This window comes from Hibiscus syriacus, unplaced genomic scaffold, assembly GCF_006381635.1.
Source record: "Hibiscus syriacus cultivar Baekdansim isolate YM2019G1 unplaced genomic scaffold, ASM638163v2 tig00110556_pilon, whole genome shotgun sequence".
Lineage (NCBI taxonomy): Eukaryota > Viridiplantae > Streptophyta > Magnoliopsida > Malvales > Malvaceae > Hibiscus > Hibiscus syriacus.
Genome location: NW_024062779.1, coordinates 3,112,762 through 3,178,871, shown reverse-complemented (window position 1 = coordinate 3,178,871; position 66,110 = coordinate 3,112,762). Strand labels below are relative to the sequence as shown.

General features: G+C 35.9%; 4 protein-coding genes and 1 pseudogene across 4 annotated transcripts; 3 read left to right on the top strand and 2 right to left on the bottom strand.

Annotated features, from left to right (window-relative positions):
• The first annotated feature begins 28,125 nt into the window (after positions 1-28,125).
• On the top strand, positions 28,126-33,227 carry LOC120131849 (glyoxylate/hydroxypyruvate reductase A HPR2-like). Its single transcript, XM_039148738.1, has 4 exons — positions 28,126-28,280; positions 28,821-28,953; positions 30,234-30,635; positions 32,568-33,227. Exons 1-4 carry the CDS (start codon positions 28,126-28,128, stop codon positions 33,090-33,092), a joined length of 1,215 nt encoding a protein of 404 aa, XP_039004669.1. The 3' UTR covers positions 33,093-33,227.
• Positions 33,228-35,770: 2,543 nt separating this feature from the next.
• Positions 35,771-40,424, top strand: LOC120131572 (protein disulfide isomerase-like 1-6). Its single transcript, XM_039148529.1, is given in 13 exon segments — positions 35,771-36,418; positions 36,536-36,665; positions 37,307-37,425; positions 37,427-37,470; positions 37,761-37,879; positions 38,398-38,478; positions 38,553-38,642; positions 38,751-38,822; positions 38,907-38,975; positions 39,368-39,448; positions 39,748-39,882; positions 40,161-40,214; positions 40,307-40,424. Coding segments are annotated over 13 exon segments (1,602 nt in total). The 5' UTR covers positions 35,771-35,906; the 3' UTR covers positions 40,403-40,424.
• A 3,730-nt stretch (positions 40,425-44,154) lies between these two features.
• LOC120131732 (60S ribosomal protein L37-3-like) lies at positions 44,155-45,453 on the bottom strand. Its single transcript, XM_039148660.1, has 4 exons — positions 45,380-45,453; positions 45,152-45,287; positions 44,543-44,644; positions 44,155-44,417 (listed from the first exon to the last, which is right to left on the bottom strand). The coding sequence occupies exons 1-4, from the start codon at positions 45,380-45,382 to the stop codon at positions 44,371-44,373; spliced, it is 288 nt and encodes a 95-aa protein (XP_039004591.1). The 5' UTR covers positions 45,383-45,453; the 3' UTR covers positions 44,155-44,370.
• Positions 45,454-60,384: 14,931 nt separating this feature from the next.
• Positions 60,385-61,432, top strand: LOC120131848 (annotated as a pseudogene).
• Positions 61,433-61,656: 224 nt separating this feature from the next.
• LOC120131731 (G-type lectin S-receptor-like serine/threonine-protein kinase CES101) lies at positions 61,657-64,901 on the bottom strand. Its single transcript, XM_039148659.1, has 7 exons — positions 63,685-64,901; positions 63,218-63,319; positions 62,963-63,138; positions 62,680-62,890; positions 62,327-62,564; positions 62,061-62,211; positions 61,657-61,988 (listed from the first exon to the last, which is right to left on the bottom strand). The coding sequence occupies exons 1-7, from the start codon at positions 64,850-64,852 to the stop codon at positions 61,680-61,682; spliced, it is 2,355 nt and encodes a 784-aa protein (XP_039004590.1). The 5' UTR covers positions 64,853-64,901; the 3' UTR covers positions 61,657-61,679.
• Positions 64,902-66,110: the final 1,209 nt, after the last annotated feature.

Genomic DNA, 66,110 nt, shown 5'->3' with positions numbered 1-66,110 from the left:
AATTAAAAATCATTGCAGAATTTTTACAACCAGCAAGCAATAAACTATTTGCCGGAACCAAGAGATTCATATGTTTTCCACTTGTACCATAAAAATACATCAATGAGAACATTGACAGTATACATATATATGAAACTTGCCAGATAATAGCTGTTTTTCTCTGATTTGGAAGGCAGCAATCAGTTCGTCCATGGTTAGATTCGTCTGGGGACACCTTCCGCTTGAAGGTCTGGATCCCTTATTTAAAGGCGCATCTTCAAATTTAGAAGCACTGTCAATGCTCATACACTTTACATGTTTTGCTTTGCTTTCACCTGTACCTTTGGAATTCAACAAATTAGATCAAGTATTGTGCTTTTCTTGAACCATGTTCAAGTTTTTTATTTTTGGTTTCGGGTTCCAACAAGAACTCGAGGCCAAGGAGTTAATGGAAGAGGGAATAGTATTGTTGTTGTTTTGGTGTAATGGAAGAGGGAGAAAGGAAGGAAAGAACTAAGAGTCCCCTCTTCCAAATAATTATGGGGACAAAGTATGCTTCTTGGGGAATTTACGGTTTTGTTGGGTTTTTTCCCATTCATGAACAATGTAATTGAGACCAGTGGGGTTAAAAGGAGAGAACAAATTTAGATAATTCTATATATGTTGAAGGCTCCAGTTTCATTTCATTTATCTATGGTATATGAATTGGATGGTTCATTTTCGATTTCAGAGTCGAATGCCTGCTAAAAACTAGGGATGATTCAACAGAATGCAAGCATTCACATGCCCACATATATGTTGAGAACGACGATCGAACGACCAAAATTGTAGCTGCATCCTTCCATTAGTTTCATATATAAAAAGAGAAATTGTAGGTGCTTCTCAATTTCATTACAAAGATCAGAGCTCCCCCCCCCCAACTTTCAATTTCTGCAGTACATCATCATGATCCATTTCAATTTGTCATCTGCAGTAGTTTTATTTTTCCTAAATCCTAACATACAGATTCTTCTTAAGAAACTAAATAAATAACTAAAGTTGATAATCTTTAAAACACTTATGTTACTGTAAACCATGTATAAATTGTTTCCAAATTCTAATTAAATCAAATAATTATTAACTCCATTGTACATTGTCACAATTATATATATTCTTATTAGGATTAAAATATAGTCCTTAAAATTTATAAGTTTGATTAAATTGGTCCTTAAAATATTTATTTTCTATAAATTCAATTTTTTTAATTGATAATTTTTTATTTTTTTAAATATATATATTTTAAAATATTAATTAGTATTTTAAAAAATAATTGACGGAGCCAAAGCTCCCCTTAGCCCCTGCGATGTTCGCACACGAATCATTAATATGCAACCCAAAAAGGCATAAACCAAACTTTAGAAGACAATCTATTCAGAATTACCATCCAAATTATAATATTACGTTGCGTTTTTATTTTGGTCATCAATAATTTTATTATATTAACAAAAATAATGATTTATCCTTATATAATAACAACTTAATCGCTCAATTATTTTAGAAAAAATCATATTCAACGTTAAAATCTATTTTTTCCGTTCATTGACAGTTAATTTTTTATTGAAAAGAACTACTTATTTTAATATAATAATAAATTTAATTTTAAAATTTATATATTTTATTAATCATGTCTTAAAACCAAAAACACCCATTAAATACTGGCCTCTCTTCGCCTTATAGGATTTTTGGGCTTTGAAATTCCCACCTGACAATCTGTCACAATTCAAACAACTATGGAATCCATTGGAGTACTGATGGCTTGCCCCATGAACTCTTTGTAGATACTCGATTTGTCTGGGACTAAGTCGGAGAAGACTCGAAGTGATGACAGACTTAAAGAAAGCCCAACTAGGTTGAGGCCCAATTCAAGTCCAATGGTCCTCAGCAGAGTGAACTCTAGTCCACTTGAAACCTGGAAAGTAAAATGGTTATAGGAAGTTAATAAATGTGAGAAGGGAGTTAACAAAGGATGGATCAATTATTGGTAGTGGAGGAGCATGAAACTTGGGCAATTAAAAAATGTAAAGAGTCAGTTTTTTGAGGGGTAATTAACCACTGGAATTTATCAACTAAAGCAGAGAGGACAGCCGTTTTTGAGAAAAAAAAAAGACAAACACACAAGTTTTTTAAAAAAAGTATTTAGTCATCATTGAGAAACATTTTTTTGGGGGGTTTTCGGATTGTAAATGAAAAGAAATTTAAAAGAGAGAGGTATTTCTCTAGATTTTTGAAAGAGAAGTGTAAACAAACAAAGGAGAAAAATCATCAACAACGAAAAGGGAGGACAAATTGAAGTCAGTGAAATCAAAGGATCTTCTTTTCCCTTCATTTTTACACGCAGGGCAACACAACAAATTCCTATTTCATTTTCCTTTGTAACAGAAGAAAGGTAAGTGTTAAAACTCATTTTCGTATTTGAGATATTTTTCTATATCTATAAAAATCAATGGAATTTTCTTAAGAATATTCGATTCTATTTTAGTTTGTAGTGTACAGTGTTTGTGTGTGGCTATGTGAGTACTTTGAAATGGAAATATAAGGATAGAGGGAAGAGGGTAGTCTTACCTTAGGTGTATGGTCTCTTTGTTTATGTAATATTCCGCCTTTGGTTTCCATGGTCGAGCGTCGGAGAGGTAAATCTGAGAAGTCGGTTGAGTGAAGACAGTGAGTTTCTAAGGCCCTCGTCGAGAGAGTTAGAAGATAAAAACGAGATTCTCGGTTTATATGGCTTAGCTTGGGTTTTCCTCTTTGTTAAGTGGTTGCCGTCGAGTGGAGTGACCACCAAGGTGGTGGTCGATGCGACCGCTACTAGGAGTAGATAGGAAAAGGCGGTCGTTGTTTCCAGGAGGGTTGAGGTGGCCAACCGTGTATGGTGGTGCTTGGAGAGCAGCGCCATTTGAGAACAATGGAGAGAAGTTGAGAGAACGACGTGGGGGGGGAAGAAAATGATCTGTTAGACTAAGGAGAGAAAAATGAAATTAGGTTAAAATTAAACATAAGATATTTTGATATAGTCAGTCTCCAAAACAGTGCATATCAATCCATGCTTGTCGGCCACCCGCTATGAACGATGCCATCGCCCGTGCTCACTCGGCTCGAAGTTTGTTTTTATTTTCCGACGAGGCGTGGAGATGGGAAAGAGAGAAGGATAAAAAACAACCAAAACACATCATCCAGGGAGGAGTGATCACCAAGTAGAGAACCAACCATCACAAGTACCACGAAACAAAAGAAATCCATAACCAGAGTAAAAAAAACCATTAGCAAATCAGAAAACAAAGAACGAAGCAACAAAAAAAGCCTCACCTTCCTTATTAGAAGAGCAGAACACTGTCATCGCCTGAACCTGAGCCTCGTTGGGTCATCAAGGGTAAGACTTTCACCCGTGGGTACTATGGTTGCATGGGATTGGTTTTTGAGGATTTTGGGTTAGGATGGGGTAAAGATCGATGGGTTTGTGTTGTTTAACTCCTCGTCGGAGTGTTAGGTGGCGGAGTCTGCGGCGGTTGGGGTTTCAAATGGGGTCAGGCGAGGAGGAAAGAAGAGAGAAAGTCGAGTTTGAGAAAGGGATTTGAGAGAAAGGAAAACGGTTGGGTTTGGTGTCTAGTTGGAGTGAAGAGGAAAATGGTATCTAGTTAGGTTAAAGTTAACCCTAATGTCATATATGAAATGCTTCAAAACGGCGGCGTCCCTTGATGACGTGAAACGACGGCGTTTCAGGAGGCTAGACCCATCAGCGTCCTTAGCAAAGTGGAGTAATTATTTGAGAGATCCCTCCTACTTTTATTTGTCTCGTTATAGTTCATAATCCGAACTTTACTGTTTTATGATTTTGCCTTGTAGTTTTCATCGTGTTTCATTTTGATCCAGAATCATGCTAGGGCTATTTTCATGTTGTTTTGACATTGGATATGAAATCTTAGAAATTTTCATTTTAATCCTATGTAGCATTTGGGTTATATTAGGTTTGAGGTGCCTAGAAATGAAATCGAGTTATTAATAGTATGTTTTATTGTATAATTCTAATATATGTCAATATCGTTGTATGCATGTATGTACAATATCACCGTACTTTATTTTAGGCCATGTAATATATTCTTTTATTTAATTAATTTTTGGTATGACATACTTTTTTCATAAATTGCATGATAGCCTCATTTGCTTAACTCGACATATTACATAATTGGATTAAGGGTAATACCCTTTTAATTTAAAATTGTTTTAAGTGGGCAGTCATAACTGATTTGAGGTCCGCTTTTAATGATTTTAAAATAAAAGTGTATCCCGAAAGTGAAACAAAAAAATTGATTCGTCACCTAAAATTTGGGAACGAGAGAAAAAGAAATGTTCGTTTATTTAAATATATCAAGAAAATGTTGTTATATCTTTAAGATCTGGTCTCGATATTTGTAAATAATCGAATATTCTTTATCTTTCTAAAACGACTTGGTAATTTTAATTTAATTTGTTTGAGTGCTCTTGAATGTTTTTAAATTTACGTCATTGTTTTATGGGATTAAAAATCAAATAAAGTTCAAATTTGTAAAATTCAATGCAAGGACGTTAATTAATCGACTATGTACCAATTTAGGGCATCGTGGGGGTGCTAATCCTTCCCTACACGTAACCGACTCCCGAATTCGGATTTTGGTAACGCAGACCTTAATTTGTTGTTTTAATTAAAATTAATTTTTATTTAAAATAACAAACATCTTTGGGTGCCCAATCACACCCTAATCAAAGATTGGTGGCGACTCTTTGAACAATATGTTTTTAACGAAAAGAAAATTTCAAATTTTTCGAAACGAGAGGTTTTTTAAATCACATTTGTTTTTTAAATTAAAAATCATTTGAAAAAGGTAAATTAAAAATTAATGTGGTTTTTCAAAATCTCACCTTTTCACTTTTTAGAAAAAATCGTTTCGACAGCTTGGCGACTCCGCTGGGGACCTTTTTTTAGAGAGTCAGGCCGATAGTCGATTAATTAATTGTCTTTGCAATTAAAAAATTACAAATTCGTTTTAATTTGATTTTTGATCCCTTGTTTGGTTTTTAATACGTTTTGTTTGTATTTTGATTTTTTTTAAATTTAATTCGATTAACAATTAAATAGTTGTACTAATTTGTTTGCTAATAATTTAAGATTAATTGTGTGAATTTAGGAAATTTTGAGTATTTTTATTGTGTTTTTTCGCTTTTCCTCACACACTGCACAGTTGCATTTTCATGACATGAGCTAAAACCCCACTCCGTCCTAATTAAGTAGGAGTGAGAGACTATGCCCTCGTGTGGTTTTCACCTCCGCATGGGATAGTAGATCACTCCTGGAGCTCACGCCTTATGGTCCTCGTGATGGTAATCACCTACGCATGGACATAAGAAGGTGTGTTCCCTCGAAATTGAACTCGATCCCCTAAAGCCTGTGATAGGCCAGGATTGAGGGTTCGGCAGCCCAAGGGGGCACCGGCAAGGATAATTCGAGAACCTATTGCTTTAGAACCTAACCCAGCATATAGTGAACGTAAAGCCCGAACTTAGGTTGAACTAAACCCGAACCTTAAGAATCCCGTGAGGAGGGTACACAAGGAAAAGTTTTTTTTGAGTCATTTATTTTCGTTTTTTTAATAAGCATGCGAACTAGATATCACGCGGTTAGGTTTATTTTTTGAATAAGCATGCGAATTAGATATCATGCGGTTAGGATTTATTTTTGTGAATAACAAAGCATGGGGGTAGATATCATGTTGGGTAGGATCTGATAAGCATGATTGGGTAGCCAGCATGTGGGTAGGATTCTTGAACAATTATTATCCGACTAATTGCTTAGGTTTGCTAACCGATCTCTTGTTCTTTGTCTTGTTTTCTTTTCTGTTTGCATTGCACTATCCATTACATGGTGTTGATTTGGGATCGATGTCCATATAGAAGCCAGTATATGGAACGAACGTTTCAGAAAGAGGTTGAGGACAATATCGATGTTCGAGGTGGTCGGAATAGTCCCAACTGACCAATGGGGATAACGTGATGCCTGGATACGTCTCGGAGTTATTTGGTTATACTCACATTAATATGCGTCAGAATGATCTAAGTGAGCTAAAGGAGATATGCGGAAGATGGATAATAGCCGATAAGGAGATGTTTTATCAGTTGTACGGCGATATTCCTTATCTTCTGGATGTTTCTATTGACCGAAATCTGTTTAGAGCGTTGGCGCAATTCTGGAATCCGGCTTACAGCTGTTTCACATTTGGTAGAGTGGATCTAACACCAACAATAGGAGTATCAAGCTTTGGTCTGTTCGAGGTCCCAGATGGATAGAGTATATACCAAGCTGCCAGTCACTCCTTCGTTTAAGAGGAAATTACTAATGATGACCGGAATGAGTGAAGATTGGGTAGTCAGAAACATTAAGAAAAAGGGAGACAGTGAGTGCATCTCTTGGGTTGCTTTGAAAGAAGTAATTGATCATCACCCTGATAAGAGAAAGAAGCTTGACTTGTTTGCTTTAGGGATTTCTGGGCTCGTTATTTTCCAAATGTGCTAGGATATGTAGACGTATCAGTCGTTGACCTGTTGAAAGATTAGACAAGCACGTGGATCCTGTTCCAGCCATTTTAGCTGAGACGTCCGGTCTTTGAGTTCTTGTAGGCGCGAGGGAGAATGACGCTTTATAGGATGTGCGCCTTTGCTGCTAGTGTGGATTCTGAGTCATTTCAAACATGTTGAAAGAGCACCAGGACGAGTGTTTCTAGAGGGGTTTTTTCCTTTAAAGGATTTTCTTTCTAAAGAATGGCCTGGAGGCCTCACCGAAGAAACATGGATGGTCATCTTCAAGGATATCAGAGATGGAGATATTTTGTGGCGAGCTTCGTGGAATACCTCTTCGGATATACTTTATCGATGTGGAGAGCGAGATTGGGTTCCTTTGCCAGGTATATGGGGTTCTGTTGGGTATGCACCGCTACTAGTTTCCAGATAATATGGATCGAGGCAGTTCATTCCAGCCACGTGGGACTTGGTAGGATCGGATTTTGCATTCAAAGGAGATCAGTATAAGGGTAAAGTTAAAGGGGTTGTTGAGGCCTGAAAGCAAACTCGTCGCGTGAATTTGTTCACCTATGATCTCGAGTTATCTCAAGAGTACGAGCAGTGGAGAAGCGGTCGAGTAAACGACAACATCTCGATAGTGAATCCTGAAAATATTCAGCCGGTGGAGGAACAGTTGAGAGTGGTGCCATCTCCATTAGAGTTAGCCAAGCACGATTTCGAAGCAAAACGGAGACAATGGAGAATGACTTTACAGAAACTGGAAGATGAAGTGTATCAAAAGGGATTGGAGATCGACATTCAGAAGAGTAGAGCAGATCGAATTGAAAAAGTGGAGAAGCAACTTCGGCTAGACTTTGACGATCTTCGGCCAACTTATCAGCGAATGGTAAAAGCTCAGGCAGGTTCTAGCTCGTGTAAGTCTGTCGAATTAAGGCAAGAGGTGACGAGCCTCAAAAGAGTAGCCGGAGAGAGTCAAGAAGAGCTCAAGCAAAGCAGGCACCAAGTGAAGATTTTATCGAAAGAAAAGGATTCTTTAGAGCGGCGGTTACAAAAGAGTCAAGCTCAGAATGAGAAGTTGAAGGAGAAAATTTCAAGTTTAGAGACTGTATTACGACGATACCGAAACAGGGAAGGTAGCTCGAGCCAGTGGGAGGTTGAAAGTCTGAAAAAACAAGTGAGTGAGCTTGAAGCCATGGTTCAAGATTTTCAGAGGCAAGCAAGTGAGCTATCGATAGTTCCTTATGAGGGGGATATACAATGGTGTTTTCGATGGGAGCGAGCTCAGGCAAGAGTTAAGCAAAGAGAAGATCTTATTGCTTGTTACTTAGGACACGCGCGGAGAATAGCTTAATATTTGGTCATTTTATCCGAGGAAGCTGCTGATGTGACTGAAGAACTAGATCCCGAGGCTGAAGAAAACCAGAAGATCGTGGAGTTGCTAGCACATGTACAGCAAATAGGAGAGATGGTGCATATTTATTTGTGATATGTTTCAACTTTATAATTGAACGTCGTTGTAATATAAAGAGTTGTTCTAAGGAGTCGTTCCAGTATCAACACCTTGCATTTTGCATATGCATTTTTAATACATTTAAATTTTTGCATCGCATTTTATTCATTCATAATCATATGTTTCATATTCATTAATAAATATCAGCGATAACAAAATGACTTTGTGACAGAGTAATACTGGAAAATCCCAAGCATATCTACAGAACCAGGAAGAAAGTTATGGAGGACAAACTTGCCCAAATTGAGAAGGCTCAGTTGGAGTTACAAGATAATATCAAGAAAATGCAAGAAGATATATGATGCCAAAAGGAGATGTTTACTAAGTTTGCGAGTATGTTGGAAGGAAGAAATCCAGAACATGGGAAAAGCCCTATGCCAGAAGGTGTAACTGAGGACCCACTTCATCATCCAGGGTTAACCCCAGAATAATCTCAGAACGTTCAAGTGACCCCTGTTCATGTTGGGAAGGTGCACATTAATCCAGTCGGTGCTTCTGTTAACGTACAACCTGGATCTAGTTCATATCAGGAAGAACATCAATATCATCAAGTTCCGGACCTTGATGAAGAAGCCAAGAAGGACCAAAACAATCCGTTGGAAGAGAAATGGAAACAACTAGAAAGAGAAGTCAGAGCCATGAAAGAAGATACTAGTGTCTATGAATTCGATGCAAAGGAATTAAGTCTAGTTTCGGATTTGGTTTTACATCCAAAGTTCAAAGTTCCTGACTTTGAGAAGTTTGATGGTACCAGGTGCCCCTCTGCACATATCACAATGTTTTGTAGGAAGATGACCGGATACATAGGGGACGATCAATTGTTGATACATTGTTTTCAGGAAAGCTTAACTGGTTCGGCAATCCGGTGGTATAACCAGCTGAGTAGAGCTAATATTAAATCGTGGAAAGACTTGGCTAAGTCATTTCTTGAGCAATACAAACATTTAAAAGATGTTAGGCCCAACAGGATGATGTTGCAAGGAATGGAAAAGAAATCTAACGAGAGTTTTAGACAATATGCTCAAAGATGGAGAGATGTAGCAGTGCAAGTTCACCCGCCTTTGAAAGAGGATGAAACAAATATGCTTTTTGTCAACACCTTAAAGGCTCCTTTTTTCTCGCATCTTATCGGTAATCCTTATCAAAGTTTTGCTGATGTAGTTATGGCGAGAGAAATGATTGAAATGGTTGTTAAGAGTGGGGAGCTCGAGGGAGGAGAGTCTAGTAAGAGGCCACCAACGAGGAAAAAGGAAAACGAAGTCAGTAATGTGAGGCAGTACGATTCTAATAATATCACTGTTTCCCGTCCTCAAGGAGTAGGGTCATCAACACAAAATGACAATAGACAAGGAGCAAGGGACCAGAGGAGAGAGAGGCCTCAATTTGATCCAATTCCGATGACTTATAAGGAATTGTTTCAGATTTTGTATGATCGGCATGTGGTTTTGCCGTATCACGTGACACCAATGCAACCTCATTTTCCCAAATGGTATGATGCTAGTGCTCAGTGTGAGTACCATGCATGGAACCCTGGGCATTCCATTGAGAATTGTATTACTTTTAAGAAGGTTATCCAAGCTTTGAGAACGAGGAATGTCATCAACTTTGGTGACAGTGAGCAGCCGAATATAGCTCAGAATCCGTTGCCAAGCCATGCAGGGGCAGGAGTTAACGCGATTACTGAAGATAAAGGAAAGAGAATTGTAAGGAATGTTAGTGAGGTGGTATCACCCATGAGTTGGGTGTTGTGCCAGATGGTTAAGGTAGGATGGTTGAAGCCCAGTTTGGTGGTTGAACAGTTTAACAGTGGAGAGGTATGTCAGTATCATAACAGTGAAGGACACAGTATTCAACAATGTCCTGACTTCCTATCTTTTGTACAAGACATGATGGACAGTAAAGAAATTGAGTTCTTTAGAGAGATTGCTGAAGAAGAGGAAGCGGAAGTTTGCGCTTCAGAAGGATCGTCTAAAGGGGTATACAATGCCAGTTGTCCCCTAATTATTACTCCCAAGAATTGAGTTGCTGAGAAGATAGCCCCGAAAGTGGTTATTACACCTCCATCTCCATTCCCATATCGGGATAATAAACAAGTGCCTTGGAGATATGATTGCCAGATGGAAGATGTAATAAAAGAGAATGAGGAAGTAGATGAGGTGGGACGCTTTACTAGAAGCGGTAGGTGTTATTCTCTTAATCCACCTAAAGAGTCTGAGAAGAAGGTTGCAGTTGATAAGGAGAAAAAGGTTGATGTGCAGATAGAAGAAGATAAGCCTGTTATCAATGAACCAATAACCGAGAGTGAAGCGATAGAATTTTTGAAGTTTCTGAAACACAATGAGTACAGTGTTGTTGAACAGTTATACAAGTTGCCTGCCCGTATTTCTATTTTATCATTACTTTTGAGTTCAGAGGCCCATAGAAATGCTTTGTTAAAGGTTTTGAACCAGACTTTTGTTCCGAAAGAATTGCCCATTGAAAAGTTGGACCAGTTAGTTTCCAATATACAAGCTGATAATTTTTTATCTTTTTCTGAGGATGAGATCCCTTCTGGGATGATTGGTAGTCAGAAGGCTTTGCACATTACAGTTAAATGTAAAGGGTATGTGTTGTCCTGGGTTTTGGTTGATAATGGTTCAGCTTTGAATGTGATGCCCTTAGTGACTCTAAAGAAGCTTCCATTAGATAGTACACTTATGAGAACCTGTCAAAGTGTGGTTCGAGCTTTCGATGGGACTAAAAGAGAAGTGTTGGGCAAGATTGATGTTCCTCTGAATATTGGTCCAGCAACTTATGAAGTGGAATTTCTCGTAATGGACATTATGCCTACGTACAATTGTTTGTTGGGAAGGCCTTGGATTCATCAGGCTGGTGCAGTTCCGTCCACATTGCACCGGAGACTGAAATTTGTGATTGATGGAAGGTTGGTATGTATTCATGCTGAAGAGGACATTATTGCTTCTGTTTCTACTACTGCTCAGTATATTGAAGTGGATGAGCAAACGACCGAGTGTTCTTTCAAATTGTTGGAGTTTGTAAATGCTACGTTTGTGGCTGAAGGCAGGAAGATACCAAAGCCTAGACTGTCAAATTGTACCAAAATGGGACTCAAGCTGACCCTTGGAAGAGGAGCAAAAGTTGGGAAAGGGTTAGGAAGTCAGTTACAAGGACCAGTGAATCCAATATGCCCTGTTACTAAAAAGATCGATTTGGTTTGGGGTATCAACCAACTCCGAGGGATAAACTGAGGGGAATTAAGAAGGGTCAGGAAATGAGAAAGGCCAGATTGGCTGGTGAAGACCTTAGCTGGGAACCCATGATCTTCCCGCCATTGAGCAACATTTTCATATCTGGGGGACATATGTTTCAAGGGAATTCAAGGAACACTAAGGTGATGGTTGAGAATGCCTTGGGAGATTTAGGCATTAATGTTATAACTGATGTTGAGTTTGAGGAAATGAGAACTATGGGCATTTATCCTGCACCACCGGTCTTCGTGTTGAACAATTGGACCGCGGAAGAACTGCATGTAGTTTACAAATCTTTTACAGAGTAATGCACTGGAACTTTCTCCCTGTTGTTCATACCATGGGGCAATAGGTGATTTTATGTAAAGGGTTAAGCTGTTTGTTTTTTCTTGCTTTCAATAAAAGATGCATTTTGTTAGTTCCAAATGGCAAACATTCTCCCATGCATTTCATTCATTCATTCTTTGTTGTATATATGTATGTATGTATTTATTTATTTCTATTTATTTATATGGGAAAAGATCCTCCCATATGTATATATGTATATATATATTCTCTTTTATTATTTTTTCAGGAGCTCAGATATCAATAATATGAAGGCTAATGACTTTGACCCGGAGATTGATTTCGAGAAGCCTATATGTCAAGGGGAAATCAAGGATTGTGATGATGATGAAGGATGTGAACTACCTTATGAATTACTGAAAATGGTGGAGAATGAAGATAAGCAGATTCTGCCTCATAAAGAACCTACTGAGATTTTGAATTTAGGGACGGATGAGGATAAGTGAGAAGTAAAGATTGGTACCACTCTGTCAGTTGGAGGTCGACAAGATCTGATAGAATTGCTTCAAGAATACAAATATGTGTTTGCTTGGTCATACGAAGATATGCCGAGTTTAGATACAGAACTGGTTGTTCACAAACTGCCAATAAAGCCTGAATATAAACCGGTACAACAAAAACTGAGAAGAATGAGACCCGAGATGCTGCTCAAGATTAAAGAGGAAGTGAAAAAAAAATTTGATGCTGGGTTTCTTAAAGTGGCTAAATATCCTGAATGGGTGGCGAATATTGTCCCAATATCGAAAAATGATGGGAAAGTTTGAATGTGTGTCGACTACAGGGATCTCAACCGAGCTAGTCCAAAAGATAATTTTCCTTTGCCACATATAGACACACTAGTGGATAATACTGCTGGAAATTCTTTGTTCTCTTTTATGGATGGTTTCTCTGGCTATAATCAAATTAAGATGAACCCTGAAGATATGGAAAAAACGATGTTCGTTACCATATGGGGAACGTTTTGTTATAAAGTAATGCTGTTTGGACTAAAGAATGCAGGGGCAACATATCAAAGAGCCATGGTGACGTTATTTCACAACATGATGCATAAAGAAATAGAAGTTTATGTCGATGATATGATTGTCAAAACCAAGACAGAGGAAGAACATATTGGGAATTTGAGAAAACTCTTTAACAGACTAAGAAGATGTCAGTTAAAACTCAACCCAAATAAATGTACTTTTGGGGTGACATCTGGGAAGTTATTGGGATTCGTAGTAAGCCAAAAAGGAATTGAAATAGACCCAGATAAAGTAAAGGCTATTCAAGACTTGCCAGCCCCACGAACACAAAAAGAAGTCAGAGGATTTTTGGGGAGATTGAATTATATAGCTCGGTTTATTTCACAGCTGACGGAAAAGTGTGATCCCATATTCCGCCTTCTTCGTAAGAATAACTCAGGGGAATGGAGTGAGGATTGTCAAAAAGCTTTTGAAGTAGTGAAAAGATATTTGTCGAGCACTCCAATCTTGACGCCACCTATCTCAGGCAAACCATTGATTCTGTATTTGTCGGTTTATGAAAATTCAATGGGGTGTGTGCTGGGGCAACGTGACCAAAACTGAGAAGAAAGAAGGGCTATTATTATCTCAGTAAGAAGTTCACTGAATGTGAGACAAGATACTCACCCATTGAAAAGTTGTGTTGCGCTTTAGTATGGGCTACCCGAAGGCTTAGGCAATATATGTTGTATCATACTACTTGGCTTATATCGAAGCTTGATCCCTTGAAATATCTAATGGGTGTGCCTGCATTATCTGGAAGATTAGCTCGTTGGCAGATCTTATTGTCCGAGTTTGACATCCAGTATGTAAACCAGACGACAATTAAAGGAAGTGCTATAGCGGAATTCATTGCAAGCAGGGCTTCAGAAGAATATGAGTCGTTGAGCTTTGATTTCCCAGATAAAGATTTAATGGCTATTTCGGTAGAAGAAGCAGTTGCATCCACTAACAAATATTGGAAGTTGAACTTCGATGGTGCTTCAAATGCCATGGGACATGGAATCGGGGTGATTTTGGTCTTACCAGAGGGAGAGCATTATCATTTCACCAGTCGGCTTAATTTTAATTGTACAAACAATATGGCCAAGTATGAAGCTTGTGTTCTGGGTCTTAGAGCTGCCATTGATCGCAAAATAAAAATGCTCAAAGTGTATGGGGATTCAGCTTTGGTAATTTACCAACTCAGAGGAGAATGGGAGACAAAAGATCCTAAGTTTGTAGAATACCGTAAGTTAGTTATAGAACTTGTTGAAGAATTTGAAGAAGTAACTTTCAATTACCTCCCCAGAGAAGAGAATCAAATGGAAGATGCCTTAGCCACACTGGCAGCAGCGTTTAAGATGAACGAGCATTCAAATATGATGCCCATTGAAATGAAGGCTTATGAGTATCCAGCCCATTGTTTTAATATTGAAGAGGAAGAAGATGGAAACCCCTGGTATTATGATATCTTGCAATATATAAGGTATCAGAGTTATCCAGAACAGGTCACTGAGAATGATAAGAGAACCATTAGAAGAATGGCATCAGGGTATGTGCTTGATGGTGAGACTCTATACAAGAAAAGTATGGATCAGGTCTTGTTAAGATGTGTGGACGCGAAAGAAGCCAAATTAATTCTTGAAGAAGTGCATGAGGGAATATGTGGTACCCATGCTAATGGGCATGCTATGGCTAGGCAGATTATGAGATTTGGGTATTATTGGCCAACTATGGAAACAGACTGTATCAATTATGCCCGAAAATGTCACAAATGTCAGATTTATGGAGATAAGATACATACTCCTCCTCATCCTTTGCATGTAAGGACAGCTCCGTGGCCATTCTCAATGTGGGGCATGGATGTTATTGGACAAATTTCGCCCAAAGCTTCAAATGGTCATCGCTTTATCCTGGTAGCCATAGATTACTTCACCAAGTAGGTAGAAGCAGTTTCTTAGGCAAATGTTACCCAGTCTACAATATGCAAATTCTTAAAGAAGGAGATCATTTGTAGATATGGTTTACCAGAGAGGATTATCTCCGATAATGCGTTGAATTTTAAATAATAAGATGATGGACTCGGTCTGTAAACAATTCAAAATAAAGCATCATAATTCCACCACTTATCGCCCGAAGATGAATGGGGCAGTAGAGGCGGCCAATAAGAACATCAAAAGGCTCATAGAGAAGATGACTGAGACCTATAAAGATTGGCATGAGAAGTTGTCATTTGCTCTGTTTGCCTATCGAACTTCTGTACGAACGTCAACCGGGGCAACTTCATTTTCTCTGGTATATGGGATGAAAGATGTCTTACCTATTGAGGTGGAAATTCCCTCACTTCGGATTTTGTCAGAAGTGAAGCTCGATGAGGCAGAATGAGTCCAAGCTAGGTATGACCAGTTGAATTTGATTGAAGAAAAGAGATTGAAAGCTATTTGTCATGGTCAGATGTACCAAAAACATATGATACGGGCACATGGTAAGAAAGTTCGCCTTCGAGAATTCCATGAGGGAGATTTGGTGCTTAAAAGGATTTTGCCTATTCAGAAGGATTTCAGAGGAAAATGGATGCCCAATTGGGAAGGACCTTATGTTGTCATGAAAGCCTTTTATGGGGGAGCTCTAGTCCTAACTGAAATGGACGGATCATAATTACCATATCTAGTGAATTCCGACGCTGTTAAGAGATATTTCGCTTGAAGAAGAAATAAAAGAGAAAAAGAAAAAAATGAAAAAATAATAAAAATGAGAAGAAGAAAAAGAAGAAAAGAAAAATGAGAAAAAAGAAAAATGATAGAAAAAACGAAAAGAAAAAAGAAGAAAAAATGGAAAATGGAAAAAAATGATGAAAGAGAAAAACAAAAAGAGAAAAATGAAAAAATAAAGAAAAATAAAAGGGGGTTCAAGATGAAAACCTGAAAAGGGCGTCTTGGAACCAAATGAGGTCTCAAGTTGAAAACCCGCAAAGGGCGACTTGAGTTGAGTTTGAAATTCAGAATTCGTGCATGGTGGAAGGTTCTGAATTGATTTTGGAAGTGAAAAGAGCTCCTGATATGGATAGTAACAATGACAGTTGGTGATCAGGGATGAGACTAAAGATTAATGAGTCTCGATTGAAATAACCAAGAGAAATTAAATGCACATGAGATTCAATACTGGTTTAGGGCATCCAATGATAGAGATTTGAGAGTTTAGAAGTAGCTTCATACTCTTAAGCATCATAATTTTGAAGATCTTTTTGACAGAAGCTACACTCGAGACATTCTAACGGCATGCCAGTTCAAAAGCATTTGCATTATTGATATTTGAAGACGCCTACTCTTTTGTTCTTTTACTGTTTCCAGTTAAAAGTTTGCCATTTATTTGCCTAAAATTCTTTGTATTTATGTAAATAAAGAGATGTATTTCCTTGTTCGTTTCCCTTTTGTAAGCATCTTATTTTGAAAAGTTAAAACATATAACTTAACTTGAAGTACATGAGATCATTTTGGATTATTGTACAAAAGGTTTTGGAAAATGCAGGTATTCTGAAGTTGACAATGGTTTAAACATGTAAGCTTGTGTGGCTACGGGAAGCTAAAACCTTGGAATTCATAGAAAATCTCAGCCATGATAAGAAGACCCAAAGAGATTGTCATTGATCAAGAAGTTGGTCATGGGTACTGGCGGGTTTCAAGAAAGGAAAGAGTCAAGGTTCTGTAAAGCCGAGAGATACGGAATTGAGGTTGTTAACTGGGGTGAATTGGTCAAATGTTTTCTACCCAAGATGAAACCGAGTTCCATCGAGATCAAAATGAGATAGAGTTCCTTCGAAGAAGAAAACGCATTGAATTGCATAATTGCATACATTATAGGCATGAATAGGATCATGACATTCATAATTGCATGATGACTTAAGCATGTACAGGTTTGTTGAGTTAATCGAATGACGAAATTGGCCAAGAGGGGGGTGAATTGGAAATAAAAAATTTGTGGAAGCTTTTGCAGAAAATTGAAAGTAATTGCACAACGATTTACAGTGGTTCGACTTTCTCAAACAAAGTCTACGTCCACTACCTTAGCTATCCACACTAAGGATTTTCCAACAAATTCACTAATTTGTTCTTTCTTTTGAGGCCAAAGAGATAACCTTATAATTCCCTCAAGAGTATACCCCAACTCTTGAGAACACTCTTTTCTCAAAGAGAAGATTACAAATTTGCAAACTTACAAGAAAACCTCACAAGGTAAGATGTTTGCACAATTCTAGAACAAAGAAAAGAACACTCAAAGATGAATACAATTGAGCACAAAAAGTGTTCTTGAAAGCAAAATGAATATTGAATGAAAATAGGCTTGAAATGCTCAAACTTGAGGTTTGATGCTTTCTCTTTGATTCTCTCTTGATTCTAGTTGCTTGATATTTCTTGTTATTGATCAATGGCTTCTAAGCTTGCTTAAATACACCTTGGATCACTTCTGAACGTTGGGGATAATTAGAGAAGATATTATAGCCGTTTTAGTGTGAAAACATTTAATAAAACAGCTTGGAGCGTGGGGGGAATCGGTTCCCTCTCATAGGGAATCGGTTCCCTAAGTGTAAAATTCAAATATTTCGACCGTTGAACAGGGGGGAATCGGTACCCCTGGGGGAATCGGTTCCCTCCGAGCATTCTGGAAATCTCGGAGCCAAACCATTCAGGGGGGAATCGGTTCCTCCTATGGGGGGAATCGGTTCCCTCTGAGCAATCTGGAATTTTTGGCTTTGAATTTGTTCGAAATACTTTGTAAAATTATTTTGAAATTGTTTTATGATTAAAACTTAATTTACACTTAAGTAAGGATCAAAAATGATTTTTGAAATATTTGGAGTAATGTTTTGATATTCGAATAGTATATCGAATATACTTAGAAAATCATTTGGAAAATCTTAAAATCCATTTAACTTAATTTTTTATATCGAAAATTAAAATGTTTCAACAATCTCCCCCTTTTTGATATAGCAAAACATTTTAGTAATTTTAAGATTTTTGAAATCAAGTTTTGAAATTACTCCCCCTTACTTTAACACACTTTAACACTTCTTCAATTTATCATGTAAAACATTTAACACTTCTTCTCCCCCTTTTTGTTAAATCAAAAAGACATTGTAAAACAAGGTTTTGAAAATCATTTAGCCAGTTGATTTATTAATTATAAGCTTAAGCTGCTAAGATCACAATCAAAAGAGAGGTTGCCATTAGTTTCATAAATCATATTCATAAATAATGTGATATGGCAAAATTGGTCATATGCTAATGATGATGTAAAAACGAATAAAAACACACCAAACATATAAGTTCACACTATCCATATCCAAATCCAACAATCCACAAAATCAAACAATTCAAAATGTTGAAACATTATTCATTTTGTTCAAAGTTTAAAGCTAAACATAAAATCAAGCATCCGGATCGGTAGGAGGAAAACGGGCTCGCATAGCAGCCATTTCATGAGTTAGTCATTGATACGAGCGTTGGTTGATTCATTGTTTGCACGCATCTCCCGAAGAATCTCTAATTGTTGAGCCCATTGTGGATAAATGAGACTCTATAGAGGAAAAACGCGAGTCCATGGTAGCGTATCGGAAATCGAATGTCTCCATAAAGGATTGAAAATATGGAGGCATTTGATGCGTTTGTTGTGCTGCTCCTCGGGCTGCTCTTCGGGCTGATCAGGCTCATCTTCGGCTTCATCGATATCTTGCATTAATTGCTCAAGCTCGGGATCTTCGTCAGCTTCGGGTGGAGCTTGTGAGAACTAGCTCTCGGAGTAGAAGATCGAAACCCATTCACCGATTTCTTTGTCCTTTACCCATCCGCTCTCGTTAAGGAAAGAAGATTTATTTGTTTCTTAAGAGGAAAAACGGCATCTAGACCGACTCTAAGCCCAGCTTTGGAAAACAGATTACTCAAAAAGCAACCGTAAACTAGAGATGAACAGTGTTTCTTGTTAGGAACAAGATTTACGGTTTCAACAATTTCAGCAAAAATAATCTGAGGTAGGTTAATTTTAATACGGTTTTCGAAACAATGTAACCACCAATATCCAAAGCTCTAAGAGTAGAATAACGACCTCCGGATGGTCGAAACCACCAAGAAATCATTAGATGAAGAAAACGCTCATGTAGGTCTAAGACACTCGCACTATCTCTTCTTTTATAACGAGAACCTAAAATTTGTTTTTCATTCGAAATACCATCATTATCTAATCCAAATGTATTGGCTATATATGCCGGGTCAATATATAAGAATTGTCCTAGGAGGTAGGAACGAATTCCTATGGTTTCGGTTTCATCTTGATTTTTAACACAAACGGCATTAGAGTAGAATATACGAACAAGTTGATGGTAAACGATGGGTTCAAGATCAAATAGTTTATCAAATTTCCATTCTTGTAAAATGGGAAGATATTTAAAATCGATAGCTAACATAGCTTGACGAGAAGGAATACGTTCTTCCCGGATTTTGTAAGAATCGAAATATTGATAATACCAATATCGGTGATTTCTAGACCCAGGATGATTGAAACACGAATTTTGGATAGTCAAGTTAGGATCAGTGGGATTGGGATTAGAAATTGGAATAGAAGGGGATTTGGAGGTGGATTTGGTTGACGACTAGAGCGACTAGATGAAGACCTAGGTCGTTTAGGATTTGACATGGTGAAGGAATCGGAATAGATAGAATAACCTGCAATTTTAAAACAAATGTATGCAATTCAATTAATCCCAAAACTCAAATGAGTCCTCAATATTTCAAGATTCTCTAAATCAATCCTAATGAGCAAAGTTTTTGAAAAACTTTTGAAAAATATGGTTTTGAGAAACAATATATGTATAGTTTTTCATAACAACAACATAATTTAATCAAAACACAATAATTTGAAAATAACATTTTTTTTATTATTTGAAAATTTAAAAAAATTGAAAAATTCTTGTGTTTTGATGAAATTAGTTGTAACATCTAGTTTCTAATCACTAAATAATCAATGCCCGATCACTATTTCAACCTAGAACTAATTGAAACTAATCCTATGTTCAAAATAATGAAATAAAGAGTTTAGAAAAATTTACCTTGAAAGATGAAGATTGAGGGGATTTAGATGTTGTTTGCACGATTTAATGATTCAACAGGTTTAGAAGATGATATATGAAGTAAATTCCGATTAATATCATTGATTTGAGACAAAAATGGAGATTGAGGGTGTAGGAGGTGAAGAACGGCGGAAGAGAGAAGAAAATGAGGGTTTCAGATTTTGGGGGTGTTCTGTCGATTTTAACAGAACCCCAGGGGGGTATCGATTCCCCTGTGGGGGGAATCGGTTCCCCTTCAAAGGGGGAATCGGTTCCCTCAGGGGGGGATCGATTCCCTCTGCACCAAAATGCTAAAATCCGATTTTTTAAGCACAAAATGCTAAATTAATCTTTTCTAGTGGTATTGGCAACTCATATATCAAAAATTAATTATGTTCAAACAATTAAATTAATCTTTAATCGATTTTTAACATAAAATTAATTTTCACTAAGAATCACAAACTCCCCCTAACTAATAGCAAGAATGCAATCAAAAATTATAAGCATTTTCAATATTATTAAAAGTGCTAAAATTATTTTAAACACTAAGTGAAGATAGGTTGGTCAAACCTAATTCTCTAAGTGTCCAAAATCTTTCCTTGTCTAAGGGTTTTGTTAAGATATCCGCTAATTGGTGCAAAGTATCAACAAATTCTAGAACTACATCTTCCTTAGTGACATGGTCTCTAATGAAGTGATGTCTTATTTCAATGTGCTTAGTTCTAGAGTGTTGGATGGGATTTTTAGTGAGACAAATAGCACTAGTATTGTCACACTTGATAGGAATGGTACCTACTTCAATTCCATAATCAAAAAGTTGTTGTTTCATCCATAAAACTTGTGCACAGCAACTACCGGCTGAAATGTATTCCGCTTCAGTGGTAGATAATGCAACACAATTTTGTTTCTTTGAAAACCAAGAAATCAGCATATTTCCAAGGAATTGGCAAGTACCGGAGGTGCTTTTCCTATCTAATTTGCATCCTCCATAATCCGCATCAGAAAAGCATGCAAGCTAAAGCTAGAGTCTCTAGGATACCAAAGTCCTAAACTAGGAGTGTCCTTAAGGTATCTAAAGATTCTCTTAACAGCTAGTAAATGTGATTCCTTAGGACATGATTGAAATCTAGCACATAAGCAAACACTAAACATAATGTCCGGTCTACTTGCAGTTAGATAAAGCAAAGAGCCAATCATTAACCTATAATTTAACATCTACACATTTACCTCCTTCATCTAAGTCAAGCTTTGTGAAGAGCTCATTGGAGTGTCATGAGGTTTCCCATTTTCCAGTCCAAACTTCTTGAGCATATCTTTGACGTACTTAGCTTGATTAATGAAGATGCCATCTTTTCTTTGCTTGATTTGGAGTCCCAAGAAAAATGAGAGCTCCCCCATCATGCTCATCTCAAACTCACTTTGCATTAGCTTAGAAAATTCTTGACAAAGAACATCATTAGTAGAACCAATATTATATCATCAACATAAATTTGAACTACTAATAAATCTTTACCTTTTCTCTTTAAGAACAATGTAGTGTCAACCTTTCCTTTTAAAAAACCTTTTTCAATTAAAAAGTTTGACAATCTTTCATACCAAGCTCTAGGAGCTTGTTTTAAACCATAAAGAGCTTTTGTCAATTTTAAAACATGATCCGGAAAATTTGAATCTTCAAAACCTGGAGGTTGTTCCACGTACACTTCTCTTTATAAAACCATTTAAAAATGCACTTTTAACATCCATTTGATATAATTTAAATTCATTGAAACATGCAAATGCCAATAACATTCTAATTGCTTCCATCCTAGCTACGGGAGCGTATGTTTCATCATAGTCTATGCCTTCTTCTTGAGTATAGCCTTGAGCAACAAGTCTAGCCTTGTTCCTCACTATATTACCACTTTCATCAAGTTTATTTCTAAAAACCCATCTAGTACCTACAGTAGATTTATTACTAGGCCTTTCAACTAATGTCCATACTTACTTCTCTCAAATTGATTTAATTCTTCTTGCATAGCCATAATCCAATGTTCATCTTTTAATGCTTCTTTGATGTTCTTAGGCTCTATGCATGAAATAAATGCAACATAATTACAGATATTTCTAAGAGAAGATCGAGTAGTTACCCTTTTGATGGATCACCTATAATTTCACCATCCTTGACATAGTTGTACTCTCTTGGAAAAGATACTTCCCTTTCTTCAATGGTTGGATTCTCGAGGGGATCATGAGTTCCTCATCTTTTGTTTCTTCCTTTGATGATGATTCTCCAACGTCATTTCTAACGTCATTTGCTTGTACAATACCTACATCATCATTAACAGAAGAATCCTTCCTCGGAAGGGGATTATCATCGAAAACAACATGTATAGACTCTTCTACAACTAAAGTTCTTTTATTAAATACACGATAAGCTTTAGAATTTAAGGAATAACCCAGAAAATTCCTTCATCACTTTTAGCATCAAATTTACCAAGATTTTCTTTACCGTTGTTTAAAACAAAACATTTACATCCAAAAGGATGAAAATAGCTAATGTTAGGCTTTTTATTTTTGAGAATTTCATATGGAGTTTTCTTTAAAATTGGCCTAATCATTACTCGATTCACAACATAACAAGCGGTATTTGTGGCTTCCGCCCAAAAATATTTTGGCAAATTATTTTCACAAAGCATGGTTCTAGCCATTTTTCTAAAGTTCGATTTTTCCTCTCAACAACTCCATTTTGTTGAGGGGTTCTAGGTGCTGAAAAATTGTGGCTAATACCACTAGAATTACAAAACTCAATAAATCCAAGATTTCAATTCAGTTCCATGATCACTTCTAACACTAGTGATAGAGTAACCTTTTTCATTTTGGATTATTTTTGAAAATGTGATGAAATTTTCTAATGCTTCATCTTTAGTACTTAAGAATAGAACCCAAGTGTATCTAGAATAGTCATCTACCAAGACAAATGCATATTGTTTTCCTCCCAAGCTAGTAGTTCTAGTTGGCCCAAAAAGATCTAAATGGATCAATTGTAATACTCTACTAGTTGATACATCATTAATAGATTTAAAAGAAACTCGTTTTTGTTTTCCTTTAGCACAAGCATCACAGATTTTATCATTATCAAATTTAAGCTTAGGCAACCCTCGAACTAAATCACCTTGAATTAGCCGTTGCAAAACACTCATATTAGCATGACCTAGTCTCCTATGCCATAAACTATCATGCTCATCCTTAGCAACTAGGCATAAATTAGTCATATCAATAGAATCTAAATGCACCATGTAAATGTTTCCTATTCTATGACCAACAAGCATAATCCGATTAGATGCAATGTCAATGACTTTACAACCATTAATTTCAAATAAGACATTGAATCATTTATCACATAATTGATTAATACTCAATAGATTATGCTTTAATCCATTCACATATAAAACATTCTTAATTTGTATGGAAGAGGTATTACCTATTGTACCAATACCTTCAATGTAACCTTTTGAATTGTCTCCAAAAGTCACTTCTCCTCCATTTTTGGCGTTTAGCTCAATGAACCGGCTTTTGTCTCTGGTCATATGTCTTGAGCATCCACTATCAAGGTACCATGAGTTTGAATTTGTTTCCCGTGCCTTGTAGCAATGCTCCTTTCCCTACAAACATAGATTAATTTTTGATTTTTGGTACCCAAATCTTTTGGGTCCATATTCATTAGTTTCCAAAATCCTAGTCCCCTTAGGTATCCATTGTGTGGGATATTTTTATCTTTAGTAGTAATGAGTTCTTTAGGAACCCACACGCTTCTAATGATTTTCCATTAGAGGTTCTTTGGGGACCTCTATGATTGTAGTTTCTAAAACTTTTTCTAACAAAGTTGGATTTGAATTTCCACCTTTTTCAAAATGTTTTGTTCCAACTTTATCAAAAGAAGTTTTAAGATCATCAATTTTCTTTTGATGATCATCATTGATCTTTGAAAGTAATTTTGCAAATCTAAATTTTTCTTTTCAAACTCTTCTAGTTTGATTTGCAAATTTTTGATTTTACTTTCAAGATCGTTGTTGGTTTTGGATATGAGTTTGTTTTCATTTTTCAATTTTGAAACATCATTTTTATATTTTAAAAACAATTTCTCATAATCCGAAGCCAACCCATTGTACTCCTCAAATAACTCATCATAAGATAAATCATCAAAATCGGAGGTTACCTTAGAATCTTCCCCGAATGCCATCAAGCACAAGTTTGCTATTTCTTGTTCCTCTTCATCGGAACCTTCTTCATCGCTCCATGTAGCCACATGAGCCTTGTGCTTATTCTTTGATTGACCCTTTTTCTTCAATTGTGGGCAATCATATTTGACATGCCCCGGCTTTTTGCATTCATAGCAAATGATTGGGTCCTTCTCTTTTGGTTCATTTTTGAGGCCTTCGTTTCGTTTGAATTTTCTTCCTTGGTAAGGTCTCATCATTTTTCTGAACCGTTTGGCAAACAATGCCATTTCCTCGTCATCATCATCATCATTAGAATCACTCATCTTTTGTGGATTTGAGAGCAACTCCAATGTTTTTCTTCTTCTCCTTCTCCTTTGGTGTCTCTTCAACTTTATCAAGGTCCACCTCATCTTCAAGCATCATCTCATGAGTGAGGAGTGAACCGATAAGTTCTTCAAGAGTTAAGGATGATAGGTCCTTAGACTCGATGATTGCCGTCTTCTTTGATTGCCATGATTTTGGGAGGGAGTAGACTAACTTCCTCACAAGCTTTTCATTTGAGATGATCTCTCCATATGATTTGAGACCATTGACAATCGTTGAAAATCTATCCGTCATAGCTTTGATGTCTTCATTTGGTTTCATCCTGAAATTTTCATAGCTATGCGTTAGAATACTAATTTTTGATTTCTTTACCTCATCTGTACCTTCATGTGTGACTTGAAGTTTGTCCCATATTTCTTTGGCGGTTGTACACGATGAAACTCTTCCGTATTCATCTGGTCCAAGAGCACAAAAATAATATGGATGGCTTTGGAGTTGAGCTGGAACATTCTTGTCTCTCCTTCACTCCACAACCTTGGATGAGTGAGAGGTTTGATGTATCATTCTTCTACAGCATTCCATGCTCCCATGTCACTTGCTTGAATGAAGTATATCATTTTATTCTTCCAATAGGCATAGTTAGCTCCATTGAAGAAAGGAGGCTTGTTGACGGGCATCGAATCGAGACCGGAGTCGAAGTTTGAAGTGGAGGCCATTGATGACTTTGTAATCGATGTAACTCTTCCCGGATCGACTCAAGAGGCGATTAAACCTTCAAATGAGTTAGGCTCTGATGCCAATTGTTGAGTTAATCGAATGACGAAATTGGCCAAGAGGGGGGTGAATTGGCAATAAAAAATTTGTGGAAGCTTTTGCAGAAAATTGAAAGTAATTGCACAACGATTTACAGTGGTTCGACTTTCTCAAACAAAGTCTACGTCCACTACCTTAGCTATCCACACTAAGGATTTTCCAACAAATTCACTAATTTGTTCTTTCTTTTGAGGCCAAAGAGATAACCTTACAATTCCTCAAGAGTATACCCCAACTCTTGAGAACACTCTTTTCTCAAAGAGAAGATTACAAATTTGCAAACTTACAAGAAAACCTCACAAGGTAAGATGTTTGCACAATTCTAGAACAAAGAAAAGAACACTCAAAGATGAATACAATTGAGCACAAAGAGTGTTCTTGAAAGCAAAATGAATATTGAATGAAAATAGGCTTGAAATGCTCAAACTTGAGGTTTGATGCTTTCTCTTTGATTCTCTCTTGATTCTAGTTGCTTGATATTTCTTGTTATTGATCAATGGCTTCTAAGCTTGCTTAAATACACCTTGGATCACTTCTGAACGTTGGGGATAATTAGAGAAGATATTATAGCCGTTTTAGTGTGAAAACATTAATAAAACAGCTTGGAGCGTGGGGGGAATCGGTTCCCTCTCATAGGGAATCGGTTCCCTAATGTAAATTCAAATATTTCGACCGTTGAACAGGGGGGAATCGGTACCCCCTTGGGGGGAATCGGTTCCCTCCGAGCATTCTGGAAATCTCGGAGCCAAACCATTCAGGGGGGAATCGGTTCCTCCTATGGGTGGAATCGGTTCCCTCTGAGCAATCTGGAATTTTTGGCTTTGAATTGGTTCGAAATACTTTGTAAAATTATTTTGAAATTGTTTTATGATTAAAACTTAATTTTACACTTAAGTAAGGATCAAAAATGATTTTTGAAATATTTGGAGTAATGTTTTGATATTCGAATAGTTATATCGAATATACTTAGAAAATCATTTGGAAAATCTTAAAATCCATTTAACTTAATTTGTTATATCGAAATATTAAAATGGGTACTGGCGGGTTTCAAGAAAGGAAAGAGTCAAGGTTCTGTAAAGCCGAGAGATACGGAATTGAGGTTGTTAACTGGGGTGAATTGGTCAAATGTTTTCTACCCAAGATGAAACCGAGTTCCATCGAGATCAAAATGAGATAGAGTTCCTTCGAAGAAGAAAACGCATTGAATTGCATAATTGCATACATTATAGGCATGAATAGGATCATGACATTCATAATTGCATGATGACTTAAGCATGTACAGGTTTCATAGGGATAGTTGAAGATTGAAGATATGAAAGCATCAAGATGAAGATAACTAGTTTTGAAATCTTGAAAAGAATGATGTTTAGACGATAACTGAGCCAAAGTAGATTCACATATCCAATGGCTTCCAGACAAGTTTTCACGATGGAGATGGATTTTCAGAAATGTTGACCTTTGAAACAAGTCAATCTTAAGCCTTCACGAAAGAGCAGTGAAACAATCATCATAAGCCTTCACAGAAGAGTAGTGAAGCAAACCTGTTTATTGAAGATTTTCGAGTTGTATACTCTCTGAAGGAATAGAGAGTGGACCTGTTTTATTGAAGATTGTTCGAGTTCTATATTCTCTGAAGAAATAGAGAGCGAACTCGTTTGTTGAAGATTGTTCGAGTTCCATACTCTCTGGTAGAATAGAGAGCGGACCCGTTTTATGAAGATTGTTCGAGTTCTATACTCCCTGAACGAATAAGGAGCGGACCCGTTTATTGAAGATTGATTGAGTCTTATACTCCCTAAATGAATAGGGAGCAGACACGCTTGTTGAAGATTGATCGAGTCTTATACTCCCTGAAGGGATAGGGAGCAGACCCGTCATTCAAAGATTTTTCAAGTCTTGTTTATCCTGAAGTAATAGAGAAGCGGATTAATCTTTTGAAGTTCTCATGACCGGACAAATTCGATCATCTTTTGGTCTTTGCTCTATTCTCGTTACACGACCATGAGCAAAGAGGGGCAGCTGTAGATACTCGATTTGTCCGGGGCTAAGTCGGAGAAGACTCGAAGTGATGACAGACTTAAAGAAAGCCCAACTAGGTTGAGGCCCAATTCAAGTCCAATGGTCCTCAGCAGAGTGAACTCTAGTCCACTTGAAACCTGGAAAGTAAAATGGTTATAGGAAGTTAATAAATGTGAGAAGGGAGTTAACAAAGGATGGATCAATTATTGGTAGTGGAGGAGCATGAAACTTAGGAAATTAAAAACTATAAAGAGTCAGTTTTTTTAGGGGTAATTAACCGCTGGAATTTATCAACTAAAGCAGAGAGGACAACCGTTTTTGAGGGAAAAAAAAGACAAACACACAAGTTTTAAAAAAAAAGTATTTAGTCATCATTGAGAAACATTTTTTTGGGGGGTTTTCGGATTGTAAACGATAGGAAATTTAAAAGAGAGAGGTCTTTCTCTAGATTTTTGAAAGAGAAGTGTAAACAAACAAAGGAGAAAAATCATCAACAACGAAAAGGGAGGACAAATTGAAGTCAGTGAAATCAAAGGATCTTCTTTTCCCTTCATTTTTACACGCAGGGCAACACAACAAATTCCTATTTCATTTTCCTTTGTAACAGAAGAAAGGTAAGTGTTAAAACTCATTTTTGTATTTGAGATGTTTTTCTATATCTATAAAAATCAATGAAATTTTCTTAAGAATATTCGATTCTATTTTAGTTTGTAGTGTACGATGTTTGTGTGTGGCTATGTGAGTACTTTGAAATGGAAATATAAGGATAAAGGGAAGAGGGTAGTCTTACCTTAGGTGTATGGTCTCTTTGTTTATGTAATATTCCGCCTTTGGTTTCCATGGTCGAGCGTCGGAGAGGTAAATCTGAGAAGTCGGTTGAGTGAAAACAGTGAGTTTCTAAGGCCCTCGTCGAGAGAGTTAGAAGATAAAAACGAGATTCTCAGTTTATATGGCTTAGCTTGGGTTTTCCTCTTTGTTAAGTGGTTGCCGTCGAGTAGAGTGGCCACCAAGGTGGTGGTCGATGCGACCGCTACGAGGAGTAGATAGGAAAAGGCGGCCGTTGTTTCCAGGAGGGTTGAGGTGGCCAATCGTGTATGGTGGTGCTTGGAGAGCAGCGCCGTTTGAGAACAATGGAGAGAAGTTGAGAGAACGGCGTGGGGGGGAAGAAAATGATCTGTTAGACTAAGGAGAGAAAAATGAAATTAGGTTAAAATTAAACCTAAGATATTTTGATATAGTCAATCTCCAAAACAGTGCATATCAGTCCATGCTTATCGGCCACCCGCTATGAACGATGCCATCGCCCGTGCTCACTCGGCTCGAAGTTTGTTTTTATTTTCCGATGAGGCGTAGAGATGGGAAAGAGAGAAGGATAAAAAGCAACCAAAACACATCATCCAGGGGGAGTGATCACCAAGTAGAGAACCAACCATCACAAGTACCACAAAACAAAAGAAATCCATAACCAGAGTAAAAAAAACCATTAGCAAATCAGAAAAAAAAGAACAAAGCAACACAAAAAACCTCACCTTCCTTATTAGAAGAGCAGAACACCGTCATCGCCTGAACCTGAGCCTCGTTGGGTCATCAAGGGTAAGACTTTCACCCGTAGGTACTGTGGTTGCATGGGATTGGGTTTTGAGGATTTTGGGTTAGGATGGGTAAAGATCGATGGGTTTGTGTTGTTTAACTCCTCGTCGGAGTGTTAGGTGGCAGAGTCTGCGGCGGTTGGGGTTTCAAACGGGGTCAGGCGGGGAGGAAAGAAGAGAGAAAGCCGAGTTTGAGAAAGGGATTTGAGAGAAAGGAAAACGGTTGGGATTGGTGTCTAGTTGGAGTGAAGAGGAAAATGGTATCTAGTTAGGTTAAAGTTTACCCTAATGTCATATATGAATGCTTCAAAACGGCGGCGTCCCTTGATGGCGTGAAACGACGGAGTTTCAGGAGGCTAGACCCATCAGCGTCCTTAGCAAAGTGGAGTAATTATTTGAGAGATCCCTCCTACTTTTATTTGTCTCGTTATAGTTCATAATCCGAACTTTACTGTTTTATGATTTTGCCTTGTAGTTTTCATCGTGTTTCATTTTGATCCAGAATCATGCTAGGGCTATTTTCATGTTGTTTTGACATTGGATATGAAATCTTAGAAATTTTCGTTTTAATCCTATGTAGCATTTGGGTTATATTAGGTTTGGGGTGCCTAGAAATGAAATCGAGTTATTAATAGTATGTTTTATTGTATAATTCTAATGTATGTCAATATCGTTGTATGCATGTATGTACCATATCACCGTACTTTATTTTAGGCCATGTAATATATTCTTTTATTTAATTAATTTTTGGTATGACATACTTTTTTCATAAATTGCATGATAGCCTCATTTGCATAACTCGACATATAATAATGGATTAAGGGTAATACCCTTTTAATTTAAAATTGTTTTAAGTGGGCAGTCATAACTGATTTGAGGTCCGCTTTTAATGATTTTAAAATAAAAGTGTATCCCGAAAGTGAAACAAAAAAATTGATTCGTCACCTAAAATTTGGGAACGAGAGAAAAAGAAATGTTCGTTTATTTAAATATATCGAGAAAATGTTGTTATATCTTTAAGATCTGGTCTCGATATTTGTAAATAATCGAATATTCTTTATCTTTCTAAAATGACTTGATAATTTTAATTTAATTTGTTTGAGTGCTCTTGAATGTTTTTAAATTTACGTCATTGTTTTATGGGATCAAAAATCAAATAAAGTTCAAATTTGTAAAATTCAATACAATGACGTTAATTAATCGACTAGGTATCAATTTAGGGCATCGTGGGGTGCTAATCATTCCCTACACGTAACCGACTCCCGAATTCAGATTTTGGTAACGCAGACCTTAATTTGTTGTTTTAATTAAAATTAATTTTTATTTAAAATAACAAACATCTTTGAATGCCCAATCACACACTAATCAAATATTGGTGACGACTCTTTGAATAATATATTTTTAACGAAATTTTTTTTCAAATTTTTCGAAATGAGAAGTTTTTTAAATCGCATTTGATTTTTAAAAATTAAAAATCAATTAAAAAAATTAAATTAAAAATTAATGTGATTTTTTAAAATAACACATTTTCACGTTTTAGAAAAAATCGTTTCAACACTCTTATCTCGAACAACAACTCGAGAAGCGTTTCAAGCTCTTCAGGTTCTGGACAGTGCCGGACAAATCATTGTTTCTGGCTTCTCACAAAGACTCAATCCAAGTGGTCGTCGGAGACGCCTCTGCTGGTGCCGATGCTGAGCTGATCGAGGCTTTGCCCAATCTGGAGATTGTTGCCAGCTTCAGTGTAGGAATTGATAAGATAGATTTGGCAAAGTGTAAAGAAAAGGGCATCCGAGTTACCAACACCCCTGACGTTTTAACTGACGACGTGGCGGATTTGGCGATTGGGTTGATATTGGCGGTGTTGAGGAAGTTTTGTGAGAGTGATCGGTACGTGAGGAGTGGCAAGTGGAAGAAAGGGGACTATGTTTTGACCACCAAGGTTCGTTTAACTTTTTTTTGGCATTATTGGGCACAGCAGTTTGGGTTTATTTGATAATATGCAGTTCGTTGAATTCATTTCAATTTGTTGGTTTTTTATGTTTTCAATGAAGTTTTTAATGATATTAGCCTTTCTGGACTGGTCTTAGATTCTGTCGAATGTGTTATTCGTTACTTTTTATATGGTGGTGCTTTTTCTTTTCAGAACTCGGTAATTTTTAATGGCAAAGAACTTATTTTGTTTTGAATTGGTACCAAGTTTTTCTTTGTTTTGTTTGTTGCTTGAAGTGCATTTTGCGTTTCTCATTAGCGGCCGGATGGCAGGCAATGTAGTTAGTGTTGTTATTGTTGTCTTTTGTCTGAAATAGAATTTGATTTTAGAATGATATTTTCCAAAATAATTTCATGTATGGAAGCAATGAAGGATGGTTGCATACTTGTATAAATGCAAGTGTGTGTGTGTGAATATATATATATGTAGCTCCACCGGAAAGTATTTCTTATAATGTTCTTCATTGAAAACGTACATTTGTCACAAATCCTATTTGAAGTTCGTATTGAATTCACTGCACATTTTGCATGCTGAGAAATAAAGATAGATGCCGGTTTCGTCATTCCTAGTTTTATATTGAATCTGTATATTTATATATCATAATAGTTGTTTTCATCTTGTATATCGGCTCTGGGTACTGAAACCTTTCTTATACTATTTGTAGTATACGCATTTAGTTTCAGATGCAACTGTATGCTTGTCATCTTGGTTGGTTGGTTGTTTCTCAAGCCTCTTGAGTAATTGCTTTGTGATGGCTGCATGAATTGATTTGGTGTCATTGGTATCACAAATAATCTGTATATTGCGCTCGATGATCATGCTATAATTCATCCTGTGGAACTAATTTCCTCTCTTTGTATTTCAGCACTTGTCAGTATACTACAGTAATTTTTAATGGCCTATACTGATTTATATGATGAACTACTTATTTATTAGGGTAGTCATATTGAAAAGGAAAAGTAACCTTGTGAATAATTCTTGTACTTGGCCTCTTCTTAAAATTGAGATAGATATGGCATACAATCATCACTTCAACATAGTTCTTCAAATTGGATACTGTACTGTTTTATTCGTTTCAGTAGAACTGGGGAGCTAATAATCACAGTTTATGTTTATACAGGGATGGAGAACTTATAAAATATTGGGGGGAAAAACTTATTTTCAATAGAAAATACGAAGAAAATATCTAAAAAATATAGGAATTTAAAACTTTTAGGGGGCGACCACCGTCACCCACCTCCCTCTAGGTCCATCCCTGATCTATATTCCCAAAGCAATTCTCAAATGTTTGACTGCTCACCTTTCTGCTTTTCATGAGGTTTTAGTGATTGAGTCAGCCTTTCATGCCAGTGGGATGATAGTCTAGAACTACTTTGTCCAAGCATACTAAAAACCATTTAATTGATTTACGTTGCACAACTACAAGCACCTGCTCGAGAAGACTGCAGCGGTGCATGCATTGTGTTGCTGAATTTGCTTTTTGAGGTGTTTCGCTCACCTTTGAGAAGTTTCCTTCTCAACTTTCAAAGGAAAAGAATTTTTTTCTGAGATTGTATTCTCGTCATAAGATTAAAAATAAGAAGGCTAAACTTTTGCTTTTATAGATTGTGATAACGAATTTTTCTATTGAGCTTGGAGTCTATTTGTTTTGAAAATTTTGAAGAAGCTGTCTGGAACAATGTTGACTTTTGATAACCATTTTTAGGGTCTATTATAAATGTTTTCATCCTTTTGGTAAGAGATACATTGAGATTGAATTGAATCTTTATTAAACTTGGTTCTTCTTGTATATACGTCACATTACATTAGATTGGATGGTACCAGATTAAAGGGTTTCCGTCTCTTTCCTTTTTCTCTTTGTTTTCCTTTTCATCATTACAGTTCACTGGGAAAAAAGTTGGTATTCTCGGTCTGGGAAGGATTGGCACGTCAATTGCAAAGAGAGCTGAAGCATTTAGCTGCCCTATTAGTTACCACTCAAGAACAGAGAAACCAGATATCAAATACAAATACTATCCGAGCGTTGTCGACCTGGCTTCCCATTGTGATATCTTGGTTGTTTCTTGTCCCCTGACTAAGGAGACCCACCACATCATCAACAGGGAAGTCATTGATGCATTAGGTCCAAAGGGAGTCCTCATCAACATCGGGAGAGGCCCTCACGTCGATGAACCCGAGCTGGTTTCTGCATTAGCTGAACGGCGACTAGGAGGTGCAGGGCTTGACGTGTTTGAACACGAACCCAACGTACCGGAAGAGCTCTTCGGGCTTGATAATGCAGTGCTCGTACCTCATGTGGGAAGTGATACTGTGGAAACCTGCCAAGCTATGGCCGATCTTGTGATTGGGAACTTGGTGGCACACTTTCAGAAGAAACCACTGTTAACTCCTGTGGTGCTATATTAGTAAATTGCCAACTTCAGATTGCTGCTCTCATTTATATTTTCATGATTTTAAGGACATTTTATTGTACAAATTATATGTAGATGATTGTAAAACCTTCTTCCTATGGGGCAAGTATTTGTTGCAAGTTGAATAAAAATTTAGCCATCCTCACTCCTTAGTTGACTCTTCATTCAAATTGAGTGAAATACTGATTGTATATTAGAATATTATAATAATAAATAATATTCTAGTTCGACCTAATGATTAAGCACTGGATCTCTCTTAGAAGTTCCAAATTCGATCCTTATTAAGATTATATATTCTTTAATTTCCACATCAGCTGCCATTGTATGACAGTCACAGTGTAAATGGTTTATTTTACAAATAAAATTTAAAGTATCTTTCTTTCATCTAAGTACTAAAGTATATTTCGATTAAAATAAATATCTAAATTTATTTTTTGTCCAAATAGACACTTAGTATTTTAGGTCAAAATAAGAACATAAAGTGTTCGATTTTTTATCCAAGTTAAAAAAAAAGTTGACACGTGACATTAATTACAAAACATTTTCGGTATTTAGATAGAAAAAATTAAATACTTTAGGTATCTGTTTTGAACAAAAAATATTTTATGTATCTATTTTGATAAAAAAAAAAAGATAAATTAAGATATTTATTGTAACTAGGGATGGGCATGCGACCCGAACCCAACGGGTTCTGACCCGACCTGATTAGGTCGGTTTTTTTTTTAATTTAGGTTCGGGTCAGGTTTTTTAAAGGTGATGTTTGGGGCGGGACGGATTTGGATTTAGGGTGAAAATACTGGACTTGACCCGACCCAAAAAATATAATTTTACCTTATATATTTAGAAATAATTACAATAATACCCCTATATATATTTTTTCAATTAAACCACTATTTTCATTTAATAAAAATAATATTTTTTATTATTTCTGGTCGGATCGTGTCGGGTTTGAATTTTATCTCAAAAATTGGGTAGGATTCGGGTCGGATGGAGAGTATATATTTTTCGGATTAGGTCAGATGAATGATGTAAATTTTTTTGGTCGGGTCGGGTTGATTGATACCCGACCCAAACTTACTCATACACATCCCTAATTGTGACAAAAAATAATTTAGATATTTGAATAAAAAAATATATCTTTTAGATACTTATTGTAATAAAAATAACAATTATATATTTCAATAGAAATTTAAAAAATGATTGAGCAAATTAAAAGCATTCAAAAAGCTTGGGACACACAACTATTATTTATTTTAAATTTAATTGTGAAATATATAAATTATCTGACATTCGTTATGTTTTTTTTAAACAATTTATTTTCAGATTAAAATTTAAAATTATTATTATTTTAGATAATGTCTAAGATAAAAAGAAATTTAAAAACTTAAATCTTTAATTTTAAATCTCATTATTAACCGTAACCAATTATTTACTTTTATTATCTAAATGACCACTTAATTATCACCACGCTCTGTTGATAGATCATTTCCTTTACCGTCATCTTAAATCTCTTAGGTTTTGTTTGTTTTCAGTGTTTAAGGTCTTCAAAGTTTTTATGTTTGTACCGTGCAGACCACGCGCAGACATTGGGCTTCACAGACTGTTTGTTTTTTAGAAGACATAAGTTCTTCTAACGTCTTCGCGTAACGTCTGCGTGTCCTCTTCTTGACGCAGACGTGGACTTATGTCTTCAAAGCTCTTCTAACCTCTTCAAAGAACCATTTTTTCTATTAATTTTTTAAAAATTATAAAATGTCATTAAATTTAATGAATTATTATAAAATAGTCACTATAATGTTGTAATAAATTATAAAAATTCGATAATATAATAATTATTTTATAGTATTTAGATAAATTTATTAATAATTTTATAATCTTTTAATAAATTTAATAAGTATTTTATAACTTTTAAACTTTATTGACTAAAATTATCATTTGTATATAACTCAACGATATCTAATATACTTTATTTGAAAAAAATATATTAAACTTAGTAAAAAAATATTATACAATTAAACTTGTATTATCAAACTTTTATAATTTATTACAACATTATTATCGAACTTAGTAAAAAATATTATATAATTAAACTTATATTATCTAATTTATTAAAAGATTATAAAATTATTAATAAATTTATTTAAATACTATAAATAATTATTATATTATCAAACTTTATAATTTATTACAACATTATAGTGATTATTTTGTAATAATTCATTAAATTTAATGACATTTTATAATTTTTAAAAAATTAATAGCAAAAATGATTATTTGAGTATAGTTTAAAAAATTAGTTTATTTATATTTCAGTTTATTTTAACAGTCACGTTAAAAAACAAACAGTATTCTTCTTATAAAATGCAGACTTTTGGTCCACCTCTTTTGCTGTACATGACTACAGATGTGATTCACAGGCTGTAAATATTTTATCTCTATAAAAATAAACACCATCTTAGATTTCAAAAAGACAAAAAAAAAATCAAAACCACCGGGATGAACGGGGAGGAGGGATTTCCTGGGATATTAGAGGCGACCGTTCCCGGCTGTAAAATTCAACTAATTCCATCCATAAAATTACTCAAATTTGGATAATTTAATTAACATTTAATAAAATATAAAATAAAAGGAAAGATATTAACGCCAACCAGTTCATTTTTTGTCTGACAAAACTGTTTACACTAGCAAATCTCTAGTCCCCCTCAACAGGCGCTATCATTTCTTCCACCACAGATCTGATCCGAAACTTTGAGATTTCTTTACCTCCATTGCGGAATTCTCAAGAACACTCCTTTGAAACCTAATCACCATGTTTCTGTCCAAAAAGCCCACTTCGAAATTCCTTCTCTCTCTCACCTTTGTCCTACTACTCTCATTTCCCATAAACACCAATGCCTCTGATCCCACCAGCTCTGAAGACGATTCTGATGACCTTGAACAGCTTTTAGCCCTCGATGAGCAAGAAGATCAGCTACAACAAGACCAAGACTCTATCAGTAGATTTTCGGAAGCAGAGGTGCTGAGTAAAGCACAAAGGATAGTCCTTGAACTCAACAGTGATAATTCCGAGAGGGTTATTGATGAGAACGAGTTTGTTATGCTTTTGGGGTATGCTCCTTGGTGTGTTAGGAGTGCTGAGCTTATGCCCCACTTTGCTGAAGCTGCTACTTCGTTGAAAGCATTGGGAAGTCCCATTGTGATGGCCAAACTTGATGCTGAAAGGTACCCCAAGGTAGCTTCTTTGCTTGATATTAAAGGGTTCCCTACTCTGATTTTGTTTGTTAATGGCACTCCTCAAGCATATACGGGTGGATTTTCAGCGTAAGTTTCTCTTCTTTGTTGAATTGCAATTTAATTTAGAGTGGATCATTCGCTTTGGATAATTCATATGGTAGACAATTATGCTTAATGTATTGTCGGGTCGATTTCTGTTTTCAGGGAAGGAATGGTGATATGGGCGAAGAAAAAGACCGGTGTGCCTGTCATTAGAATAAGCACGGTGACTGAGGCAGAAGATTTTCTTAGGAAGTACCATACGTTTGTGATTGGTCTTTTTGAGAAATTTGAGGTATGTTTACTTGAATCGTTTTAAAGATCATGTCTAAATATGGTTGTGAGTTTTATGGTAAAGCTTGATTTTGGGTTATAAATTTTAATTATTACTCAAGTTCCACGCCTTAACGATGCAATGATATTCTTTAATCATATGTTTGTAATTGGTCTTTTGAGAAAGCTCTTATCTAAACCTTCATGTTTGTCGACTGTTCTGTATCATGGTCCTTGTTCATTTTGAAGTTGGTAACTAAACTATTGATATTCTAGGTTGACCCTTCTGAAGTTATTCTGCAATTTCCTATATTAAATTTCAGAATATGTTGATAGCATTTAGGTACAAATTTTATTGCTAGGTAAGTCATCATTCAGGTTCATTGTGTTTGAACTGTATTTCTCTAGGTTCTCCTTTACCATAATTTTCATTAGTCCATTAAGTTGTGGTGTATCAAAAATTTCTTTCATTTAGATGACAAGTGGGACTGCAATTCTAGACTTCTGGAAATTTTCAAATTCATACCGTTTATCCTTTGTTTTGATATATCTTCTTCTACTCTGCCATCTTCTAAGGTGCATGGCTAATATGTAACATTGTCCTATAGTGTCTCAAATTTGCTAATGCACATGCAGAATGTAATCATCATGGTGTTTTTGCAGGGTTCTGATTATGAAGCATTTGTAAAGGCAGCAACTACTGACAATGAAATCCAGTTTGCTGAAACAAACAACATTGAGGTCGCAAAAATTCTCTACTCTGATATTAAAGCTACTAATTTCCTTGGGATTGTTAAAAAATGAACCAGAAAGATACACTGCTTATGGTGAGTTAATATTCTGGAAAACTGCTTATTGTGAATGGTTCATGAGTTATTTACTTTCTACTTTTTTAGGTCTCCTTCCTTTGAGTGGTTCATATGTTAATATGCAAATTATTTTGACTTTGAAATTTATAATCAGTGATTGTCAGGAGTAAGATTGCATGATACTGTTTAATAAACTTATGGACTAATGACTTCTTCTGTTCTTGCCTTTTTTTAATTTTATTTTTGTTTGAATATCAGTGAACCAGAATCATTGACGAGATTAATAACATAGCTGTCTGGTTTTACAGAAGGTGCCTTTGAGATGGAAAACATTTTGCAGTTTCTGGACTACAACAAGTTTCCATTGGTTACTAAATTGACTGAACTAAATTCTGTCAGAGTTTACTCCAGTCCTGTCAAGCTTCAGGTTTCCATTCTTCTCGTCATTACCTTTGATTGTTTACTATGTTCATGGTTTCCATTTTCCTTTTCTGTATATAACTATTTCATATTTCTTTTTCCAAATACAAACTTATTGAAAGCACTGGCATCTCAGTGAAGATATTGGTTGCAGATAGGTATTGAATGTAAAGGTCTTAGGTTTTGCACAGTGATTGAAATTTTCCCCAGTGTATTTGTAAAATTTTGTTTACAATTTGGTTAGTGTTACTACATCATTTACCCTGATTAGTTGATTCGGGTGTAACTGGAACTATATCTGTCATTGAATTTTAGTTAACTAATATATAATCTACCAACACTAATGTGATGGGAAACTAATTAAGATGAGACAATAAAACAGAAGTCAATGTGGGTCAACTTTCTGAAATATACCCTTCATTTTATCTTTTATATATTTTGGCCTTCATAAAGTTGCATAAAGTTTTCATCGTTTCTCTTGGAAACTAAAGTAGTATGGTCAATTTACCTTTCTTTATCCATCAGGTTTATGTCTTTGCAAAAGCTGATGATTTCAATACTCTTCTTGAGCCTCTTCAAGATGTTGCCAGAAAGTTCTTAACAAAGGTATTTAGATTGAGTACTTGACAGTCTGGTATTTTGGTGCAAATAGCTTCATACTTTCTTATCTTATGGTGCAGATAATGTTTATTTATATTGACATCATTGATGAAAACCTTGCAAAGCCCTTCTTGACCTTGTTTGGGCTTGAGGAATCAAAAAACACTTTGGTGAGCTTTACTTTCTTTTAAATGATAATGTTTTAACTACTAATGTATCTATTTCTTCGAGTTTGACTGAATTCAAAATTGACTTAATTTTTTCTATTTGCTTGATAGGTGACAGCATTTGATAACAAAGGCAGCTTGAAGTACTTGTTGCAGTCCGATCCAACCCCAAGCAACATTGAAGTAACAATTCTGCTCTATGGATATTACCTTTAAGGAAATATCTATTCAGAAAACTAATATGGTGTTCTGAGTTGGCCTTTACAGGAATTTTGCTTGGGGCTTCAGGATGGTTCTATCTCAACGTACTTTAAATCACAGCCAATACCAGATAATGTGAGGATCAAAATTTATGTTTCCTCCCATTTCTCTTACATAGTGCTTGGTGGTTATTATTTAGGCTCAGTTGCTTTGTCATTGCTGTCTTCTGTTTGAAACTGTAACTTCTTTCAGAATCTGCACATATGCTCTTCACTCTCTTTTTAAATAATTTTTATTCCTGCAATTTTTCCATGCATTGAATGTTGTAGTTCTATAATCCTGTCATTTCTTTTGAAAGTTGAAGAAATGGGGGGAAATGCAAGTGTCATCATTTGCATCATATCGATGCAAGTTCCTTTCTCGGCACATCCGAAAGATATTTTCCATCCGAGCTGCTGAAATGTGAATTTAATGTTTATTATATTTTATTTGAATCCTAACAAACTTTTGTATTATGAAATTTGTAGAATAATGCAAGTTTACTAGCTGTCGTGGGAAAGACATTTGATGACTTAGTGTTGAACAGTCCCAAGAATGTTCTTTTAGAGGTATCAATCTTTTGGACCTTCCATGCTTTTTTAGCATATGCCAATGAGATGTGCAAGCTAATTAACCCCATCAGAGCTGCATCTGAAATATGAAAATACAGGATAACTGGATTCACTGCACATATTGAATCCATGCCCATTGCTCTTATATATTTAGATACAGGATAGGATTGATGGTAGTAATTTGCACCATTTTAACTATCACCTGCTATGTATTAATTTAAATCAAGAGTCGAGAAGTTTGCTGTCATATTATACGCTTAACTTTAAAAAGGTCTTATTCCATTGTTACAAAACAGGTATATACGCCATGGTGCATCCATTGTGAGACCACAAGCAAGCAGGTTGAGAAATTGGCTAAGCATTTTAAAGCTTTGGACAATCTAGTTTTTGCAAAGATTGATGCTTCTGCTAATGAACATCCAAAACTTCAGGTATGTTTTTTCAAGCAATCAGTCAGCTTTCTAAACCTCAATACTGAATTTCCTGGGTAGGTTAGCTCACATATGGTTCTATCTCAGTCGATTACCTAGTCCAAAAGATAAAATTGTTCTTTTTTCTGGGTATGTTAGCTCTCATATACTTCATGATTCTTAGTTTTTGTCATTGGAAAACCAAGGAAGCACGTTGATTACGTATGGAATCCTTCAACATGGATTACAAATTTGATGACTGCAACGTGATTCATACTCGACATTGTTTATTGTTTCAGGTCTATGACTATCCGTCACTTTTTTTATACAAAGCCGGTGATAAAGACAATCCGGTAATCATTATAACAGTATTCACTCAATTTTTTATGCGTATGTGACTTGTTTAGCACCATCTAACATAGCGATCCATATTTTTGCTTTGCAGATCAAACTTTCAACAAAATCTGGTTCAAAAGAACTAGCAGCCTTCATTAACAAACAAGTGAGACCCAAAGATCAAGCGGCCAAAGATGAACTATAGGAAATATATAGTTTGGAATACCTAAGAACAATTGTGGCAGCCCTCGAGGCCTCCCAAAAATATAGGGAAAAGGGCGGGCTTTTACCAAAGTTTTTCAACTCCCTTTGATATATGTTTTGATTGTTACAGTAGTCAATAAATTTTTTAGGTCCAGAGATTCTTCTATATTTATTAAGGTTGTTGGGAAATTTGAAAACTTGTAATTTGATCCTATTGTTATAGCAACAGCCAACAAAGAACAAAGCTTTGTACCGAGGGTTTCTTGTCTTTCAAGGATGTCGGTTGTATTTTTGAGAAAAAAAGAAATTATGTTAGTGTAATGAAATGAAAAAAATGCTATAAAATAAGAAGACAAATTCAGCCCATGTCAATTTGAAATATTAACTATTTCAAGTTGTTCCGAGGGTCTAATACGATAAAAGGTCCCCCTTTTGATCATCTTAGCTAGGGTTGCACTGAAGTCGGATTTCAATCCGATCCGGATCGGTTTTTATCCGATCCGGTTTTTTCCCATAGAAAAAAAACCGGTTTATAAAATAACCGGTTCGGTTTCTAACCGGTTTGGAGGGCTGGATATCCTAACCGGTGTAACCGGTTTCGGTTTTAAAAAAATTGATTTTTTTAAAAAAATGGTTATAAAAAACTGATTTTAATATTATTAAAATTACATCGTCATCAATTGCAACAAAGTTTACGATAATTGAAATACTTAAATACTTCCAAGTTTGATAAATTCAAATACTTAAAAACTTCAAGTTCGATAATTGAAATAAAGTTTAAAAATAAACTACATTGACATCTCTTCTTCATCATCTTCGCCTTCTTTGTTTGGAGGGGATATTCCAAGTTCGACTTCTTCAATGTGTAAGTTTGCTTCCAAATCGACATCAATTGCATCTTCTAGAGTGGTGATATGTTGCTTACGAGCCGCTCCATCCAAATAATCCTTTAAACAAATGCATACTTCCACCGACTCGGGACTTAGTCTTGATATCCGTTGCGATATAACCCTGCCACTAACAGAAAAAGCGGATTCCGAAGCTACCGTAGAAGCTTGGACAGTTAGTAAATCACGGGTCATGGCGGCTAGAATCGGAAATTGTGCTTCCTTTTCTTTCCACCAAGCCAAAATATCCAAACTTTCAAATTCTTCAAATGTCATTTTTGATAGAAAATCGCATGACATGTAATTTCCCAACTCGCTACTTGGGGTGGTAGTACGTGATCGTTTGGATTGAGAATTTACAAGAGTGTTAAAAAGATTCAAATTTATGTTACTTGGACGTCTACTAGATGATTCCGCATTCATTCTCATTTGATCGTATATTACACTACTTGATCCATATTTAGTTAAATAAATTGTAAAAATGTCTCGAAAACATTTGTTAAAATAATTTATTTGGTTTTGGACAAAGTTGGGTTCATCATCGGTTAGATTAAAAACAAATGCAATTTGTTCCATTAGTGTTTCAACACCGCCAACATTTAACGTTGGGTTTAAAGCGGCGGCACAAGTAAAAATGGGGAGAATCTCCTTAAAATATTTTAAAAGTTTTTTCTTCATTGCAAAGCTAATTTCTTGAAAAACTTCGGTTTCAAATTCAAAGTCATTTAGTCGGGTAGCCAACAAAAATATTTAATTAAGAACCAACGGGCTAGTAGGGTAATAAACACCGGATAAAAAAGTTGTTGCATTTTTAAAAACCTCAAGCAAATCGGTTATTTTGGCTATAGTTTCCCAACTCGAATCCGGATAAATGTTTGGGACATGACCCCTCTCGAAAAGCCGATCGTGAAATGTTTGCAATGTTTCCCTTTGCCTTAAGGCAGTATGCATCATCATCCAAGTTGAGTTCCAACGAGTTGGACAATCCAAATTAGGACTCAAAGCTTTTTTATTAATAGACTTACAAAATCGTTTATAATCATTTAGTCTTTTGTTGTTGTTACAAAGAACCGATTTTATAATTGTTTTAAATTCTAATCTAATCGGCTCAATAACCTCCAAACCGGCTTGCACGGATAAATTAATTATGTGTGCAACGCAACGGGTATGAAAAAACGCACCGTCTAAAATCGGTGAAAGTAATATTTTCAATCTTGGAACCGCGTTTGTATTATTCGATGCATTATCAAAGGATATAGAAAAAACTTTATTTTTTAATTTATAAAGACAAATTACCCTTTTTAAAAGTGTAAATAAATTAGCACCGGTATGTAGCTCACCGAATAATTCAAACGTGATTGTTCTTTTCATCATTTGCCAATTATCTTGATCTAACCAATGTGACGTAACGGCTAAAAAAGAATTTCCGGTATTATGAGGGGAACTCCAAACGTCACATGTAAGCGACACACCATAACGGTATTCTTGGAATCCTAAAATCATTTTTTCCCTCGCCATATGCCACATTTTTATAGCATATCTTCTAAGGGTAGTACGACTTACTTGAGTATAAAGTGGTTGCATTAGTTGTTGAATTGTTGTCGTGAAATCTTCATCATCAAAGTGGTCGAACGGCAATGCTTTTGTAATCACGAACTTTTTCTCGTAATTTTTCGTTGTCGTAAACAAAAACACCACCTTGCGGTGTAAGATTCGATTGACTAGGATCCGATCTTGAGCGAAGTGCCTTACATGATTTTGTCAAATGGTTCTTCAACATTGTGTTTCCTTCCGATGCAAGAAACTTTAGACAAAGTTTACAACGCGCCCTCCTCGAGCCAATTGACATCTCACATAAATCGTAGTGATCCCAAATATCTTTGTTTCGAGTGTGTTCGATCACTCTTACGACTTCAAGGTTTCCCCCGGCGGAAGATTCAGCCGTGTTACTCATGATGAACAAAAAATTACAAAAATAAGATTTGAGAGATGTTTAGGTGTTGTGTAATAAGATTTGAGAAAGTTGTAATCAACCAAATACATCCTCAACCTATTTATACATGTTTAGGGTGGTAAAATGGTAATTTTTTAAAGAAAAAAACGGCCAAAAACGGTCACAAAACCCCCCCACGACTATATTAACGGCTAGTTTTTTAAACCTAGACCGATTTTTTTCTAGATAAAAACCGGTTTTTTTCAAACCGATTTTTTATCCGGTAAAAAAACCGATTAAAATAACCGGTTTAAAAAAATCTGATCCGATTAAAAAAACGATTTTTTCCAAATCTAATTTCAGATATTTTTTTCACAAAATCAGATATTCAGATTTTTTATGCACCCTAATCTTAGCAATGCCTAACCCATTTTTTTCACAGTAAAGGCCGAGAGGACACGTATTGAGTTATACGGTGTATTACAATTTGCAACATCGGTTGACATGAACTCACTTCGTGGTCCGCTGGTGGACGATTTTCGGGTGGAGTTTTCACGGTCCAATGGAGATATGTTCCAAGTGTAGTTGGTGCTTTTTTTTCTTTTACATTTGAAAAACTAGACTCAAATTCTTAACTTATTAAAACAAACTACTTGATATCTGTAAAATCTCACTAACTACTAAAAAAATAACATTTAAAAATTTTATTTTTTTAAATTAAGTTATTAATAATATTAATATTTATATATTATTTCTTCAAAAATACTATATAAGAATTTCATATAATCACTGTTTGAATTAAAGTTCAAGTCAGGCTAAGTTTTAAGGTTTTCGAGTAGAGACTCGAGCTCAACTCCATCTTAAAACAAGATTGATAATATGTGAAACACAATGTCTAAAACACTTAAACCATCTTAAAACAAGATTAGAGCATCATAACCAAAACCAGAAGATAAACTTCATCCAAAAAAAGTGTAACTAAAGGCCAAACAACAATTGCCTTGGCAATCTTGTTCAAAATTTAAAGTAACTCCATAAAAATCAAGCAAAAACAACGAAAGCATTTCATTGTAATAACACTCCTCGAGTAAAGTTCTCATAAAACTTTTCCTTACAAGACGGCTCAATCCAAAACAACCTCATAAAACCTTAAGCAGAAGCTGCTTCAACCTTCTTCCTGGGTGCTGCTTCAGTACCTAGACCATTATCCAACACAAAAATTTAAAACAGAGAATACTCCAAATGGAACTGATTATATTCATATTGCAAAGGTACTTAAAATTTAAAAGGCAATTAACATAAGAAATTAAAAGCTAACTACCTTCCCTGAAGCCAGTCTTGAACCTGCGAGGAACATGGCGAAGATACCTCATCCTACCAGTTCCAGTCGTCTTTCTTCTGATTGCCTTCACACTCCAGTTATCTGAACCCCACAATAAAAAAAACTCCTCTTAGATTTAAGGATTAACACCAAATTACAATCCATTCACATTGCTCACACAAATTCACACGAGCAAATTACCACATGATCATTCATATATCTTCAAATAACTAATAGTATTAGCACATTTCATGCAACATTAAAAACTAACAAATACATAAAGCACAACACATGGCTACTTGTATACAGCACCAGTTCATAGTTTTATAAAGAAACAAATTTCTGATCGCACTCATTTCCCACTATACTTAGGAAATTGAATTCCTATTAGTATAAACACATTCGAGAGCAAAACAAAATAGAAAACTATAAACCCTAAATACATATTTTTATAAAAAGATATTAGCTTTAGTCTAAGAGCAGATAACGAAAAAAACCCAAACAACCAATCGAAGAAAACCATTTGCAGAAGGAGACTTAGTAACAAAGTAAACAAGAAAAAAAAACTAATGTTCTAGACAAGAAAGAAAAAGTAGATGTGGCACTCACATTTCCTCCTACGAGCAGCAGGGAAAGCACAGGCAGCACAACGACTCTTCTGGAGATGGAAGCTACGGCGGCCACATCTGACGCAGAGGGTGTGAGTTTTGTTCCTTCTTTTACCAAAACTCCCTGTTCCCTTTCCCTGCACATTACCATTTTCATTTCGTTTTCAAATACACAAACAGATCAGGTTCTGTAAAAAGAAGAGAAAAGAGTGTTCATTGGGTTTTTTACCATTGGAGCCGACGCAGAGTTAACTCTGAAGAAAGAGAGCGGCGGAGACGATACGGTTTCTAAACAAAACCAGTTGGAAGTGAGAGAGAAGGCAAATAAACAAGGGTTTTTTTTAAGGTTGAGACGTGGCATACTGGGACTTATATGGGCCTCTTGTGTATACTAAAACCCAATAGTTAGCTTGGATTGGACCGAGATGAATAAATGATTGCTCAAGATATAGGTTAATTTAATCAAATATCAACATTATCTATTATCTTGAGAATATAATATTAATTGTTCGAATTCAATTAATTAATTAAATATATATTTCGCAAGAAAATTCTTTGAAACTAGAAAGAGTCAAAAAAAAAATCTCTCAACAAATATCTCGATAGGACGTAAAGTAATAAATTGAAGCGTTTTGAGGAATATCTATTATAGTCTCAGAAAGGATGGAGGTGGAAATTGAATACACTGGGCTTATTGTCCAGCCTTCAGTTTCTCGTAAGTGCTTCTGATACTCGATTGATCTGTCCCAGGTAAAGCAATTCAGTATGCTGCAATTTCATTTATTGAAAACCTGTTTTACATCAGATTCTTCGAAATGGAGTTTATTAGATCATCTTATTTCTGGCAAATTCATAATTATGGTCAAAATTGTAAGATTGTCGGTCGGTTGTTTGGATTCAACAAAGACTGGAATGAGATAGCAGAGCACATGTATTACGCACAATTCGGAAATTCTTGCCTAAAACCAAATGACCTTAACAAATGGGGTCAAAAGTTTTGCTTTAACCATATCTAACTGCTTTTGATTTTCTCCTTTTGTTTATTTGGATTTTCCCCCATCAGATTCTCGGAACCATTTCGATTTTTCAAACAGTTCTGGGTTTGAATTTATCAGGAAATGGTGAAAGGCATGTCACAAATAGAATAATGGTCTCCCGGCTCTTGCCCTTCTGCTGTGATGCTGTTATTGGTTAGTCTTATCTTTTTTGTCAAACTAAATGTAAAACAAAGGCTCAAACTCACTGTTTGGTTTTACGTAGGGTCCGTAGGGATACAATTTAACTCGAAATCGACGAGTTTAATCTAATCTTATCTGAATTTAGAAGAATATTTAAGTTCGGATCGGGTTAGATCAAGTAGGATTCTTTAATTGGTGAGGTCGGGCCTAGACGGACCGGGTCGGGTCGAGTTCAAGTGGAGGGTGATAAAACTCCAATCTAATCTGACCTAGGGATAATAATATAATTTTTTTTAAATATTTTTTTAATAAAGTATTTACTTTTTACCGGGTTGATCGGGTCGGGTTTATATTCTAAAAATTCATATTGGGTCGAAGTTAGGTGAAAGATATATATTTTTTGGATTAAGTCAAATTGAGGATATATAATTTTTAGATAGAATTATATTTAAATGTATGATATATATTTTTAGGTCAATTCAAGTTAAACGTGACCCATTACAATCCCGTGGAGGGACTTCATTATGTCAACGGCAACTGTGAGAAATTGACTTAACCATGCAAGCATCAACATGCACCTTATCTTCACATTAATATCAGCAACTGAGCTTTGGGTCCCTTAGATGTCAACCCCCACGACAGATTAGGACCATTTTAGACTTTTTATTATCCGGACTCGTGTAAATATCGAATATAGATATATGCCTAATACAATTATGTTCAACAAAGAGTTTGAAAAAAAAGAAAGAACCAGCAATGTTCCATTTATGGGTCCCTTGGTTAGGTCATCATTGCTAACAAAAAAGTAGCAGTAGTAAATATGATCATATCACCCAACCAATAATTGCCTCTTGCTTTTAATCATAATCAATAGCACTACACCTTACACAACAGAGAGTGAAAACAAAACATTTGTTATGATTAGATTCCTAAGATCTCAATTTATTCAATCTTTGTCTTATGTTATTTGAATTCTTCATTTTTATTTGAAGTATCCGTATTCGATGTAAATTTGAACATGGATATAGAATGTAACCTTTATCACTCGCTAAATATATAAGTAAAAAAATAGCAGCGTAGACACGTACCCGAGTAATATAGGCTATGTTTGCGGTTAAACTTTAAGAAACATCACTTGTCTCTATCTATCTGACCTGTATATTGGACACACCGGTTGGGGACGAAGTAGAAGAATAGAGCTGTGTCTTAAGTTGCAGATAGGGATTAACAAGCCTCTCCGTAAAAACACTACTGGAAATTGCCAAACAAATTGCCAATGATGGAATCCATACAAAAGACCAAGAACTTGTTCCACAAATCAGTTGACAACCTTAAATCTTTCATCTCTTTAGGATACCAAAAGCTATGCAAACAAACCCTCCCAGACCCATTCCCTTGCAGTGGCCGCAGCAGGAAGAAAGACCGGAAAGATCGATCCTTGCCGGACTTTAGCTACAACTGGGAAGTTGGTCTCGAGGTATCAAAGACGAGGAACAACGACGCGATCGTTGCTACGTCGGTGACAGAAGAAATGAGGGACGAAGATGAATGTGGTGGAAGCCTGATGAACTTTTCGGATACGAGTCCGGAGAAGAAGGTAAAGGAAAGTGGAGGGAAAGAGGAGAAAAAGAGAGTGAGAAGCTCAAAGGTGAGTAAAGGGGAGGAACAGTACTACTACAAGAGAAATGGAGATGGGAGTTATGCATTGGCTCAAAAGATGAAAGAACTGGAGATGATGGATGTTGGTGACATGGAACATGTATTGGATGTTGAAGAAGCACTCCATTATTATTCTCGGCTTAGAAGTCCGGTCTACCTTTCAATCGTCGACAGGTTCTTCATGGATATGTACTCTGAACTCTATCTTCCACCGGCCTCTGCCAGCATCAACAGGTCGAAGCGAAGATTCGGGTCGATTCGGTTGTAGATCCATGTCTCCGCATCAACCTGTAACCTTTTCTTCTCTCTGTTGTGTGTGTGTTCGCATGTCTGAATTTTTCTGTTTGTTTTATAGCTACAATTTGCTTGAGTATCCGTTGTTATCATATAAGTTTCACATCAAGAATTAAGAAATGTATATTTGCAAGTAATTCGTATAATGTTCTCGAATATTGCTTTGAATAAACTTTGCTTGAATCACAGATATCTATTGTTTGAGCCATTAGATCAATCTGCACCTTCTGGAATCAAATCTCAGGTGTGATGAGAGATGATGTCTCTGGATTCCCGCTTGAAGGAGTATGTTTTAGGGGTCATACTTACCTGCGGTGCGTTACTCTTCATAAAAAATGACGGACAAAATTCAACTCATACAAATACAAATACAAAATATTTTAAATATGATTATGATATTGGAAAATATCAAAATACAACATAGATAAATTAATGTCTTAAAATTGCAAATCACAGTTGATTTGCTTATGAAACTCTTATTTAATTACTTCTTACGGTACGAACCAAGTGGTTTCCGTGATAATATAATTGTTGTTATTTCTTGAGGATTTGGGTTCGAGCATCATAAATATCAGGAGTGTGTGAGCGTTCAATGTTAAAATGTTGATAGCTATATTTGAACATATACTATCTTGTACTTACCTCAGATTAATAAAAAAAAATTACTTCTTACATATTAAAATATTACATACTCAAATACAATAAAATCTTTATAAATCAATAATATTAGGAATATGTAATTTTATTAGTTTAAAGAGGTGTTAAATAATTGATAAAATAATAATTAAAAAAAATCCGATTCAACGAACCTACATTATTCTTTATGAATAAAATCAGAGCCATCTCGAACATTTTCGGGGCCCTAAGCGAAAATCAAAAATAGGCCTTGATTGAAGAAAATATATTCCATTACTTTAAACAATTAATTTAATATCATAGAAAAATTATTAAACTTTTTCGAACATTAATTTCATTGTTTTGTTTAGAAAACACCTTAAATACGACTGAAAGAATAAAAAAAATCAAATGTGGGTATAAATTGTGATATGTTGTTTTATTCTGAATAATAAATTAAAAAAATAAAGAATAACATATTATGTTATCGTTAGATTGAGATTAGAGAAGACTAAGAATTAAATAATATTTGGTAAATTAAAAAATAAGATTTGTAAAAAAAAAGAGACAAATATGATTAGATTCAATTCAAATTTAAATAAATTAATGAGAGAGATGGAGTAAGGGACGAGAAATTGAGAATTTTATGAAATTATAAAAAATTAGAGGCCTTAATTATAAAGGTAGAAATCGAGATTAAAAAAATAGGGGCCTTAATTATAAATGTATAATTGAGATTGAAAAAACTTAGGGGCCTCAAATAGAAAATTAGAAAGTGAAATTAAAAAAACTTAAGGGTCTCAATTATAAAGTTAAAAAAGTGAAATTAAAAAATTAGGGGTCTCTATTATAAAGACAGAAATTGAGATTGAAAAGTCTTAGGACCTCAATTGAAAAGATAGAAAGTGAGATTGAAAAATATTAAAAAGCCTCAATTATAAAGTTAAAAGTGAAATTACAAAATTAGGGGCTTCAATTATAAAAGTAAAAAAAATGATTGACAAAATATTAAAGACTTCAATTATAAAATAAATAGTGAGATTGAGTAATATTAGGACCTCAATTAGTCGATTATAAAGGTAAAAAACAAGATTTAAAAAATTAAGACCTAATTATAAAGATGAAAAAATAGGGCCCTGTGCAATCGCTCAAGGAGCTCCCCCAATAGCAGGGTTTGAATAAAACATATACATTATTGACTAATTGAATGTTGTTGACGTATAATATGACTAATTAAATATAATACATACCCCTAAAATATAAAGTTCATTTAGTACATAGTACTAGTTAAAAATTAATGTAAGTTCATGTATGGTAAGGAAATCACTATTGTATTAAAGCAACATCAAACATTTTTAATTTTAGAGATGAAATACAACTAGATTTAAATTTTAAGAAGAAACAACAATAATAGAATCAAATTTTACTAAGTTGTCGTAGTTATATTTGTAATTTTATAGAATTATTAATTTATAATATTAAAATTACCATAAATTTATATAGGGATCTTCCAAAAAAATTATTATCTTATTAATTTATCGACCTTATTAATTTAGACTTTGACCCACATCATAATAGAAAAAAATTAATTTATCGAGTATTAATTTATTGAGATTCTGTGTATATTCGAATTCAAATATTAGGGCTTTACCCTACTACCAGAAAAGAAAAATCATTTTAATAAGAAATTCAGTGTTAAATAAAAAGATATGAATATATGGGGAAAACTTTCGGTGGATAATTTATTTTAAATTACTTAAATGTATGTAATATTTATTTATAATAATTTTAATTAGTTTTTATACAAATGAATTAACTACATTGATCTCACAAATTCAATCATACTTTTTTTTTTAAATAATCAGAAAATTTTATTTATCGAAAATCATATCAACAAACATTTTGTCAATTACAGATTGAAAAAATACAATTAATATTATCGAAAATAAAATATAACAATGATCATTTAGAGATAGTCTATAAAAAAATATTAACAAGTGAAGCAACGACATACATAAACTGAACTCACAAACGGCTCCGAGCATCAAACATGGATGAGAAAAAACTTGAAGAAGAACCAAAAATGCTAACTAACGAAGCGATCTCCCCTTATCAACAATCCCATCCGACACATATAGACGATAACCAACGAACCATCTTGTACAACCGAACAGAGGAACCATGCCACATGAAAGCAACAACCACACATTCAGGAAAAACTGAGAAGAAAACCAATAAAAAACCTACACCGAGAGTCTAAAAACACTGGTAGCCATGATACCCTTTTTTAGAGAAATGGTCAAGAGTATTATTATAGTAAATATGATAAAATATAACTAAAAATGACAGGGTAATGGTTGAAGAAGACCACCGCTGCCATAGCAAATTTAAAAACCGCCCAAGATAATGGTAACTAGAGAAAAATATGGAGGAATTCAATCATACTTCAATAATCATAAAAGATGAAAGTTGAATAAATCCAACTACAACGTTGCAGAACTTTAGAATAGCATGCGAGAAGGCATATATTGAAACGTTACGCTCTTTTATTTTAAGCGCTTCTGGAAATGATCCAACCGCATTTGTAACTGCATGATTCCATCAACCTTGTGCGAAAGAATAGCATCCAATCTAGATATATAATTGTCCATCTTGTTCCCAGGTGGGTTTGCTTTAACTAGAAGGTCCATCTCCTGTAAATGTTACAATGTAAATTGAATAAACCTTCATAAGATTTGTTCAGAACTCGGCTTATAGTCGGGTGAAAAATAATTTCCAAAATGAAATGGTCAAAATTGATTGCCTCTAGAAATGTTTATGGTCACCTCCACCAGTTTTATATGAGCATTTACAAGATCCTACTCTTCCCGAGTAAAAGCAACACTAACCTATGAACCATTGTGTTTTATATGCCCCTTAATATCATTGTTACTGCAAAAATTACCTGCAGGAGGGTATTCAAATCAGCATCTAATATTGGTTGCTTAAAATCAGATTTCGATGGTTCTTTCCATTTCGTCTGACCATTAGGCTTCCGTAACTTGTCCTCGGATTTACAGAAACTGTATTGATCTGGCTTCACATGTTTCATCCGTGTCATTTTCTCCTGCTCCTATAAATCCTCTGATGCATCAAAATAAATGGTTGTCCCTTCTCCCCATATGTAATGGGTAAGGGGGAGGTAAGATAGTAGACTGCCCCCAACACTAGGTTGAGAACAACTTCCGTAGGAGACCTCCAAATTATGAAATACCCTCCATGGGACTCGATCCCACGACCTCAAGGTTAAGAACCTTGTGCTCCACCAACTGAGCTGGATGGGCATCAAAATCATATGTTTAATTTTGGTCAGACCACATGCATCTTCTGATGCATAAAAAAAAGGATGATGCAGTTGGCAAAACCAAAGTTGAGGGTTGAGCGGTTGATTTTTTCAGGCTTAAGGTTGATGATACCACATCTTTCTTAGGATTCCCCCCTTTTGAAAGGCTTTTCACTCTGGATGGAATTCCAAAGTCTAAGGAGGTTAAACGATGGCGTTCCGGTGAAAGTTTTATATTATTCATGTAATCCCACATTGTTGGGGAAATCGGATTATTTTCCACACGAACGTAGTTTCAAAATTGACCTAAAATGTCAAGATCAAAACCACCAAAGGTTGCACAGCGGATAAACCTGTCAAACTATTGAATATTGAAACACAATGGAAAAACCGAAAAAAACAATAAAGGAGATAATACACCAAATTTACGAGGTTCGACGAGAATATCGTCTACTCCTCGGGCACCACACCGGATGATAACTTCACTATATCGTAAATATTACAACAAATAGAATTCTTTAGAATTCCTAAAGTGGGAGAATGAAGAATACAAGAGGAAGAGAGAACTTGTTTTTGGGATGATTTTTAATGAAATACTTAGGCATATTTATAGTTGAGTTTTAAGGACTAAACTTATAAATAACCTAATATTTTAGGGATTAAACATGAAAAATAAGTTGGCCACCTACCAAAGAATTTTCCAATGTATACAAGTTAGCCACCAAATATGAAATTCCCATGCTCAAAGTTTGTCCACCAACCAAGATAAAATTTCTAATAAGTTGGCTACCAACCAAGATGAAATTTTCAACTTGTCAATTTAATTTCAAGCCAAATCTAACAAATCTCCACCTTGGCTTGAAATTACTAAGCCTACTCAACTTCTTCAACTCCCCAAATTTGTAGTGCCGCTAATTGCACTCACAAGCGCCACACACCCGAAGATGTTCATACTTTCAGGATGTTAATCAAGTTCAAACAATGATTGAACTTGATTACTGTTACCACCTTGGTCATCGTATATGCAGGATTTTCTGATATCGTAATTTTCTGAAGTAGAATCTTTCATTCTTCAAAGATCTCCCACACAAAGTGATACCTCATGTCGATATGCTTAGTCCTTGAATGGTAGACTTGATTTTTCGCTAAGTGAATAGCGCTCTGACTGTCACAATAGAGGCTAATGTGACTTTGAACAACTCCCAAGTCTTCCATCAACCCGTTAAGCCAAATTACTTCCTTTACAACCTCTGAAACTGTCATGTATTATGCCTCTGTAGTAGACAAGGCCATCGTAGATTGCAATGTAGACTTCCAACTTATTGGGGCTTTAGCAAGAGTAAACAAATACCCAGTAGTTAATCGACGTTTATCCAAATCATCAGCATAATCAGAATCAACATATCCAACCACACACTGACCAAGTGCTTCATCCTGTTCAAAAACTAAACCAACATCCACGGTTTGTTGGAGATACCGTAGAATCCATTTCACAGCTTGCCAATGTCCTTCTCCAGGATCATGCATGTACCTGCTCACAACTCGAACTGCTTGTGAAATGTCAGGACGCGTACACACCATTGCATACATCAAGCTCCCAACTGCATTAGCATATGAAACTTTTGCCATATACTCTCGTTCTTCGTTAGTTTTAAGAGATAATTGAGAACTAAGTTTCAAATGAGAAGCCAGTTGGATACTTATATGTTTGGTATTTTCATTCATGCCAAAACATTGTAATACCTTTCTCAAATACTGCTTCTATGTTAAACAAAGTTTCCCTCTCTGTCTATCTCTGCTTATTTCCATACCAAGAATCTTCTTGGCCTCACCTAGATCTTTCATCTCAAACTCTTGATTCAACTGAGCCTTTAATTTGTCTATCTCCTTTTGACTCTTCGAAGCGATCAACATATCGTCAACATACAAGAGAAGATAAATGAAAGATCCATCTTTGAGCTTTTGCAAATACACACAATGATCATATTTGCTTCTAGTGTACTTTTGCCTCCTCATAAAGCTATCAAATTGCTTGTACCACACCTCGGAGATTGCTTCAATCCATATAGCGATTTGTTCAGCTTACAAACACATTTCTCACAACCACCATCTTTGTATCCTTCTGGCTGAGTCATATAGATCTCCTTTTTTAAATCACCGTGCAAGAAAGCCATCGTTACATCAAGTTGAGCTAGCTCCAAATTCAACTGTGCTACCAAGGCCAACAATATTCTAATGGAGGAATGCTTCACAACAGGGGAAAATACTTCATTGTAGTCGATCCTCTCCTTTTGAGCGTAGCTTTTAGCTACCAATCGTGCCTTGTAGCAACATCTTTCTTGCTATGAGATCCATCTTTCTTTGCAAATACCGACTTGCATCCAATTGTTCTTTTACTTTTCGGTAATTGAGCCAGTTTCCAAGTGTTGTTCTTTTGGAGAGATTGCATTTCTTCATCCATGACACTTTTCCACTTATCACTTTCCAAGCTTTGTATTGCTTCTTGGTAAGTGATAGAGATATCATCATCAACAACTGGAAGAGCATAGGTCACCATATCAACAAATCGAGCAGGTCTACAAATTTCTCTCATTGGCCTTGTAACTGCAAGTGGTTCTGGTGTCTCTAATGGTTCTTGGGTATGAACTTCTTCATCTTCTGATTCTTCTATTGGAGTTGAAGAATCAGTTGCATCAACTTCTGGGATCATCGTCTGCTGAAACTCCACCTGTTTTGGAGTATGCTCCACCTGCTGCGGAGTACTACTTGTTTGGACAGCTTCATTTGTTACCTTCTTTACTAGGGCAGATTCATCAAAGGTAACATCTCTGCTACAAATTATCTTCTTGATGTCTAAACACCAAAGGCAGAATCCCTTCACTCTATGGGTGATTCCCATAAAGAGAGTCTTCTTTGCTCTCGGATCAAGCTTGGATTCCTTCACATGATAATAAGCAGTGGACCCAAATACATGTAAGGAATCATAATCAGTAGAAGGTTTTCCAGACCATACCTCCAATGGTGTTTTCCTCCTATCGCTGATGACTGCAGACGATTGATGAGATGGCCATCATATGTCACAGCCTCAGCCCAAAATGCCTTGCCTAACCCAGCATTAGACAACATACGTCGAACTTTCTCCAATAATGTTCGATTCATACACTCTGTCACCCCATTCTGTTGTGGTGTTTTTCTAACAGTGAAGTTTCGAACAATACCATACTCATGACAAACGTCAAAGAATGTGTCACTTTTATATTCCCCTCCATTGTCCGTCCTAAGGCGTTTGATCTTTGTACCAGTCTGGTTCTCGATCATATTTTTCCATTTCAGGAAAATTCGAAGTACTTCATCTTTAGACTTCATCGGATACACCCAAACTCTTCTGGAAAAGTCATCTACAAAAGTTACAAAATAAGGTTTCCTCCCAAAGACGATGTCTTTGAAGGACCCCATACATCTGAGTGAATATAATCCATAATACCTTTTGTATTATGTATAGTGGTGCCAAACTTCACTCTCTTCTCCTTTCCCAGAACACAATGCTCGCAAAAGTTCAATTTGCAAGCCTTTGAACCTTTTAACAATCCTTTATTTGCTAGAATTTGCAAGGATTTTTCACCAGCATGTCCCAACCGCATATGCCACAACTGGGTTGCGTCCAAATCATCACCTCCAGAAGTTGCTGCAACTGCTCCAATAATTGTACTACCTTGATAGTAATACAAATTATTTTTCCTGATGCCCTTCATTATCACAAGTGCGCCATATGTGACTTTTAAAACTCTATCTCTCATAGTGACTACTGAGCCTTTGGATTCCAAGGCTCCCAAGGAGATGAGATTTTTCTTCAAACTGGGCACGTATCGGACATCCGTCAGAACTCTGGTTGATCCATCTTGATTCTTCAATCGAATTGAACCTATCCCAACAGTTTCACAGGCATTATCATTGCCCATATAAACAACTCCTGCATTTAGTTCTACTAAATCAGAGAACCATTCCCGATTAGGGGACATATGATAGGTGCAACCCGAATCTAATATCCATTCATCTGAATGGAATGTTGTTGATGAAGCAACCAATGATATGTCAGAGTCATTTGCATCATGCTCTGCAACACATGCATCTGGATCAGCTTTTCCTTTATTCTTCAGCTTCGGACAATTTTTCTTCCAATGGTCTTTCTCATGACAAAAGGTACATTCATCTTTTCCCAGTCTGGACTTCGACTTTGATATCTCTCTCCACTTTGGCTTTTGACTTTTCGAGCGACCTCTTGCCACCATGGCGTCCGCTGCTTCGTATTTGCTCTCCTTCTTGGTTTTCTTTCTGAGCTCATAATTATACAAATCAACAGTTACATCTTTAAGGGTACCATTATCCTTACCATGAAGTAGCGTTGTCTCAAGGTGCTCAAATTCATCTGGAAGAGATGACAACAACATCAAGGCTAAATCTTCATCTTTGAAGGTTTCATCCATGCCCAATAAGTATGCCACGAGCTCATTGAACGCAGTAATGTGTTCATTCATATTGGTGCCTGGTTGATAATCAAATCTGAACAATCTTTTCTTCATGTGGAGACGATTCTGAGAGCTTTTCTTTAGGAATTTTTCCTCCAATGCTTTCCACATCTTACTTGCAGAAGTCTCGTTCTTGTAGCCATACTTCTGCTCCCTGGAAAGACAAGATCGAATCGTGCTGCACGCTAAATGATTGATTGTTCCCTATTTTTTCTCCTCCATATATTCGGGTTTTTCTTCCTCAATGGCGATGTCTAGACCTTGTTGGAATATAGCGTCTAACACCTCGCCTTGCCACATGTCAAAATGACCGGATCCATCGAACAACTCCACCGAGAAATTTGCATTTGACATCATCTTCCTCACCGGTCCAGATGAAGAGCTTGATGTCTCAACTGATCCGTATTTTGGTATTTTAATTCTAACGAACAATATTCAATAGCACAAACTGTATCTTTTCAACAACGAAACCACCAGGATAACCTCAACCGAAGCTCTGATGCCAATTGTTAGGGAAATCAGATTATTTCCCACACGAACGTAGTTTCAAAATTGACCTAAAATGTCAAGATCAAAACCACCAAAGGTTGCACAACGGATAAACCTGTTAAACTATTAAATATTGAAACACAATGGAAAAACCGAAAAAAACAATAAAGGAGATAATACACCAAATTTACGAGGTTCGACGAGAATATCGTCTACTCCTCGGATACCACACCGGATGATAACTTCACTATATCACAAATATTACAACAAATGGAATTATTTAGAATTCCCAAAGTGGGAGAATGAAAAATACAAGAGAAAGAGAGAACTTATTTTTGGGATTATTTCTAATGAAATACTTAGACCTATTTATAATTGAGTTTTAAGGATTAAGCTTATAAATAACCTAATATTTTAGGGATTAAACATGAAAAATAAGTTGGCCACCTACCAAAGAATTTTCCAATGTGTACAAGTTAGCCACCAAATATGAAATTTCCATATTTAAAGTTTGGCCACCAACCAAAATGAAATTTCCAACTTGCCAACTTAATTTCAAGCCAAATCTAACACACATCACTTGTTTTATAAGGCAAAGACATCTTATAAAAAAGCTTGGAGCACCATTCTACGGCCTTCGGGCTTTCCTGCTATCACATCCGGTTAAGGCTACCCACCATCGAGGTTGATCTATAACCCAGTTTTTTTTTTCTAAATTATTTTGAAATTATTCCTTAAGAGTAATCTCTGACAAATACGTGAGAGAAAAAAGCAACTAAAACAAAGCAGAATAACTTTAATAGACTTCATTCTGTATTGCGAATAGAAATAGCTAAATTATACAAGAGGATCCTGGAAAATTAATGAAGTACATATCTGAAATATGTGCCGCAAAAAGGAGAAAAAATGTTGCTAGAGCTGAACAACCAAGAAGTAATTGGAAACAAATTTCATATGCGCATCAACTCCAGGTGTATTTAGACTTCTAAACATCCTTCTACTTTCAAATGTTTGATGTGATAGTAAATCAGAGCTCTTCCAAGCTAAGAGTCCTGTCTGACTTAGAAAGATAAGATGATCCAGAAAGTTTGAACTATTTGGTATAGCATTTTGTTCCCAACTTTGGCTGTCAACACAAAGTTACCATATATCCAGTTACAATGGGATTATGATCCAACTTCAATATCAGATTCTAAAAGCATTTATTTTGTTTCAACTATCATCTCCGTGGTGATTGAAGTGGGTCAAAACTCAAAAGCCAAGTGATAAATGAACACGACATAAAATGCTACCTATCGCATGGCATGACGAACATATAATGCTCTAGCAAATAAGACAAACAATCATTTGATACAAAACCTCTAAAAATATAATTCAACCTTTTGAGATTGCTGTACGTATCCGCTTAAAATAATTCATGTGAAAACTGCATGTGGTCAGTCGCATTGCAGCATTTTAAATTAACTCGGTGCATAAAGTAGGGTTACATTACAAACGTTGCAGATTTTCTGGGTTCATTTTGGATAACTTTATATTTCACCTTTTCACTATGATATGGTGTTGAGCTTGTAAAGGGTAAACAATGCTACTGTTACCTTAAGTTTTGTCTCTAGCACACCTGCAGTAAAAAACCCTTAAAAACTCTGAATCGTTGTTGTTGTAGTAGTTGTGCATGTAATCCAAACATGATGTTGAGCATTTGTGCAAAGCATCAGGCATGAATGTTGTTCACCATGAATTCACAAGCAATGAGCCAGCATCCACTGCTCTTGCCGGCATTGCATTTCCTTTAGGTTGAAAACATAGGAAATTAAGAAGATATAAAGGTAATCTACCAATTACCATAACAAAAACACACCACTACTTTGATCTTTGTAACAGGCTTGACCTTCTCTTTGTCTGCAACAAAGCTTTTGAGGAGGCTATTCTCAGGCACACCACGACCTCTGCCTTTGTTGTTCCAAATATATGAAATAGATCATTTTAAATGAAGACGACGCGAATTTTAAAAATTGGAGGTAAATTATGAAGATATTATCTCATTATAAAATAACTGAAGAGGGTAATATAATATTTTAAATAATATGCTAAATAATAAGAGACTTTAATATTATATATATTAAATATAAAAATTTCAAGAAATCCCGTGAATTGGAAAACAAGGGGACATTGAATACAGAATGTAATATTATCAGAGAGAATAAAAGATTACCAAGGAATATGATTACTGAAATGTTGTATTTTGTATTTGGTTGGTTTAGCAACAATGTAAGATTATCGTGTTTGGTTAAATAAATAAAAGATTATTAGAATATATATTTGACCAAATTGTCCTTATTATATATTTATTTTTTAACAAGTTGAAAAATATTTATATTTTCTTTAAAAAATTTAAATTCATAAAATTTATATAATTATTTTTACAAAATTGAAAATATAAAAAAGATTAATGAAAGGGTAAATTTTATTTTTACCCCTAAATTTCATATAAAATTTTAATCATAGATTTTTTTTGTAAATCTAAAATAGTTTAAGAATAAATTTGTAATTTAAACTTCGTAAAATTTTTATTATTTAATGACAGAATAATGATATTTTTGAAGAATTTTTTTAAGGGCATATTAGTCCAAAATGTCAGTAATTTAACAATACCTAAAAAAAGGAGATAATGACATTTCAGGTAATATATTAAAAAAATATACTATTGGTAATAAAATATTAGTGGAAATAAGATTTCCGGCCAACCAAACATGGGAATGTAGATTTCATTCCTATGGGAATGTAGATTTCATTCTTATGAGAATGTGGATTTCATTCATATGTGAATGTGGATTTCATTCTTATGTGAATCTCACATTCCCCGAACCAAAGGTAATGACATTCTCGATAATATACTTAAAAAAATTTACTATTGATAATAAAACATTATCGAAAATGAGAATTTTGACCAACTAAATATGAAAATGTGGATTTCATTTATACGAGGATCCATGTTCCACGAGAAAACAGCCTCTTACTGTAATTTGTTTTGTCTGATCGCGGAGCCAGTACTGCAGAAGAAGCTTGTATAAATTTCCTTCACCACCGACTGAATCTAAAGTAACACCTATGAATCTTCATCGAAACATCTCGATCTAGCCAAATACAAACAGCTCATCGCCTCTTTTGATTCCTATCAGGTTCCGACCCTTCAATCAGTCTACGGAGCTCCAAATCAAAACGAAACCCAAATACATTTCAGCATCCTCTACTTCCATTGAAGCATATCCACAAGCAGTTGGTACCCATGGCGGAAGACGGAGCCGTGACACTCTACAACAAGACGGCCATCACCGATGCCAAGAAAAACCCATTCTCTATCAAAGTTGGTCTTGCCCAGATACTTCGTGGCGGCGCCATTGTAGAAGTCTCAACTCTCAACCAAGCCAAACTTGCCGAGGAAGCCGGCGCCTGTTGTTTAGTTATCACCGAACCCAACCAACAAGGCATTTCGCTCATGCTCAATCCTTCTATCATCAAACAAATAAAGCGTGCCGTTTCAATCCCCATCATGGCTCGTTCCCGCGTTGGCCACTTCGTCGAAGCCCAGATTCTCGAACGAGTAGGAGTGGATTATATTGACGAGAGCGAGGTTTTAGCTATAACCGATGAAGACAATTTCATTAACAAGCATAAACTTAGATGCCCTTTCATTTGCGGCTGCAGGAACCTCGGGGAAGCGTTAAGGAGAGTGAGGGAAGGAACTGCCATGATTAGAACGCAGGGGGCTTGTTAGGAATGGGGACATTGCTGAAACGGTTAAAAACGTCAGGTCCGTAAAGGGTGAAATCAGGGTTTTGAATAACATGGATGAAGATGAAGTTTTTGCGTTTTCGAAGAAAGTTACTGCCCCCTATGATTTGGTAGCTCAAACCAAGCAAATGGGAAGACTACCAGTGGTACATTTTGCTGCTGGTGAAATTGTGACCCCGGCAGATGCTGCATTGATGATGCAGTTGGGTTGTGATGGTGTCTTTGTGGGATCAGAGGTATTCGACAACTGCTCGGATCCGTTTAAGCGTGTTCGGGGTATTGTGAAAGCAGTTAGGCATTATAATGATCCTCATGTTGTGGTGCAGAACAGTTGTGGATTGGAGGAGGATATGGAAGGCCTTAATGTCAGTGAGGAAAGGATTGAACCCTTTGGAGAAGGAGTTTGATTAAATAATGAATCTTCTTTATTTCCGTTTAGATTCATTTGATTGTTTCTGTGTCCCTTGCGGCTGTTTATTTATATAATTTTTGCTAAGATTGTGACTTAGATATGCTATATTTTGCGTGTTGCTCTTTGAGGATATAATTGCATATATGCGATACATATGCAAAGTAGTTTTGTTCTGTGTCGGATTGTCCGACATGGATCAGGTTGTTTCAACTTGGTTGCTTGGTTTAAGAACGTTGCTCTTCTTATCGGGCTTCCAACTCCGTAATTGATACATTATTTGGAGAACCAATCTCCAAGACGCATTCCACTATCTCTGGCTCGTCCCTGTTCCAGTAAAAGCAGTATGCTGGTGGTTTGGGCGTAGGTAGTTGACTGCCTTCAGTGTATATCATGGTTAAGGCATCTACAATGGTTGGTCTATCAACTGGGTTGTCTTGTACGCATAGGAGACCCACATTTATGCACCTCACCACTTCATCCTTTGGATACGACTCCTCTAATGATGGGTCAATTAGCTCCAAAGCTCTGCCCTCATTCCATACCTCCCATGCCTGAAATAATCTCAGATTTCTTATTGGAAAAAAGAAAGAAAAAAAAACTCAAGTGTGATATACTGCACTTACATATGCTGCAAGGCTGAGAGGTCCACTGGCACGATGGAAACTATTATTCTTCCTACCAGTTACAATCTCCAGCAATAAAACCCCGAAGCTGAACATATCTGATCCTGTCGAATAAATGCCATTCATTGCATATTCTGGAGACATATAACCGCTGCATTTTAATAAAGAAATGTTATTTTAAATTTTCATTCGTCCCCAAAGTATATAAAAGATAGGTTTTGAGCATGCTTTTTAGTTGTAGATGCAGAATAAGTATATATGCCTACTATGTTCCAACTATCCTCCCGGTGTTTGCTTCAGAGTCGGGGTGGTTAAAAATTCTAGCCATGCCGAAATCTGATATTTTAGGATTCATGTCATCATCAAGTAAAATGTTGCTAGCCTTGAGGTCTCTGTGGATAACTTTCAATCTTGAATATTTGTGGAGATAAAGAAGCCCTTGACCAATACCCTCGATGATCTTATAACGTTTTTCCCAATTCAAGATTTTCTTTTGTTGGGGATCTGATTAAGATAAATTGTTAATTTGCAGAATATATAGATGAACGCAATCAACAAAAAGGAGCAAAATTTATGGACGTTGATAAAAGAAAGAGTATTGGCCGTTTATGATTCTAACCGAAGAGGAAAAAATCCAAGCTTTTATTCGGCATGTACTCATAGATCAGCATCTTCTCTTCTCTCTCAAGGCAGCAACCTTCAAGCCTAACAAGATTCGTATGCTGCAGCTTTGCAATCAAAACGGCTTCGTTTCTGAATTCTGTAAGTCCTTGCCCAGAATTGCTTGAAAGCCTTTTTACGGCTACTTCTTGACCACTGGGTAATTTCCCCTTAAAAAATAACAGGTTCCAGGTTAAGAGACAACTAGAAATTATTATTCTTGTGTACTCAACATAGCATACCTTATAAACGGATCCAAACCCGCCTTCTCCAAGTTTGTTCGTGGCTGCAAAGTTGTTGGTGGCATGGACCATTGTTTCAAGACTGAAAAATTGCAAGTCACGGTTTCTGTTGCCCTCTTTATTTCTGTCGTTGCCTCCTAGCTCATTTAACAGCATCTCTACTTCTGTTTCCTCCGCTGTATATTTATTTTTATTTAACTAACACATGCTCATAGAAATAATGAGTAATTCTGAAATTAGCCTTAGAAACCTTACCTTTGCAGCATCTAAGAAGTACTTCTGCGAAGAGAACAGAAATGATTGGGATAGAGACCCCGAATAGAATCACTACAACGATTGTGAATATTGGCGATCCTTCTACGATAACAAGAAAGTAAAATCCTCATGTTCCATAATCTATTACCGCTTTAAACTGCTTAGATGCTTGGTTTCTTTCTAAATTCTAACTTCCAGCAGTTCTTTAGTGCCGGAGATGCAAAATTATACCTTTTACGACACCTGAACTAGTGTGTACCAAAATGTTCGTGGCATGGTTGAAACAAGACGTGTATGTGTAGATTAATGTTCTACTTGAAAAAACACAGCGATAACAGCTGGTCCAAAAATGGTTTCAATTCACTCGTGATTTGTTTACTAGGTGTAAAAAATGTATAAACTGCAGTCATGAAATTGTTTTCCGGAGTGTAAAATGGGAGAAAATAGTTATCTGAGCATGAGCTTACCACTCTGATTGTCCACGAACACCAAGTAAAGCTGTCGCGTTTCTTTATAAAAATCGGGGTAGCTTTCGGAACTCGGTCCTCTGCTCCAGACGTCGCAACTGGCGGTTTGGTTATCATAAGCAAATGCGGCACAGGAACATTGACTATAGCAATTGGCTTTACAATCATAAAGACTGAGATTGGAATATTCTCCAAACTTTACTATGCCTTTAAAGGAGGCGTTGTGGAGCCTAGAAGGTTCGACAAAATGACTGCCGCAACTGGGCTCTGTTTGCCTTATGCATCCGACGGGAAGGTTCATATAGAGTCGGAATGAATCGCATCGCCCAAAAGGTGCTGCTCCTAACCTCTCCAGGATTTCACCTGAAGAAGTGATCGTATATCTTGACTCGGTGTGGTTTTTTTCCATGGAAAACGAGAAATACCTCTCATCCTCATTTTCAGTGTAGCTGAAGTCGTGGTCAGATTCATAGGACAACATTGTGGCGAAATCAAAATGTTTGCTGCGGTTCCGCCAATCCCCGCTAATCCAATAGAGTCTTCCCTGCCACGTCATGAATAATTGGGATGCACCGCTTGGGTCTCCGCCCAGGGTAAAAGACCCAGTTGCAGGAACGTCATCGCTGATCCACGATGTTAGTGACCATCTGTGCCCAGTTTTCAAGCTAATTCCAAGTTTCATGCCTGGAAGAAGCGTGTCTGTAGGATAATCAAAGCTTTGCCACAATATCCGATAAGTGGAACCATCCTTGAGAATAAAATTACCAGAATCGAGTAGCGTAGCACTTACATTACCAGCTGTTTGAGCAGAAGATAATACAAACGAACTGCCTGCGCCATGCAGGATTTCCAAACCGCCAACTTCATCTAAGATTAGGATCCCAGATTTATCAAATAATGGGCTGTTCCTATTGGCAACCCACACGGCCCTCCTATCTGCAGGTTCAGCCTGATTGTACCACATCCCTAAGTAGCGATTATTGGACTTCCCTGGACTAAAGAAACCCAGCCTGAACGTCCCGCGAGCGGACACCAGATACCCCAACTCTGAATCCTTCAGCTCTTGACCTGGTAATAACGTGTCTGTCTCTACTCCAGCTGAGCTAACACATATACTGCAACTGAACAGGCTGATGACCAAAATCAGTTGCGTTCCTCTGTTAGCCATTAATTGATTTATTAAGCTGGGGAATAGAATAATTTGCTTGTGCTGAATGCTAAAAACTGCTACTCTGCTGGATATTATGTTCCAATTTCCAATATTGTTTTAGGTTTCAACCTTAGTGTTGTTGGAGTCAAACCCGCGTAAAATAAAATCAAGATGCTCGATAGAATAGTCTGCGAAGTAATAACCATCAAGTAATCGGGAATTTCTTGTCCTTTCAGGTTCTTTTTCCCGGAAACTGCAAACACTTGTTTGACCATAGGTATTTTTGAATAGTATTTTAACACGTATTATTTTATATCCATTATTCTTATTTTGTATAAAGAGAAAATAACATCAGTGACCAAAAATCCCATATAATATACGATTTTAACCAACTTTTTCCGGATTTGCCAAAATGACCAACAAAATCGCAATGCGATCGCTAATTCGCAACGCGATCTCCATTATCGCAAATCAGTTTCCAGATTCGCAACGCGATTATGACTATCGCAATGCGATTTTCCAATTTCGCGTTGCGATTTTCTCAATTCGCAATGCGAATAAGTAAATCGCAATGCGAATTTGGAAAATCGCAATGCGATACTGACTATCACAATGCAATTTTCCTAATTCGCATTGCGATTTACGTATTCGCGTTGCGATTTTCATAATTCGCAATGCGAATTAGGAAAATCGCAACGCGAATACTTAAATCGCAATGCGAATCTTACTATCGCAATGCGATTTACATAGCGCCATTCGTATTAACGCGTATTTTTTTCCAAATTCCAAACACGAATTTTTTCTTAATAAATCGGAAACTGAACCGTCCACAGTAATCGCAACTCATAACCTCAAACCTAAAATCACAACACTCAGTCCCATCTCCATCTCTCACTCTCTACGGCGAAATCCGTCCCCATCTCCGAAGATTTCCGTCCCCATCGCCGGCGAAATCCCTCACAACCATTCACAGTAAAAAATCCCTCACAATCATTCAGAAATGGAAAATCAACCTCCGAGGGTTAGTTTTGTTTTATTTTTATTTTGAAATTTTTGCATTATTTTAGGTTTTTCATATTGAGATTGATGATAAGTTTACTGGTAATTTCAATAATATATTAACCATTTCACTTAGATTTCTTATTAAATTCATTCGATTGCTGCCAATACTGCTAAACTGTTTAGCCTGTGAAGTTAGTATTTGTCTTTGTTTTGTCTTTTGGTTGAAGTAATGCAGAAGAAGAATAGTTTCGAGAATGAAAATCGCAACGCGGAA

Excerpts from the sequence above, each read along its gene's own strand:
- LOC120131849 (XM_039148738.1), top strand. The coding sequence starts at position 28,126 with ATGCGACCGCTACGAGGAGTAGATAGGAAAAGGCGGCCGTTGTTTCCA. Across the intron at positions 28,954-30,233 it reads TTGGAGTGAAGAGGAAAATG|AAAAAATCGTTTCAACACTC; the intron begins GTATCTAGTTAG and ends TTCACGTTTTAG. Across the intron at positions 30,636-32,567 it reads ACTATGTTTTGACCACCAAG|TTCACTGGGAAAAAAGTTGG; the intron begins GTTCGTTTAACT and ends TCATCATTACAG.
- LOC120131732 (XM_039148660.1), bottom strand. Across the intron at positions 44,645-45,151 it reads TGCTGCTCGTAGGAGGAAAT|ATAACTGGAGTGTGAAGGCA; the intron begins GTGAGTGCCACA and ends TGTGGGGTTCAG. Across the intron at positions 44,418-44,542 it reads CAAGACTGGCTTCAGGGAAG|GTACTGAAGCAGCACCCAGG; the intron begins GTAGTTAGCTTT and ends ATAATGGTCTAG.
- LOC120131731 (XM_039148659.1), bottom strand. The coding sequence starts at position 64,852 with ATGGCTAACAGAGGAACGCAACTGATTTTGGTCATCAGCCTGTTCAGT. Across the intron at positions 62,891-62,962 it reads GGTTTGGATCCGTTTATAAG|GGGAAATTACCCAGTGGTCA; the intron begins GTATGCTATGTT and ends TTATTTTTTAAG. Across the intron at positions 62,565-62,679 it reads CTTGGATTTTTTCCTCTTCG|ATCCCCAACAAAAGAAAATC; the intron begins GTTAGAATCATA and ends TATCTTAATCAG.